Source organism: Sorex fumeus, unplaced genomic scaffold, assembly GCF_029834395.1.
Source record: "Sorex fumeus unplaced genomic scaffold, SorFum_2.1 ptg000024l, whole genome shotgun sequence".
NCBI classification, from domain to species: Eukaryota; Metazoa; Chordata; class Mammalia; order Eulipotyphla; family Soricidae; genus Sorex; species Sorex fumeus.
Window position 1 is genome coordinate 14,669,000 of NW_026606081.1, and position 71,254 is coordinate 14,740,253.

General features: G+C 46.2%; 2 protein-coding genes across 3 annotated transcripts; both read right to left on the minus strand.

The window, feature by feature from the left end:
* Nucleotides 1–2,143: 2,143 nt before the first annotated feature.
* OSTC (oligosaccharyltransferase complex non-catalytic subunit) lies at nt 2,144–13,717 on the minus strand. Its single transcript, XM_056114196.1, has 4 exons — nt 13,497–13,717; nt 10,469–10,562; nt 5,089–5,286; nt 2,144–2,630 (listed from the first exon to the last, which is right to left on the minus strand). The coding sequence occupies exons 1-4, from the start codon at nt 13,633–13,635 to the stop codon at nt 2,612–2,614; spliced, it is 450 nt and encodes a 149-aa protein (XP_055970171.1). The 5' UTR covers nt 13,636–13,717; the 3' UTR covers nt 2,144–2,611.
* Nucleotides 13,718–30,247: 16,530 nt separating this feature from the next.
* Nucleotides 30,248–33,848, minus strand: RPL34 (ribosomal protein L34). 2 transcript variants are annotated; one of them, XM_056114110.1, is made up of 5 exons: nt 33,806–33,848; nt 32,936–33,009; nt 32,744–32,843; nt 32,120–32,223; nt 30,248–30,378 (listed from the first exon to the last, which is right to left on the minus strand). In XM_056114110.1, exons 2-5 carry the CDS (start codon nt 32,998–33,000, stop codon nt 30,294–30,296), a joined length of 354 nt encoding a protein of 117 aa, XP_055970085.1. In that variant the 5' UTR covers nt 33,001–33,009; nt 33,806–33,848; the 3' UTR covers nt 30,248–30,293. The 2 variants fall into 2 exon arrangements, with proteins under 2 accessions (XP_055970085.1, XP_055970086.1); XM_056114111.1 differs by having other exon boundaries at nt 33,678–33,816.
* Nucleotides 33,849–71,254: the final 37,406 nt, after the last annotated feature.

The window sequence follows — 71,254 nt, forward strand, 5'->3', positions numbered from 1 at the left end:
CTTAGTTTGATGTAGTCCCATTTGTTTATGTTTGCTTCCACTTGCATAGTCAGTGCTGTTTCATCCTCAAAGATGTTTGTAGCTTCAATGTCGTGGAGAGTTCTGCCTACATTTTCCTCTTTGTACCTTATGGATTCATGTCTGATATTGAGGTCTTTAATCCACTTTGATCTGACTTTTGTGCCTGGCATTAGACAGAGGTCAGAGTTCAGTTTTTTGCAGGTAGCTATCCAGTTTTCCCAGCATCATTTGTTTGAAGAGGCTTTCCTTGTTCTACTTCACATTTCTTGCTCTTTTGTCAAAGATAAAGTGGTCATATATTTGAAGGTCTGTGACAGAATATTCAACTCTGTTCCATTGGTCTGCAGTAAAGTACAGTCATTTTTGTCCTTCTTCGTTTGGGCAGCCTAGTTCGGCCTTGAGAGTTTATCAGCCTCTCCTTCCTCATCCTTCTTAATGCTGCCATATTGGTGGTTCTTTCAGGGTCAGAGGAATGAGACCCATTGTATTTATATATCTTTATATATATTTTATATATATATTTATATATTTTCTCTTTTGACTATCTGGTTTGCCTCCAAGAACATAAGCTCTATGACCTCCTTATGGGGTCCTGCTCACCCCACTAACCCAGAACTGCCTGCTACAACAGGCACTCAAAGTTCTAAAAAAAATGCATCTTGGGGCTGGAGCGATAGCACAGTGGGTAGGGGATTTGCCTTGCACGCACCGACCCGGTGTGTGCAAGGCAAATTTCCAGCATCCCATATGGTCCCCCGAGCACCGCCAGGAGTAATTACTGAGTGCATGAGCCAGGAGTAACCCCTGTGTATCGCCAGGTGTGACCCAAAAAGCAAAAATAAATAAATTAAATGAATAAACAAAATTTTAAAAAATGCATCTTACTCAAATTTGGTAAATGAGGCAGGAGCAATAGTACAGTGGGTAGGGCACTCAGCCAACCTGGGACTGATCTTCACCCCTCTCTGCTACCCCAACACCAGAGGGAATCCCTGAGCATACACAGGTGTAGCCCCAAAACAAAATTTAAAAAAAGACAGAAAAAACAAATAAAACTTCATGAATGGCCACATTTAGACAAAAAAAAAAAAAAATACCTGAAGGAAAAAATTCTACTCTAAACTTAAGATTTTAGACAAATAATTGAGTCACTAGAGAAATAAAGTACAAAGCATCAGTGAAAACCCCAAGGCCTGACGAGAAGTTACAGGGAAACGAGGTGGGTCTAGATGTGCTTTTAAAGAGCTTTTGGAATAGCTGAGATCAGCACCAGGAGGATTACTCCATAACTTAGAGGCCAGCCGGGTATCCTAGAGGAAAGGGCAGTTCAGATAGAGAAGGGAGCACCAAATAAAGGATGTTTGGAGGATCCTCCCAGGAGGGGAGATGCATGTCGAAAGTAGACTATGGACTGAACATGTTTGCCACGCAATGCCTCTTTTGCAGACCACAACACCCAAAAGGAGAGAGAGAACACAGGGGATTGCCCTGCCACAGAGACAGGGGGGATGGGGGGATGGGGGTGGGAGGGATATTATCCATGGTGGTGGAAAATGGGCACTGGTGGAGGGATGGGTATCTGATCATTGTATAATTGAAACCAAAGCACAAAAAATTGTAAATCTACAACTTTAAAAAAAATAAAATAAAATAAAGGGAAAAAAAAATAAAGAGCTTTTGGCTTGGGAGCCACACGCAGTGGTGTTCGGGGCTTACTCTTAACTCGGTGCTCAGGAATCACTCCTGGCAGGGCTCAGGGACCATATGGGATGCCCAGGGATCAAGCCCAGACTGGCCACATGCAAGGCAATGCCCAACCCTGGTATTCTCTCTGGCCTAGAGATGCTTTTCCATGCCCTCCAAATGGTGCCGAGCGCTGAAAATGAACACCTGAAGGCCATCTCAAGGACTCAACCTCATACACGTGGCCCCTGAATGGAGCAGCCACCTCGAGAGGCACCTGTCTGTAGCCCCTCACCCCTGGCCAGGCACCTGCCTGTGGCTCCTCGTCCCTTGCTTAGAGACACTGGCTTGACACAAGCTGGAACTGAGTGTTGGAGACTGAGAGAGCAGTGCCATTAGTCAGTGGGACGGAAACAGACAGAAGCGGGATTAATTAGCAAAACTTGTTTATTTCTGCTCCTTTCAGGGACTGGACTGTTCCAGAATGCTCCGCCCACAGCCCCAGGGCACACTGTCACATGGCTCAGGGCAGGCGCAGGCCTCTCTGCTGATGGGCACTTGCACCTGACTTTAGAACTCGTTTGTTTCCCAGAATCAGAAACGGCATCTCCAAAAAAGCATTCCGGGGATTGTAAAAAACCATCACTTTATTCAATAGGACAGCTGCAGAATCAAGTGTGATTTCTTTAAAAAAGGAAAAACTACTGAACACTGTGGGCTGTGGGCAGGGTCGGCAGGAGCCATGACGAGCAAGCGGGGCCCACACCCCGCCAGCCGCCCACCCCTCGCTGCTCTCGCCAGCTGCTTCCCTCTGCTTCCATCCCGTCTTTTTCTCAGAAGATTGGTGCCGCCTTTAAGCTTCATCACAGGAGCAAACCCGGTATCCACTGATTCTTCTCAAGGCACTCTAACCCATCAGGTAACCCCTGGGGAAAACAAATTGGACACAGTGAAAAGCAAGCAAAATTTCCAAGTGCCCTCCAAAATTTCATGATAAAGCAAATCAAATCTTGATCAAACAGGAGATCCTTTGACGCAATGTACAAGGATTTACATCCTGAAACTTCCCCCTCGAGAGACTTGAGTTTGGTTAATAAAGTTTCAAAGAGAGGGAAAGGGAGAGGGAGAGGGAGAGGGAGAGGGAAAGGGAGAGGGAGAGGGAGAGGGAGAGGGAAAGGGAGAGGGAGAGGGAGAGGGAGAGGGAGAGGGAGAGGGAGAGGGAGGAGGAGAGGGAGAGGGAGAGGGAGAGGGAGAGGGAGAGGGAGAGGGAGAGGGAGAGGGAGGAGGAGGAGGAGGAGAAGGAGAAGGAGAAGGAGGAGAAGGAGGAGAGGGACAGGGACAGGGACAGGGACAGGGACAGGGACAGGGACAGGAAGAAGGAGAGGAAGGGATAGAGAGAAGGTAAGTGCCTGCCATAGAGACAGGCTGGGAGGAGGGAGGGTGGTGGGAGGGAAACTGGGGACATTGGTGCTGGGAAATGGACACTGGTGGAGGGATGGGTGTTGAAGCACTGCATCACTGAAACCTGATCATGAACAACTATAATTGTATCTCACTGTGATTCAATTAAAAGGTCAGAACAAAACTCCAGACTCTGAGGAAGTATCTGTCACTATCTGGGCAGTGGAAGACAGCGGACACCCTGAAACAGACCTTAGGGACAGCCTGTCTCCCACAAACAGCACAGGTAGATGTCTCTCTTGACAGATCTCTTCTGAACTGCATCTCCACACAGCTGTGAGTGTCCACGCTGTGTGACCTTCACATGCTATAGCGTGCTACAATCTACATATGTGACTGTCAGCTCCACTCAGATGGAAAAAACTAACTGAAATGGATACGGTTCTTGCTCAACACTTTCAAATATTTAATTTAGTCCCACCTTAGGAAAAACTGTGGGGATACTGAGAAAAATGACAATACCATGGAGCCAGGGTACTAACTCACGTGCCATGGCTGGCACGCGGGAACACCTGAGGGCGACCCCCAGCCCCACGTGGACTGCACGCTGCCAAGGAGGCCCTGGCAGCCACACAAGGCCAAGAGCTCAGCACAGATCGGTCTTTGGCACAGTTCATAAAAAATTAACTCCCTAAGCTGCTCTCTGCTTATTGCTTTCCCGAAGTCACTGCAGCTGCTGTCACTGTCACTGTCAGCCTGTTATTCATCAATTGCCTCGAGCAAGCCCCAGTAACACCTCCTTCATCATAGCCTGGAGATTTTAAAAAGTGCCACATTCAAGGCTCCTTCAGGGTCAGGAGAATGAGACCCATCAATGATACTGTTTTTTGGCATATTGAATATGCCATGGAGAGTTTGCCAGACTCTGCCTTGTGGGCAGGATACTTTTGGTAGCCTGCCAGGTTCTCCAGAGTAAGAACTAGATAATAAGATGTCGCACAGCTGCAAGTGCAGCTGCTGCGAAGGTGCCCAAAGATGAAACCAGAATATAGGGGAATGTGAGCTGCCTGGTCTACATTTCCAATGAATGAGCTCAAGTGGGATTATAACAGTTGCCAAAGAAACCTCTAGGGGCTGCAGAGTTGGTGCAGGAGGTGATACACATGTGACCCATCCCCAGCACTCCAGCCCCCTGGGGACAGACACAGGAACAGCTCTAAACCACTTGCTGGCATCCAAAAAAAGGCTCATTTTTGTTTTTAAAGATACTGTAATCAGGGCCGGAGCAATAGTGCAGCAGGTAGGGCACCTGCCTTGCACACGGCCGGCCTGGGTTCGATCCCCGGCATCCCATGGGGTTCCCCGAGCAGCACAAGGAGTGATTCCTGAGTGCAGGGACAGGAAACCCCTGAGCATCGCTGGGTGTGACCCCAGATACTGTAATCTTTCTGAATCAAATAATTTTCTATATGCCCATAAATAGGAGATCACATGCATTTCTATCTAATGGGCATACATAAAATCTACACAGCTAGAAGCTCGGTTTCCCATCTTTCCCACCTATCCTAAGCCGCTCTGCAGTGCTCGTGGATGACAGGCTGGGCAGGTGTCAGCCATGGATGGGATCTCCCGTCACTATCCCCCACCCCTGGAGGAGGCTGTGACCCTCTCTCCTGGCCACAGCTCAATGTTCTTCAAACTATACCATGACTGCTGGAACCCAACATCGCTGACCAGCCAGAAAGCACTGAAGAATCAACACCCCCAAGCAGGGCTCAGTGATGCTCAAGCAAAATAACCTTCCTCAGGGGTGGGTGTGGTGGGGGATGGTCTCAACCTCACACTCCTAGCCACAACCTCGAGCATATGCACATTTCTTTGGTTCTCAGAATGTTCATCTGTTCAGATGACTACAATGAATGAGTGGTTTTACCAAGATGCAAAAGAAGTGAGCCTAATTACATGAAGTACTTAGTAACTTACGGCAGCTTCATCCTCATGAACACTCGCGCCATGAAAAAACTCAACAGGACACAGACAAAGCCGATGAACAGGAGAAGGAACCTATTGAGCTTTGGAATGTTGGGGGCGTTGGAGCGGTCCAGGATTATGAAGCCTAAACCGCCCATTGTAAACAGGAAGCTGGACGCGAGTCCTTCCATAATATACTGTCCATTTACCCTGAACAAGAACAGACCAGAACAAAATGGTAAGTGAAAAGCGTCTAGAAAAAAAAAAAATTTTAAATTTTACTGAATCACTGTGAGATAGTTACAAGCTTTCATTTTTGGGTTACAATCACACAATGATCGAACACCCATCCCTCCACCAGTGCATTCTCCACCACCAATATCCCTGGTATGCACCCCCTTTCCCATCCTCCCCCCTGCCCCCATGGCAGACATGATTCCTCATAATCTCTCTCTACTTTTGGGCATTGTGGTTTGCAATACAGACCCTTGAAAGGTCATCATGTTTGGTCCTTGATCTACTTTCTGCACACATCTCCCATCCCAACCAATCCTCCCGCCATCTTTTAGAAAAAGATTTTTAAAAACATTTTTTCTTTAGACTTAAGTTCCTATTTCTGCTTATGTCTTATTCCAGCCCTTACAACTACTTCATTAGTATATTCTGAATAGTCACTTTTCATTCAAGAGATCTGTACTACAGGAGGCATTATTTCAGGATCAGGGATACAACAAAGAATAAAGAGACAAAAATCTTTGTCTTTACACACATAATTTTAGGTTTTTTTTTCTTTTGGGGTCACACCCAGCGAGGCACAGGGGTTACTCCTGGCTCTGCACTAAGGAATTACCCATGGCAGTGCTCAGGGGACCATATGGAATGCTGGGAATCAAAACCGGGTCGGCCACGTGCAAAGCAAAAACGCCCTACCCACTGTGCTATCGCTCCAGCCCCAGGAGCTTATTTAAAAAAAAAAAAAAATTTAAAAGCTCACCTCAGTTCATTGTAAAATCAACAGCTGTGTATATTTAGCGGTTATTTCTGTTTTGATCTTGTTTGGGGAAGCCACAGACAGAGAAAGTGTTTAGGGAACCATGGGGTGTCAGGATTAAGCATGGGTCAGCTGTGGGTCAACTACGTACACAGCAAACACCTGCCCGCTTGACCCTCTCCAGCCCCAATACTTGTTTTTGTAGTAACTTCTAGAAGTCATGCTACTTACATTTCTATTATTAGCTGCAAAATAATTTAGAATTATTTTGAAAACTAGAGATGTTTTTTAAAGTTTTAATTGTGGTTTGGGGGGGGGTTTGCGGTGTCAAATTTCAAACCCGAGGCCTATACATGCAAAGCAAAAGCTCTACCACGAACTATATTCATGGCCCTTTCTTAAGGTTCTGTAATAATCAACAACTCTCAGTTCAAAGGGGAAAAAAATCCTCTGGTTTTTGAGACCCACCCCAGGGTCCCACCCCAGTGCTGCAGACAGAGGCGGGTGGGGTGCGGGGTCACACTTGGGGCTCCTGCACGCCCATGTTCCCACCCTGACTTCAAGGGGAAACTGGGAGGGCCCAGAAGTTAGCTTCAAGGCCAGAGAAACTGCTCTGTGGACGGGAGGGGGATAGATCCCTGGCACTGGATGAGACCCCTCGCAGAGCACTAACAATGTGGCCCCAACAGAAAACTCATCAACAGGAAAAACGTTATCAGAAGTTTTCTTAACCAAGGCCCCCAGGAGCTGGAAAAGGATTTCTGGGTATCTGCAAATCCTAATAGTTTTATGTAAACGTTTGTGTTTAAATAGGGAGAGGGAGCGTTCATCAAATACTGAGTTTCCACTTCCCTATTAAAGAGATCAATCATTGACTGTCAGTGTGGAGACAGTGTATCTCTGGCCACTGCTTTCACTGTGCACAAACCTCACCCAGGCTCAAAGTCCTCAGGGCCTCAAGAGATGGGAAAAGCTGCATTTCCGCTCTGGGCGATCCCAAACGTCTCTCCAGGGGCTGGGGAGACAGTTCAGGAGGAAGACCGACTTGCACACATCTGATCCTGGTTCCATCCCCCGCACTGTCTCTTGAGCACTGCCCAGGGGGTCATCCCTGAGCAAGGAGCCAGGAATAGTTCCTGGGCACTGCTGGGGTGTGTCTCCAAGCCACCTCTATCCCTTAATAACATCTTCTCAAGAATATTGTTTGGGGGGCTGGAGCAATAGTACAGCGGGTAGGGTGTTTGCCTTCCACGTAGCCGACCTGAGTTCGATTCCCAGCATCCCATAGGGTCCCCCAAGCACCGCCAGGAGTAATTCTTCAGTGCAGAGCCAGGAGTAACCCATGAACATCGCCGGGTGTGACCCCCCCCCCAAAAAAAAAATATTTTGGCGGACCACTGGCCTTGCCTTGCATGTGGCAAATCTGGGTTCAATTACCTGGTATCCCACAAAGTCCTCTGAGCCCCACAGGAGTGACCTCTGAGCACAGAGCCAGCTGTGGTCCAAAAACCAAAGAAAAGTTCTAGGCATAGGATATCTGCGTATATGCGGGTAACAGGCACGGATGGCACTGGATTGCAGCTACGTTTAAGGACTCTGGTTTCTTTTTGGTTCCTGGGCCACACATGGCAGGGCTCAGGACTCACTCCTGGCAGTGCTCGGGGTGGGGGGCCTACGTGGTGCCGGAATGGAACCCAGGCCAGCTGCGTCCAAGGCAGGTGCCTACCTGCTTTCCCATTACTCTGGGTCCTGGAAGTCTGTTTCCAGGGGGTGGACTTTTGGGGGTGAGGGTGACTCCCAAATGGTGCTCTGGACGCCCAGGAGTCTTTCCAGCAGAGTATGGCCAACCAGGCAGGTGCTCAGATGATGTCTCAAAGATGCAGTGCTGGGGACACCCCGGCAGTGCCCAGGATGTGAGGGACCAAGGGGTGCCATGGATGAAACCAGGTCAGCCACAGCGAGGCAGAGTGAGCCTGAACCCCTGTACAATGAGGCACTCGGCCCTCCACGGTCTGCAGGCCACACCAGTGGGGCGAGGGCTGGCTCCCAGTTCTGTGCTCAGAAGCCATTCTGGACAGTTTTCAGGCGACTGTACAGTGCCAGGAATTGAACCAGGGTCCAAACCAGGGAGTGCCGCACACAAGGCAAGCCCGCTCCTCCCTGTATTCTCCCCATGGCCCCTTGAAAACGTCTTTAAAAGAAAAGCATGGCTTAGGCAAACCGAACTACAATGGAAACAGTGTTTGGTTCCAAAATTATCGAGTAGCCAAGTCTCAAAAATTATTATTTGGGGCAGGAGTCATAGTACAGCAAGTAAGGCATTTGCCTTGCACATGGCTGACCTGGGTTCGATTCCCAGTATCCCATATGGTCCCTGAGCACCACCAGGAGTGATTTCCGAGTGCAGAGCCAGGAGGAAGCCCTGAGCATCGCCGGGTGAGACCCAAAAAACCAAAACCAAAACAAATTATTCTTATTTAATACTGTGGTTCAGGTGAAATTTATTTTTTCCATTTTAAAATCCCACAGTGCCAGGAACTGAACCATAGGTCTCATACATGCAATCCAAACTTTTTCTTTTCTTTGTTTTCAGACTATACCCGGTGGCGTTCAGGGGTTACACCCGCTCAGTACTTAGAGATTTTTCCTGGCAGTGCTTGGGGTAGGTACCACCCAGTGCTGAGGACTGAACCCAGGACAAAGAATATAATGCCACTGGCCTTATGAGACTGATGACTACTCTAAATAGGTGATTATGTCAAGCATGGTGAAATATTTTATTCCCAAATGACTTACATACGCTTGTTCAATCAATTTCTGTTACCTCTGAAATTACCATTTTAAAACAGCTATTGATGAAATACAGATAGACCCATGTTTCACTATGGTTTAAAATATGCAGTTATAGGGAGTATGGTGCCGTCAGCAGATTATGGGGGGTATCTGTACCTATGAGGCGAGTGCATCAGCAGCCTGATGGTGCCTTTAGACTTCAGATACCCCAAAATTGCTGTTGTGTCTTTGGCCAGACCCCAAAAACTTGGGGCAAAGTTTACCAAGGAAGTAAACGGCCAAAAGTTAGTATGTGGGAGACACACCCACAAACCACCTCTGGCTCAGCTATATAATTGGAGGCATGGCCTCTCTGGTTTCTGATTGAACTGCTTAATGGCCATGATCCCAGAGACTCAGAAACAAATCTCAGAACCCAACAGCTTTTGGAAGAAATGCGTCTGGATCGCGCAGTAGGTTACTGTCACTGGGCCACCCCAGCGGGGGAAGGGTGCTGTCCTTCCACCTGCTCCCCTTGGCGGCTCAGTGGCTGCCATCCGCCAGAGGCCATTGGACAGTCAGGTTTGGGCCCACAGTGACGAGACAGGCGGTGCCGCACAGCACAGGATGGGGGTGGAGTTGGCCCTTTCCTTCCCGTCACAATGAGAATCTGAGTCGCAGCCCACGAAAAGCCTATTTGGCTCCTGATCAAGCTGCTTAATGGCCATGATCCCAGAGACTCAGAAACAAATCTCAGAACCCAGTGGCTTTTGGCAGAAATGCTTCCAGTCCCTGTAGTAGGTTACCGGTGATGGGCCACCCCAGCTGGGAATAGGTTTCGTGCCTTGACCTGTTCCTCCTGGCAGCCCGGTGGCCGCCATCTTCCAGAGGCCACTGGACGAAAAATGCGGGGCCTCACAGGATGGGGGTGGAGCCGCCCTTTCCTCCCCACCCCAACGAGACCCCGAGACACCACCCACAAATGGCCTCTCTGGCTCCTGATCAAGCTGCTTAACAGCCATGATCCCAGAGACTCAGGAACAAATCTCGGAACCCAGCAGGTTTTGGCAAGAAATTCCTCAGATTTAATTGTTAAAATTTTGAAATTTCAAAATCACACTGCCACTACTGCAGCCATGCGACATCATATGTTATTCATAACCAGCAATAGAAAACAAATTGTCTACTGTTGCCTTTTTGGCAGATCTGAGTGTTTGGGTAAAATCCCAAATAATAATGGTGCGTCTGGTGTCAAAATACTGAATGTGTAATCAAAGTAGAGAGAAATTTGGAAATCATCTGCCCCATAGGTAGGGGGAGGGTGTGGAGTGGGGGTATACTGGGGTTTTTAGTGGTGGAGAATGGGCACTGGTGAAAGTACGGGTGTTTCATTGTATGAACTGAGACTTAAACCCGAAATCTTTGTAACTGCTCTCACAGTGATTCAATAAGAAAATTATAAAAAATGGGGAAAAAAAAGTAAGGTGGAGTTCATGCACAATTCAATCAGCCTAATCAGTGGCTGAATAAATAGCAGTACTCCTACATAAAAAAATAAATAAAATAAAATAAAAGATGCAGTGATATCCTTCTCTACCACCGCCAAATTGCTCAAGAACTATCTCTTACCTGTAGGCCAAGAAAGCTACTGGTCTCTGGTGCCCGTGTTCATCGGTCATAGAGCCTACACTTGGAGGTTCAACAATAACATCATATATTATTCCTGTCCAAAAAAAAAACAGATTAGATGGGATTCACAACTTTTTAAAATACGACTTGTTCCCCCCCTCCACCTAAAAGTTCATTAGTATTTAAATAGGACCACTCTGATTAGAACATTAACAGGTGTAATCTTAAAAGGAACATAACCAATGGCCATTACTCTACCTTTTTTTGGAGGGGAACATGCAACTCTCTCTGACCCCTAGAACTGTTTTTGAAAGATTAAAAACTAAAAAAATGTACTTTATACAGGTATCACTCAAAAGATATGGAAATGATCCCCCATAAAATCTCCCCCTTAAGGGCTAGAGCAATAGCACAGCGGGTAGGGCATTTGCCTTGCGCGCGGCCGACCCAGGTTCGATTCCCAGCATCCCATGTGGTCCCCCAAGCACCGCCAGGAGTGATTCCTGAGTGCAAAGCCAGGAGTAACCCCCGAGCATCACCGGGTGTGACCCAAAAAGCAAAAAAAAAACCTCCCCCTTAGTACTGAATTGTTACCTGTATCTAACTTATAAATTAAATTTCCTTATAAATTAAAAGGAGAGAGTGAGCATGATGCTTTCCTGGACTCTGGTTTAAAAATTCCTACTTTGGGGGACAGGGAGATAGTGTGGTGAGCAGGGCATGTGCCTTGTGTGAGCAGGAATGGGTTTAATCCCCGGCTTCCTGTCTACTCCCCAGAGCATTGCCAGCAGTAACTCCTGAGATGGCTGGGTGTGGCCCCCAACAAAAAGCAAACAAAAAGAATTCCTACTTTTAAGTCCTGGCGTTGAGCAGAGGACATAGCTCAGTGGCAGAACACTCGTCTTGCATGATTGCAGTGTGCCCATGACATCTGTGTCAACACCCATCAGATAACGTAAATGCTAATAAAATTTGATTTTTTGTTTAAAGTTTCTGGGTCGCACCCAGTGGTGGTCAGGGATTATTCCTGATGTGGCCCAGGGGGATCTTACGTGGAGCCAAGAATCGAATGCAGGTCAGGGGTCTGCAAGGCAAGTGCTCTACCCACTGGACTATCTCTCTGGCCCTCAGCACTGTTAGAATTGGACATAAGCTCCTTAAGAAAAAGAACACAGGGGCTGAAGCAATAGCACAGTGGCTGGGGTGTTTGCCTTGCATGTGGCCAACCCCGGTACCATCCCCAGCATCCCATACGGTCCCCCAAGCACTGTCAGGAGAAATTCCTGAATGCAGAGCCAGGAGTAACCCCTGAGCATCGCTGGGTGTGCCCCCCCCCCAAAAAAAAAGAACAAGGACACAGAGTCCACAGAGGCCAACGCTGAACAAGAACCTGATCCAACCATCCACCAGCTTCACACAGACCAGTTTTTCTCAACTCCAAACTCCTACCAGCAGCATCTCCCAGGAGTTGGCCACATCCACTTTATAGTCTTTGTCACTGTTACTTTGTTTGGGGGGCCACACCTGGCAGTGCTCGGGGACTTATCCTGGTGAAGCTGGGGGCGGCCACATGTGGGACCAGGGTCTGAGCCTGGGACAGCAGCAGCCAGGATGGGCCTTCGTTCCATGCTGCCTCCTGGGTCCCCATCTGATGTTCTCAGGTGATCTCAAGTTCACTCCCTGCCCCAAAAGCTTCCTGTCTTCCGTCTCAGAAAATGAACCTCCACTTTCTCAGAGGCCTGAAGCAGACGCCTTTGGCCTCCTGCGCTCACACTTGGCCTTCCTCCTGCATGCCACCCACCCAGACCCAGAGGACCCACTGCCACCGTGTCTCTCTCTGCATCCCCTGCATCTCCTCCTGGCCCAGTCTGGGTGGCGATGAAGGTTCCTCTCCCTCCGGAGCCTCGCCTAGCTCCCGCGCCTCTCTCCCAGCCCTGGGAGCTGGACCCTGCCCCTTCCTCAGGATGCTGCACTCAGGTGACCGCTACTCCAGTCCCCACGGTCCTCTCAGAGCTTCTTGTTCTTCTCCTCCTAGACTCGTGGCTCTTAGTGTGGGGAACCGTGATTTACTGGGGTGGGGGGGAAGAATGTCTGTGATGTTTCTCCGTGACAGCCTAAGCTTCGGGGAGCTGGGTCCCCACCTTCCTCTGTCCGCAGCTGTCCACTGCTGCCGTTGGAACTTCAGAGACTGGCGCTCGGCCCTTCTCTGCTGAATCTTTCTCAGCCATAAATATTTATTTATCGATGAAAGCAAATTCAGGGGTTTGGGAAGAGACTCCGTTGCAGGGCAACCTGCTCCCCTGCAGGGGCAGATCTCACAAGGGCTGGCCACTGAAAGGTGTCCCTGGCCACTTCCCCACCGGCGGACACTATCTGCCCATCACAAGCACCAGTGGGGTTGGGATGGGGGGAAAGTCCCCAGCATGAAAACCCTGGCAGCGTCCGGACAAGCCTGAGTGGCCCTAAGGGTGCCCGCGCAGGGATGCGATGCTCTTCCTTCCCCAGGCGCCAGGGTTTGTTTGCAACGCCCGGGGAGCCCTCAATAGGCGCTGACCAAGGGCGAAGGCCCCGGGGGCGCTGCCGGGGGTCGGGTTCGCCTCCTGCCTGTGGACTCCGGCTGCAATTCCTCCCCGGGCGCCCACTCTGGGTGGGGAGGCAGGGCAGAATGAGAAAAGGGGGTGCTTTCTGCAACGAAGCCCCTCCCGACCCCAGACCCACCACTGGGCAGCCACTGGGCATCCCGCTGGGCACCCCCGGGCTGCGCTGCCAGGAGGGCGTGGGGCCCGGGGTGCAGCCCGGCTACCACCTCACCCCTGCACCAGTACGGGTCTAGCCACGCCGGAGGGAGGCCAGCCTCTGCACCCCGCGCCTGCAGCCCACCTCCCGACCCCCAGACCCCCTTTTGAGGATAGGGAAGGCGATCCCGGCCGTTCCTGAGGTCGCCGCGGTGAGAGGATGCGTCCCCCGGGCGGGTGGGAACCCCCCGCTGCCCCCCAGACTCCCCCGGCTGCCCCCGGTCGCCCCGCACCTCCGGTGATGAGGAAGTAGGACACCACCACCAACGCGTACACCGTCATAGCCGACGGCATGTGCACCCAGGGCGGCTTCTTGAGCTTCAGGTTGGGGCACTCGAGCACCAGGAACGGGACCCGGTAAAGAGTCTCCATGGCGGCGCCGGCCCGGGAAGCGCTCGGCCTCCCGCCCCGCTGGCCCCGGCACACTGCCCGGAAGCCGCGCCGGCGCGCCGCCGGCGCGCATGCGCGGCGCCGAGACCGCCCCCTCTTGGGTCCGCCACGCTTAGAAAAGACGCAGGGCCACAAGGGAAATTAAAATCAAGGAGCAGCTCCGGAAAATGAATCCTTGATATGGTTTTAATAAAGTTATTATTTTATATTCTTCATCGTAAGTCTGGTAAGGAAGCGTCCTACTGCTCATGGAGAAAGTGCTTTCTTACACACCTTCCAGGGCCCGCCTCCCTTCGGACGTGGCCTATCCCGAGAGGCGGAGGGGCCCACCGAGCCCCGCCCATGTGCGCCTGGAACCTGATTGGACCCGGAACCTTCTGGGTACCTGAGTTGCGGGATGAATGAGCTCGGGGCTCTGGCTGCCTTTGCCCAGCGCAGGTGGGTTTGGGTGGTGTTGATTTTTTTTCTTTCTTTTTTTTCCCATAATTTTATTTATTTATTTTTTTCTTCTTATATTTATTTATTGAATCACTGTGGGAAAAGTTATAAAGCTTTCAGGCTTAAGTTTCGGTCATAAAAACACCTTTCCCTTCATCAGTACTCATTTTTCACCACCATGAACCCTAATATACCCCCCTCCCACCCCTCCCAATGCCTGTGAGACAGATGATTTCTACTTAACTTTTCTCTACATTGATTACATTCATTATTTTGCCAAAAGATGCACCATTATTGTTTAGAATTTCCCCCCCAACAATCAGAATTGCTGAAAAGGCATTGTGAAATACTTTGTTTTCTATAGCTGGTTATGAGAGTCATATAATGATTTTGGATTTCCTGAATGCAGAGCCAGAAAATTATGAGATTGGTTTCTGTGCGTCTGGTGTTATGGCTGTGCCATAGAGCCACTCGTGGGGGGCAACTCGTGACTTCAGTTGGGCGTGAAGGACAAGCCGGTACCACCCCCCTTCCCATGAGACTGCAGTTGCCCCATCACCGCCGGCTAATACCTGGCTTTCCTATAAGCTCTGAGGCGGTGGCCACCTTTTATGCAGTCCAGATGCATTTCTGCCAAAAGCCGCTGGGTTTCGAGATTTGTTTCTGAGTCTCTGGGATCATAGCCGTTAATCAGCTTGATCAGGAGCCAGAGAGGCCATTTGTAGGCAGCGACTCAGGGTCTCATTGGGATGGGGAGGAACGGGCCAGCTCCACCCCCATCCTGTGAGGCCCCACATGTCTCATCACTGCAGGCCCAAACCTGACAGTCCAGTGGCCTCTGGAGGATGGCGGTCACCAGGCCTCCAGGGGGAACAGGCCAAGGCACGGAACCTATTCCAACCTGGAGTGGCCCAGTGCCAATAACCTACTGCAGGAACAGGACGCATTTCTGCCAAAAGCCTTTGGGTTCTGAGATTCGTTTCTGAGTCTCTGAGATCATGGCAGTTAAGCAGTTCGATCAGGAACCAGAGGGGCCATGCTTCCAATTATATAGCTGAGCCAGAGGTGGTTTGTGGGTGTGTCTCCCACATACCTGACTTTTGGCCGTTTACTTTCTTGGTAAACTTTGCCCCAAGTTTTTGGGGTCTGGCCAAAGGCACAGCAGCAATTTTGGGGTATCTGATAGTCTGACGGTGCCATCAGGCTGCTGATGCACTTGCCTCACAGGTACAGATTGACCTGCTGGCAGCACCATACCCCCAACATGTTCTAGGTTTCTGAGCTCTTAGTTTCCGATGTCATCGTACTGATGATAATGGTAATAATTGTTATTAATAATTTGGGGGAGGGGGCGGTTTCACACCTGACGATGCTCAGGGAACCTTAAGTGGTGCAGGGGGTTGAACCCAAGTCAGCAGCATGCAAGGCAAGCATCTGACTCGCCGTGCTGTCCTCCGGCCCCTCCTATTAAACCTTAATGGCCAGAGACCAACAGATCGTTCTGGCAATACTATAGAGAATCTCTGAATGTGCCAATTCTCTCGGTCCACCACTGTCCTCTACTGATGACTTCTCATGGGCTGCGTTTACAATCCAAGTGTAAGAAAATGTAGAATAAAGATTTAGTCTTTAGGGTTGGACAGGAAGACCTAAAAGCTTATTGCTTTTTGTTTATTTTTAATATATTTTTTTCCTCTCTTCTTTTTCTATAACCTCTTAAGATTTGGCAAATGTCAGTTTCCTTTTGGAGAAAGAATTGAAAGTGACTGATTATATAAATCCATCCATATTAAGACAAAAGTATCTTTATTGCTAAACCAAATCTTAAAAGTTTCCTGGTGACTTATGGACACTGGTGGAGGGATGGGTATTTGATCATTGTATAATTGAAACCCAAGCACAAAACTTTGTAAGTCTACAACTGAACCTCATGGTGTTTCACTAATAAAAATTTAAAAAAAAAGTTTCCTGGTATTCTAGGGGTCAAACTCAGATCTTCATATTTGTAAAGGTGTAAGTTAACCACTAAACCACATCTCTGATCCTTAAAAAAAATATTGTTTCTGAGACCAGAGCTTTGTACTTGAGTGCGTGAATTGATTCTGCACTTAGAGTTTAGTGTCTAACATTTGTATTTGTTGACACACTCAGCAGGGTTCAGGACTTACTCCCTGCTCTGTGCTCGGTGGAGCAATCATTCCTGGTGGTGCTCTGGAGACCATTTATGATGCCAGGCCTAGAAACAGGATTGGCAGCCTGTGAGATAAGTGCCTTAACCCCGGTGCTGTCTTCCCAGCCTTTTGTCCAAGGGCTGGACCAAGCAGGATTCTAAGTTCCCAGCCTAGTTTCCTGGAACTGCAAGAGGAGAGTCAGGAACTACAGGCGTCACGCAGTGCTCCAGAGGAGGCCACACACAGGTCAGGGGCTCCGGGTTCCCAGCCACACACACGCAGGCTGCCTCAGATACACGGCACCCCCACACCTGCCTGGCACTCAGTGAGATGCAGGGAGACTGCCGTCCTGCACAGGGTTTTGCTTGGAAGAATCACAGACATCCTTGTGAACTGAGGTTCCCCAAGGCCTGGTGTAACTTGAGCTCTCTTCTCCCTCAAAAATGCCCGCTGATACCCACCAAGTTATGCTGTGAATTGGGGTAACAGTAGAGTTAAGAGTGGGAAGGGGGGGCTGGAGTGATAGCACAGTGGGTAGGGCATTTGCCTTACACATGTCCAACCCGGGTTTGATTCCCAGCATCCCATATGGTTCCCCAAGCACTGCCAGGAGTAACTCCTGAGTGCAAAGCCAGGAGTAACCCCTCAGCATCACTAGTTGTCGCCCCCCCCCCCCCAAGAAAAAAAAGAGTAGGAAGGGTCTGGAGACATAGGACAGTGGAGAGAGCTCTTGCCTTGCATGTGGCCAGTTCAGGTCTGAATCCCCAGCACCCTATATGGTCCCCCAAGCCTGCCTGCAGTGATCCCTGAATGCAGAACCAGGAGTAAGTCCTGAGCACCACTGGAAGGCCACCCCCAACCCCAATAAAAAGAGGGTGTGGTAATACTGGAACATTTGCATGCATGAAACATTATTACCCATGTTGTAAATCACGGTGCTTAATTTTTTGTGTGTGTGTGAGAGAGAAGGGCCTGGAGAGATTGTACAGGGGTTTAGGCTCTTGCCTCACATGCAGCCAGCCCTGGTTCAATTCTGGCAACATACAGGTTGCCCTGAGCATTGCCAGGAGTGATACCTGAACACAGACTCAGAAGTGAGCCCTGAGCATCGCCAGGTGTGGCCCATTCCCGCACCTCACCCACAAAAGGGCCGAGAGCGAACGATGGGCACCTCAGGCCTCAGCCTCCTGATGAGAAGCTGCAGCGAGGGAGGAGCGGTGAGATGGGGGCCTGAGAGGGCTCACGGCGTACAGTGACCAGCAAGTCCAAGGGAGCACGACTGCCCGGAGCCCTGGATCTGACAGCCAACGTGTTCCCAGGAGAGCCAGCAGGTGTGGTTCTGTGCTCCGAGTTAGGACAATGGGCTGTGGCTCTGACCATGGCACCGTGACCGTTGCTGTGTTTAGTGAATTGGTCCATTCATCTCAGCAGCTCCTTGACAGACGGGAGAGGTGGATGGAAATGGAAAAGAGAAGAATAGCGAGGGGCGAGGAGACGGTGTATGCCGAGACCCCAAGCTTAAACCCCACCCCAGCACTGCGGTGTAAGGTCCTGGCCCGAGCAAGCTCACTGCCCGAAGCTGAGAGGTGGAAAGAGAGGTGTAGCTTGCTTGGGAAAACGGGAGAGAGGCGGGTGGGAAGACCTGGCCATCCTGGGAAGAAACAGGAGCTAACGGGGAGGCCCAAGGCCTGATGCCCGCTCTGACTCACCCCGCTCTTCAGAGAAGCTGGAGACTTGCTGAAGTGTCAGCCCCAGCCTGAGTTTCCCAAGGGTGGAAAGGGGAGTTTCTTTATTTCTTTCTGTTTTGTTAAATCACTTTGAGATAGACCCTTACAAGCTGTTCACTTTGTAAGGTTTCACTCATACAGTGTTCAACCAGTGTACGTTTGCCACAAGCACCAGTGTCCCCAGTGGCCCTCCCATTACCCCCACCCCTCCCCCAGTCTGTCTCTATGGCAGGCACTTCTCTCTCTCTCTCTCTCTCTCTCTCTCTCTCTCTCTCTCTCTCTCTCTCTCTCTCTTTCTCTCCCCTTCTGGGCATTGTGGTTTGCAATACAGATACTGAAAGGTTGTTGTACCTTTTCCTACTTGCAACACTCAGTTCTTGGTCAGCTTGATTATTTCCAACTTGGAGAAGGGAGTTAGAAGTTTGTTCCTGGAACCACAGCAGTAGTTGCAAGCAGCCAAGGCAGGTTTGATCCTGGGCATCCCATATGCTCCCCCGAACACTGCTAGGAGTAACCCCTGAGCATCACCAGGTGTGACCCTCCACCCCCCTGCCAAAGAAGATCGTGCCTGATGGGCTTTAGATGTGTTGGCCAGAGCAAGAGGCAGACGCTCCCACTGCAGTGAGGCCTGGGCCCGTGAGGCTGGAGGAAGCAGGTGTTTGTTTGGGGGCCACACCCAGCATTTCATGGGGGCTTGCCCCCAGTGTGCTAAAGGAACTGTGCTGTGCTGGGGATTGAACCCAGGGCTAAGATATGTAAAACTGTCTCCCTGGTCCCATAGTTCAGATTTTAAATTTTTATGTACAGAGGTACTAATATTATATAAAATGATACATGCTACCCAAATCACACGTACATCTAGAGATACAAATCATTTATACAAATGCATAGATAAGAAACTTTTTAAAATTTTTTTATTAAACACCATGAGGTACAGTTATAGACTTACAAATTTTTGTGCTTGGGTTTCAGTTAATGATCGAGTATCCATCCCTCCATCAGTGCCCATTTTCCACCACTGATCCCAGTATCCCTCCCACCCGCCATCCCCCCCCATCCCACCCTGCCTCTGTGGCAGGGCATTCCCTTATGTTCTCTCTCTCCTTTTGGGTGCTGTGGTTTGCAAAAGAGGCAATGGGTGGCAATCATGTTTGGTCTATAGTCTACTTTCAGCATGCTTCTCCCATCCTGGGAGGATCCTCCAAACACCCTTTATTTGGTGCTTCCTTCTCTATCTGAGCTGCCTTTTCCCCTAGCATGTGCGGCTGGCCTCCAAGCCATGGAGTGAACCTCCTAGTATGATAAGAGACTTTTTAAGAAAACTAAGGAGAGGCGCTTGGTTTCCACCTTGAAATTCTTGGAATTGGGAGGGCAGAGTGAGAGGCCAGCAGGGAGGGCTTTTATTTGCTTTGCACGCGACCGACGCGGGTTCGATCTCTGGCATCCCATAGCATCCCCAAGCACCTCTAAGAGTAATTTCTGAGTGCAGAGCCAGGAGTAACCCTGAGCATCGCCGGCTGTGGTCCCTAAACAAACAGTAAAACACTTGAGATTGACAGAAGTGTTTGGCCTCCGGCCTGGCCTGGTGCAGTTCTTCGAGGTGGCCACGGTGGGGCAGCACTTCTCTGCTGTAGGAACCGCGGCGCTGCATCATTCTTCACTGCCACAAAATGTGCTTCTGAGACTTTGGCAAAAGCTCCAGAACCAGGCACACTTACTCAGAGATGCTCACCTCAGTGCTCCGAACAAATGAGCGCAGTGGAACATCACAGAAACGGGAGAAAAGTTGCTCCCCAGCGCCAGGCCCTCTTTAAAATGCAAACGGTTTAGTCTTTTAGTAATGAAGAAGAACTCGCGTGAAAGCAACACTTTCAGATGAATAAAATATCAAACTCACGATATTTTCTTTTATATCTCGTTGCATCGCTAATCATATAGACTTAGGAAAAAATGCTAAGTGTATGTGTCTGATAAGGTGGTTTTTGTTGTTAAATTTTTTTAAATATATAATTTAAAACTGTCTACAGGGGCTGAAGAGAGAGTACAGCAGGTTGGGCGCTTGCTTTGCGCATGTCTGACACAGGTTTGATCCCCGACATTCCCTATGGTTCCCTGAGCACTGTCACTGTCACTGTCCTCCCGTTGTTCATCGATTTGCTCGAGCTGGCCCAGTAACGTGTCCATTTTGAGACTTGTTGTTACTGTGTTTGGCATATCAAATACGTCACGGGTAGCTTGCTAGGCTTTGCTGTGTGGGCGAGATACTCTCAGTAGCTTGCCGTGCTCTCCGAGAGGGGCGGAGGAATTGAACCTGGCTCGGCCGGGCTGGCTGAGTGGAAGGCAAATGCCCTACTGCTGTGCTATCACTCCAGCCCGCCAGGAGTAATTCTTTTTTTTTTTTTTTTTTTAACTTTTGGGTCACACCCAGAGATGCTCAGAGGTTACTCCGGGATCTGCACTCAGGAATTTCTCCTGATGGTGCCCACACACCGCCTTTTTATTAGAAATTTACATTTTATCACCAACATAAAGTAAAGGCCCTCCCGTTGATCATCGATTTGCTCAAGCGGGCCCAGTATCGTCTCCATTGGAGACTTTGTTGTTACTGTGTCTGGCATCTCGAATACGTCACGGGGAGCTTGCCAGGCTCTGCCGTGCGGGCGAGATACTCTCGGTAGCTTGCCGGGCTCTCCGAGAGGGGCGGAGGAATCGAACTCGGGTCGGCCATGCTGGCTGCGTGCAAGCAAACGCCCTACCGCTGTGCTATTGTTCCAGCTTTTATCACCAACATAGAAGAAGAACATTGCTTAAATATTTTTATATCTTTACTAATATGGATAGAGTGATCTCAATTCTCATTTCTTCAGAAGTGCATTTATTTCAGACATAAATATAAATATATATTTATATACAATATATAAATATATACAATAGGTAAAGGTAAAGGCCCTCCCGTTGATCGTCGATTTGCTCGAGCGGGCCCAGTAACGTCTCCATTGGAGACTTTGTTGTTACTGTGTCTGGCATATCGAATACTCTCGGTAGCTTGCCGGGCTCTCCGAGAGGGGCGGAGGAATCGAACTCGGGTCGGCCATGTTGGCCGCTTGTAAGGCGAATGCCCTACCCGCTGTGCTATCGCTCCAATATATAAATATATAAAATATATACAATATATAATCACAGTCCTCCCGTTGTTCATCGATTTGCTCGAGCGGGCCCAGTAATGTCTCCATTGGGACACTTGTTACTGTGTTTGGCATATCAGATATGATACGTCATATGATACGCATATCAGATACGTCATGGGGAGCTTGCCAGGCTTTGCCATGCGGGCGAGATACTCTCGGTAGCTTGCCAGGCTCTTCGAGAGGGGCGGAGGAATCGAACTCGGGTTGCCCATATTGGCTGCGTGCAAGGCAAATGCCCTACCGCTGGGCTATCACTCTAGCCTGAGTGATAGAATGGTGGGTAGGTGCTTGCCTTGCAAGTGGCTGTTCCCATGTTTGGTCCCCGATACAATATATAATATTTTTATACAATATATAAAGCTGTCAACATTAGTTTTTTCCTCTTTATCATCCACAGTCAATGGTTGCTTTCTTCCTTCAATGCTTTATATGTTTGCTTTTCCTTTGCTGTGTCCTTTAGAATTTTTCTCTGAAATTGTATGCATTTGTTCCACTTCTCTGCGACTTCAGTACAGCCCCTGGCCGACTTGACATACGTGTATAACACATTGCTTAGGAAATGACTTATAAACTCTAAATGGTTGAACGTACACATGAATAAAGCCTCCTCAAGGGACTGGGGTCATATCTAGATGGACTGAGAACACGCTTTGCATGCAGAAGACTTAGGTCAGATCCCTGCCATCACATGGTCCCCTGAGAACTTCCTAGAGCTGCATCCAAGGCTGAACAAAGAGTAGCTCTTGACTTTTGAAAGTAACTAGGTCTAGTCCAAAGCAAAAACAGAAACAAAAGGATAGACTTTTCCTCCTATGGGGACTTTCCCTACACATTCAAGAGGGGAAATTCCTCTTTTTTGTTTTTGTTTTAACATTCCACATGTCCACTGGATGTGGAGAGGAGCTGGTGGGTTTAAAAATGCAATGTCATTTTGTATGAGCACAGTAAGAGATATATTGAGCTTAAAGTTTGGCTCTTCCTGGGGCCATCTTGCTATATAACCCAGACCGCGGTCCTCAGGCCATTTTAGTCTTTCCTAACCCCAGCAGGGTCCTTATTCAGTTACTTCTTTTTCGGGTCATGACAGAGTTTGTCCATGACCGTGCTCTTAACTTATAGTTAAGTATTTGGCACTTGGCCTGGCCCATTTCAATGCTAGGGTAGCTCACAGCTTGCCCTGGGTACGTACAGTCCCTGTATGTGACCCATATAGGGTCCATACAAATCGGGACCCTGCTTTTGGGGTGCTAGGAAGTAAAGGCAGCTGAGGTTTAAGTCAAGGAAATATGGATGGATGCCCAGGAGTAAATATTATTTTGGAGTCAATTAACTCCTATGTTACATAGCATAGCACGAACTATCTTCCTGTGTCTGTACAAAAATTGCTAAATAAACCAATAAAATGACATAAAGGAAAGAGAAAAGAATATAGCATTATTAGTGCTTGATGGATTGGGTGTGCCTCGGGGACACTGCTGTGGGAATAACTCAATAGGTCTAAGCTCCCTCTTGGAGGAGCAAGGACAACCCAGTGTTTTCCAACAATATGGGACGCCGGGGATGGAACCCAGGTCAGCTTTGTGCAAGGCAAATGGAGTGATTCCTGAGTGCAGAGCCAGGAGTAACCCCTGAGCATCTTCAGGTGCGCCCTGTCCCTCAGCCCCAAATAAACAAATAAACAAATCCGAATATCCCAGGGGCCTGGGGAGGTGGTGCCACGCTTCCGAGTTCACTTCTTGTACGCAGATCCACAGGCCAGGCCGGGTCTCTGGCATTGTGGGTGCAGCCCTCGTGGCTGAGGGAGCCGAAAGCCCGAACAGCACCTGGAGCTTTTCAAGGCCCCGAGGCGGGTATGGACCTCTGCAAGGGGCCCCTGAGCACCGCTGGGAGGCCTCCTCACCCCCAAATTTCAGCTAAACTTTTTCTATCGTTGTCTGTCTGGGTGCCACACCAGGCAGTTCTCGGGAGCTCCTCCTGGATGACTGTTTGGGAGTCACTCATGGAGGAGGGGCTGGAGCAGGGGGATCCCTCCCCCACCCCCACAGTGCTCCTTTTCAACCCAGGCCTGGAGGTGTTCCAGTCATTCCATCTCTCACCCAGGCCCCTTGCTGAGCTTTTTAAAGAAAGTATGTAACTTTCCTTCTTTTCTTCCTTTCCTTCCTTCCTTCCTTCCTTCCTTCCTTCCTTCCTTCCTTCCTTCCTTCTTTCCTTCCTCTCCCTTCCTTCTTTCCTTTCTTCCTATCTTCCTTCATTCTCTCTCTCTTACTTTTCTTTCTTTCTTTCTTTCTTTCTTTCTCTTCCTTCCTTCTCTTTTTCTTTCTTCCTTTTTCTTTCTTCCTTTTTTTCTTTTCTCTTTCTTTCCTTTCTCTTTCTTCCCCTCTTTCTGAGCTTTTTAAAGAAAATATGTAAGTTGCTGGCTTTCTTGCCTGCCTTTCTTTCTTTCTTCCTTTTCTTCTTTTTTCTTTCTTTCCTTTCTTTTTTCCTCTTTCTTTTTCTTTCTTTCTTTCTTTCTTTCTTTCTTCCTTTTCTTCTTTTTTCTTTCTTTCCTTTCTTTTTTCCTCTTTCTCTTTCTTTCTTTCTTTCTTTCTTTCTTTCTTGCTTGCTTGCTTTCTCGCTTTCTTGCTTTCTCGCTTTCTTTCTCTTTCATTCCCCCATACCCAGTGGTGCTCAGGACTTGCTTACTTTCGACTCAGGGGGCCATGGGACCCAGGTCCACATGCACAACGGAGTGCCCTGCCCACTGTACTATCACCCTGGCCCTAGTGTTTCCTTTCAATGTTTCTTTCTTGTTTGGGGGCCACACCCAACAGTGCTCAGGGCTTTCTCTTGGCTCTGTGCTCAGGGACCAAACTGGGTGCCAAGGACTGAACCTGGCCGCCTGCTTGCAAGGCAAGAGCCAAATCTGCTCTGGTCTAGTTTTCATTTTTTAATATAGAAAACGTATAGAGGATAAATGTCAATAAACAGTCTACAATGCTTTCGTCGGGCTGATTCTTGTATTTTTTTATTTTTTAAAAATAAGATGGCGTTGGGAGTAGAGATGCAGCTTGGGAACATCAGCCTTGCACAGATGAGGCCCTTGGCCTATGCTCAGCCCAGCACAACCTCCTCCCCCCCTGGCAGCCACCCCCGAGCACCGCCAGATCATAATGGGACATAATGGGACGTGATCATAATGGGACAGGGCCAGGGCTATAAAATTCGGAAAGCAAAGGACCAAAAGAGGAAAACAAAGCAAGGATCAGAGAGATAGTGCAACAGGTAACACCTGGCATGCTGCTGGTCCTGGGTTCAATTCCCAGCTCCACATATGGCCCCTTGAGCACAAAGCCAGGAGTAGCCCCTGAGCACTGGAGGGTGTGGCCCAAGCCCTGACCCTACAGGACATTGAAAAGCAAATGCGACCTTCCTTTCTCTATCTCCTTCCTTCCCTGTCTCCCTGACTCAACACTATTCATATATTCATGAGATTGGAGACAATTTTCCCAGGAAACGTTGCACCCCAAGATTGAGAGCAGCATTTCCAAGAACAGACTTCTGTCTTTTCCAGAGAATTTGAAGCAGGATCCACGCTGCCATTTGATTGCTTGTGTTAAATGTGGCGAGGGGGGCTGGAGAGATAGCACAGAGGGTAGGGCGTTTGCCTTGCACATGGCCGACCTGGGTTCGATTCCCAGCATCCCATATGGTCCCCTGAGCACCGCCAGGAGTAAGTCCTGAGCGCAGAGCCAGGAGTAACCCTTGTGCATCACCAGGTGTGACCCCAAAAGCAAAAAAATAAATAAAAATAAATTTAAGAAATAAATGTGGTGAGGGACTCCAAGGCCAAGTGATGCCTTAACACCTTTCGGCTCGAACAGTGGATCAAAGTGCTTTTCACTTTCACACAATGAAGTGGCCGGAGGCGAGGGCTGTAGGAGCAGAGAGAACTTTCCAGGCCTGCCAGCTGCCTTTCAGACTCACTGAGGCCCACTTAACAAAACCAAACTCAGCCTAGCGATGCCACGGGACCCCTTAAGACGTTGATTTACCGTCTTCACACACATTGAAAAGTATGTTACACATATAGGTCTCTATGCTGAAGAAAATATCTAACTTTTAAAGAATGTCGTAAAATATTTCCATATGTACATTCTATCAAAGTGCTTCTCCCCCGAATACGGTTGAAAGGAAATACCCAGGGCATGAGGCCCATCAGAGCCGATGGCTCCAGTTGTGGTTTTCAGATGCCCTAACAAGCTTCTGCCCAGAACTAATGGGATCCAGCTTGGCACTGCTGGCGACGTGAGTGCTGGTGCGTGCAGGGCCCCTGACAAAGAGAAAAGGTTTCTGTGGCACAGAACTTAATATAGGAGAGAGATCAGTTAACCGCGGGGTGCATTGCCTACATTATCGCTTGTCTTTAATCATTCGGAACGCGAGTCTCCATGCACTTGGCCTCTCAGGGGAGCAGGAGGGGTCATGTCTGCGGGGACAGCCCTCGGCACTTCAATGGACCCTGCAGGCCTCTGGGCTCAGGAGAGCTGACCGAGGCCTTTATTTATACTTTTCTGCTTTCTGTATTGGGGGCCATGGTGGTGGTCTCGGGGCTCACCCCTGGTGATTACAAGGCTCTGGCCGCTGCAGGACAAATGCCTTTCACCGGACTGTTCAGCCCCATCAGACCTTTTCCAGGCGAGGCGACAGATTGGAAAGGTTCAAGCCTGCTGCCACCTGGTTAGCTGATGATGGACCCACAATTTAGACCCATACTTTCCTAATATCCAGTTCCTTGACGTTTAGCACGTTGGTGAAAAGGCACTTCAAGCTCCATCTCTGAGAGACAGTCAGGAGAGCTGGTTAAAAGGTAAGTTCTGGGGGCCAGAGAGGATAATGAGTAGGGTGCTTATCTTGCATGCAGCCAAGCCGGGATTGATCCCTGGCACCCTGGATGTTCTCCTGAACACCACCAGGAATCGTTCCTGAGTGCAGAGCCAGGAAGAACTCTGAGCATCCTTGGGTGGGACCCAGAAAACAAAAGCAATTTTTTTTTTTTTTTTTTTTTTTGCTTACACCTGGTGATGCTCGGGGGATGCTCCTGGCTCTGCACTCAGGAATTACTCCTAGTGGTGCTCAGGGGACCATATGGGACGTTGGGAATTGAACCCAGGTTGGTCGCGTGCAAGACAAACGCCCTACCCGCTGTGCTATCACTCCAGCCCCCAAGAGCAATTTCTTGGTCTGACTTTCACTCTGATTGAGCAAGTCTTCCAGGGGGCTCAGAAATCTGCCCCTGAATCATTTTCCCGCAGATTCCTGGGTGAACGTGAAATGTGAGAAGCACCTAGTGCCTTGACCTCTCTGTCCCTGCACCATCACTTCCTGAGGCCACATGAAGTGAGGCGGGGCCCGCAGAGCACACAGGGCAGGACACTTGCCTTATCTAGACTCAATCCCCAGCACCACAGCTAGTCCTCTGAGCACCCCTAGGAGTGGTAACTGAGAGCCACAAGTAATACGTTTTAGATGCCGTGAGAAAAATAATGAAATTTTCATGAGTCTTAAAGGAAAAAAATCTACAAATTTCTGTTCAAGAAACCAAATCCTGTCTCTAAGTGTCCGAGGCGGGGGTGGGCCGTGAGAAAAAATAATGAAATTTTCATGAGTCTAAAAGGAAAAAATCTACAAATTTCTGTTCAAGAAACCAAATCCTGTCTCTAAGTGTCCGAGGCGGGGGTGGGCTGGAGGTAGAGGGTAAGGTGCTTGCCTTGCATGGGCTAGATCCCCAGCACCTCATATGGTCCCCCAGGTACCACTAGGATATTCCTGAGCATGGAGCCAAGAATAAGCCGAGCAGTGGGGTATGGCCCCCAAACCAAAAGCTAGCGTCTGTGCGGTTGCTGTCACTCCCATTTAATGTATTTTACAAGTGATAAGACAGCCTGTGTGTGTGTGTGTAGGGGGGGGGGGGGGGAAACACACCAAGCTATGCTCAGGGCTCACGCCTAATGGGGCTTGGAGATCAGATGTGGTACTGGGTGTTTAAACCCGAATGGACTGCTTGCAAACAAGTGTCCTACTGGCTATCCTCTGTCCCTGATTATCACTTCCTTGAGAGCCTCCCATAACCTCCATGAGGTTCCTTTTCTTAGTTTCCTAGCTCTGTATACTTTCTTGTCCAAATTGTGCAATTCAAAACAATTGTGTCCTCATTTGTTTTCCTCTAATGTGCCTTGAAAACAAGGAAATTCTGCTTTTTTTTTTTTAAACAAGGAATACTGCATTAACATTAGCATTTTCTGGAAACCAGTAGCAGTTTCTGGAACAAAATAGTGTCTAATAAATACTGATTGGGTCAATTACTGAAAGCAAAATATAGAATGCATAGTAAAATTATTTACACCTTTCCACTTAATCACGAAAATTTAAGATGTTCTTAAGGGGCGTGGAATAGTACAGCAGATAGAGTACTTGTCTTGCACACGGCTGGCCTGAGTTCAGTCCCCAGCATTCCATGTGGTCCCCCAAGCACCACTAGGAGTCATTTCTAAGTGCAGAGCCAGGAGTTACCCCTGAGCATGCTGGGTTTGGCCCCAAAACAAAACCCAAAAAAACTCACTTTCCACGGAATACTGGTTTGTGAGGGCTCATGGACCCAACAGTATCATATTTAGGGGTTGAGATGTAGCTCGGTGGTAAACTGCATCCCTTGAGTGATTGAGGCTTGAACTTGATCCCACCAAAATGCAGACGTTTATTCAATTGTGATAAGCTATTAACACTTAGCTGCCTTGAAAAAAAGCGGGTTTTATAGGTTTTGCTTGGTTATAAATCAAATTTTAAATAGCCGTGTCATCAGACACACACACACACACACACACACACACAGGCCCTGAGCACCACTAGGTATGTCCCCAAACCCCTCCAAGATTCTTTTTCTCAGTCAAGATGGCTTTACAGTAGTCATTTAATAATTATGGAACTCTTTCCAGAAATAAACTTACAGAAAAATCAAAATACACAGCCCTGCATCCCAATGACTCCATTGTACAGTTTAATTAGGAAATACAGTTCAGATCAATCTGCACATAGCCTCCACCACCAATATTCTGGGAGTCCAAGCTGTAAATCATTAGCCACATACTCTAAGTATGTTATTACACTGCTGAAACTTGATTCTCATATTTAAACATATGGAGAGTTTCTGCTTCTAAGGGCCAAAGACCCCTCCTCCCCACCAATCTAATAGAATTTATAAGCAATTCAATGCAAGGAGAAATACTAGACTTGAAAGAGAAACCACTGACTACATTCACATGTCTTTTAGGAGCTTGTCAAGACTTTTAAGTCATACAGAGAACTGGATCCAATAAGTTTGGTCTTTTTGTCTTCAACAGGCAAAATCCAGAAGTAACAGAATTAATTTTGGTCTGCTGGCCAGTTTCGACCGAGTTCGCACCCATCGAAGCTCTTCTGGACTCACGCTGGCACCCGGGGCTCCGTGCAAGGGAGGGAACTGGCGGGGCTGCCTGTGGAGTTGTGGAGGGAACCCTCATATGGCAGAGCCCTCTTCAAGGCTGCTCTGGCCACCTACGCCTTTCTCTACCACCTGAGGATCGAGTCAACCCTGAGACAGGAAGGGGCCTCGCCAACTATGGAGCAATGTGAGAGCCAACAATGAGAATGTCATAGCACAGAGGACTGAAACACTTAGGAAACGCTGTTAACTCCAACAACTCAATTTATTTATTTAGGCTTTTTGGGTCATACCCAGCAATGCACAGGGGTTACTCCTGGCTTTACACTCAGGAATTACTCCTGGTGGTGCTCGGGGAACCATATGGGATGCTGGGAATCGAACCCGGGTCAGCCGCGTGCAAGGCAAACGCCCTACCCACTGTGCTATCACTCCAGCCCCGAATAACTCAATTATTATACCTCAATATGCAGCTACTCAAATAATTTTTCAAAAGAAATGTTCATAGGAAGATGTTCTCAATTTTGATTTAAAATGACTACCTTGGAACTGGACCGATAGTGCATTTGCCTTGCCAACCCAGATTCGTCTAGGGACCCCCGAGCCCCTCAAGCCTGCCAGGAGTAACCATTACCCAAAACAAAAACACCAGTCTACCTTATGCTAGAAAATGGGTTAAAATGATCATCTGTGAACTGAAATAAAAGTTTTGCATTCTATCTTCCCATTACCTTCAAATTGTCTACAAAGATATTAACATTTTAAATTCAAAAAACAAAACATTCAACTTTTTTTTTCTTTTTGGGTCACACCCGACGATGCACAGGGGTTACTCCTGGTTCTGCACTCAGGAATTACTCATGGCAGTGCTCAGGGGACCAAATGGGATGCTGGGAATCGAACCCGGGTCGGCTGTGTGCAAGGCAAACACCCTACCCACTGTGCTATTGCTCCAGCTCCAAAACATTCAACTTCTTGCATGTAAAAAAGTATTCAACTTTTGTTTTTGTCAGTACCTTGGTTCCTTCATCTATAATCAAGAAGTCACAGTTATGCCATTTGCCTTACATGCAGGCAACCTGGGTCAGGACCCTGGCACCCCATATGGTCCCGAGTACTGTCAGGAGTAACCCCTGAGCATCACCGGGTGTGACACAGAAAGAAAAAGTCACAGGTTGGTGGCAGGACTCAAGGATATGAAGTGTCAAGTACAGGCAAATCTAGTATTAATTTAGTATTACAAAGATGCTATCAAGTATTATTAAAAACAAATTCTGAACTGCCTAAACTCAAATGTCAATTCATTTTGCGAGGCCTTTCCTTCCCTGGAAAAAAAAAACCCAAAATTACTTAAGTTTTGTTTACTAAGAACCAGTTAGCTGGCAGTATGGTACGACAAAAAGTTAAGAGCCCAGGAACTCTTGAACTTCCTAAGAATAAACACTCATGTTTCATCAGGCGTGGAAGAGCGAAATGATGCCTAAATTGAGGGAAGGGATCGATTAAATCCCATCGACCAACAATCTCCAATTACTCAGGAAAGGATTTAAAACCACAGGAGTCTCCGAATATTAAAGAGAAACAACCAATATACTAACAAATTCAACAGAAATGACAGAACAAGCCTTTTGATTTTATTCTTCAAAAACGCTTCATTGATTTATTTTGCTTTCTGGCTCTGTGCTTGTGCCTTCAACACTTTCACGACGATTTTCTGCTCCTCAATAAGGAAAGCGCGCTTGATCCTAGGAGGAAGACAAAATTGCAAAAAAGTGAACATCACAGATTTAACACAGGACAGAAACAGTACCATAGAAACAACTTTCACTTAATCTGATTTCTTTATTATGATCTAACATTAATAGTATATGGTGCATAAAATGTCTTTAAAGTTGTAACCACTGAACTGACAACTTTCAGGGAAAAGCCCCCTGCTCTATCTAAATAAAAGGAATGATTCCAGTTTCATACATCTGGAAGAATGTGCATTTTCTGGACTCTGAACCACCAGTGAGACCAAGTGCATCTTAAAGCCCCCCACAATTCACCAGCAAAGTTTCCACTCATTAATATTCAGCAAGTGTTCATTAGCATCTGTTAAAATCAAAGCTACTTCCAAAGATGAGAAATAATCCTTGAGCACCACCAGGTTTGGTTCCAAACCAAACCACTGCTCTACACAGTTGCCAGGGCAACAGCACAGAGGGTAGGTTGCTTGCCCTGCACAGGGCCAGTCAGGGTTGGATCCTGGGCAACCTGTGCCCTGACCCACCCCCACATCCCCCCAGGACGGATCTGAGCACAGAGCCAGGATCTGAGCACTATTTTGAGCTCCATCACTTGTTCTAGCCCCCAAACCCAACAACAAAATAAATCAAAACCCAGGCAGGAGGGTCAGTGCTCCAGTACAAGTGCCCTGCACACAGCCAACCTGGATCTGAGCCCCCAGCCCAGAGCCCAGGGGAGCTGTGTGCAGGTGGGTGGAGCTTACCCTGTCACCTGGGATCTGACGGGGGCCCCAGAGAACAAAGTACGATGGGGAGACCCTAAAGCGAAAACCAAGGCAACCCCCCTAAAACATTTCTTAAAAGATAGATCAGACCCTTCCTACCATAGCTAACTTTCCAGGTTACTCTGCAGGTTCAAACCCAATCTCTGGGAGCCAAGAAAGCTGCATCCAAGGCCAACTGCGAATTTGAGAGCCACAACCTTTTCATCCTGGACGCCCCACTCAACTTCCTTCCTCATTCCCTAGTTCACACCCACAAAGTGTCCCACAGAACCACCCCTTGCTCCCACTGCCCCCCACCTCAACCTTTCATTCAACTTTCTCATCATTCAGCCAGCCTTCACCTCAACCACCACCCCCAGCTACTTCAAAGAAATCTCTCCCGGAAACTTTTTTCACCTATTATTTCATAGAATGTATTTTGCCTGGGTATCAATGTAAATAGTCCTACAGTTTTCTGTAAAGCAGCATGAACATACAAACTCTGGTGTCAGGTTAGGTTTATACTCAGCGCACAGAAGAGAAACGGTTCTAGTCCTCATCTTTACGTAAAAGAACGTCACCCCCTTGCCAGACCTGTCTGGCCACACCAAGCGTTCCTACAACCTGCCCACCAGGGCCTTCCCACGCCTGGCTCCTACTAGCTCCACCAGACCACACAGATCCATTCCGTCCCTGCAACGCTCTCCACTCACTCAGTGGAGCAAAGCTCCAGCACTCTCTGACCTGCTCCCCCACAAGGCAAAGTTCTTATAATTCCTCAATCTGGCATGAAGACACTAATCATATTTTAGGGAAATTAATATGAACCAATACCTTTTCCTAAAGCGTACACTGCACCAACTACTCCTAGTTAATTAAGGAGTCACTTGGAATGTTTTACAGTTAGACACGCAGAGACAACACACATTGGGCAAGAGACGCAGGGCCCAATCCTGAGAACAAAAACGCTCGTCTGATCAAATAGTCGTATCTACCTGTCTCGGACACACTTGGCACACATGGATCCGCCATAGGCCCGGCTGACATGCTTTTTTGTTTTAGACAGCCGCTTCAGAACTTTAGGTCTCACTGCCCGGACCTGCAGAAAGAAACCGTTACGGTTAGATGCTGGAACATTAAAAACAAACAAAGCCTGCCCATGCCTAAGTGCAAACATTGGAAGTAGAGAGTACGGTTTATCAGACATCTTGTATTTTTTCACTTCAGTTTTTGTTGCAGAACCCGGGGAGAGGTCTACACTGCATAAGCTCAAGCCTTTGGGCTGGATCACCTGGACTTTTCAAACATGGAACTAGGCAGCGGCAAAGGGGAAACAGCAGGTGGGCAAGGTCACAGCCCAAGGGGCCTGCACAAGCCCTGCAGCCTCCCTCCTGGCAAGGAGCACCACGGGGTGTGGCCCCAGGAAGCAGAGGGATGCTGGAGACTGAACCCACGTGGGCCTCGTGCTGTACTATTGCCCGCATTCCCCAAAACGTCCCCCTTCCTGATCCTGTTCATAGATGCAATCATTCTCAGTTCCAGGGGGGACCTCTCCCACATTCACTCCCTCATACAGGGGTTAAGTCCTTGGACTATGCCCAGCCCAAGAAATCACTTACTCCTCGAAGCCGGCCGGGGCACACGCCACACGCGGACTTCGGGGCCTTCCCAACCTTTTTGGTATACAGGTAAACGATTCTGTTTCCAGGGGTTCGGGACCTGTACAAGGGAGAGAACCAGAAGAGGGTGACCGGACGGCCCCACGCGGAGGAGGAAGGAGCCACCTACTTCAGAAGGGCAGAAATACTCACAGCCGGGTTTTGTTGGAGGCGGTGTTGTAGGAGAGCCGACGGCGGTATGTCAAACGCTGCACCATCCTGAAGGCCTGACCGAGGAGGGAAAGAAACTGCCTTAGGCCTAACTCAGACGGGAACATGGCATCGCATTATTGATGCGTCATCCGTCTATGTACGGATGATATGCACACACGGCCTTCCATGAAGGATTGTGCACAAACGACTCACACACACACACACACACACACACACGGCCTTCCATGAAGGATTGTGCACAAACGATTCTCACACACACACACACACCCCGCATTCCATAGAGGACCGTGCACAAACGATTGCACTTAGGGAAGGAAACCATGCGTGACGGGATGGGCGTCTAGCAGAAGGGGAGCACCGCATCGTGCATGCACCATGCATGCATGCGGTCAGTTCTCGGCCCCCAGTCCCGACTTCAGGGAATTCCTCGGGGCCGGCTCCGAGAAACACCCTCGTCCCATCCCGACCTGGAGCTGCGGGGCTCCGGGCGGCGGTCGCGACCGCCACGGCCACCCCGAGGGCCCGTCCCGCCTCCCCCAAACCCCATGTCCAGACTCTGGGCCCGGGCCCGGGCCCGGGCGTGCGGCGCGAGGAGAACTTCGCGGGCATCGCGGCGGCCCGGCGCGGCACCGGGTGTCTGTCTCCGAACGCCAGGGCCCGGCTGCGAGCCCATCATCGGGGCTGTCCGGCGCCATCGGCCAAGGGGCGGCTCCCCACTAACCCGCGTCTGGAACCTCCACCCCAGGCCGGCTCAACGCCGGCGACCCCGAGCGCCCGGCGCCCGCAACGCTCCGGATGGCGGCCGATTGGAAGGGGAAACGCAGAGGAGAAGGAGGAAAGCCGCCATACCTCGAAGACACCGTCCCGGAAGAGGAAGGAGGGAGCGTTTCCGAGTTCAGAAGTCAACAGCGCCTGCGCGAGACAGGAAGTGACCTCATCAGGAGGCCCTTTGGTGGCGAGGGCGCCGCCATGTTGTACGGAAGCCCCGCGGCGGGCGGGGATGCATGATGGCGCCACGTTGTACGGAAGCCTCGTGCCGCCCTCTCAGGGCTCGCGCCCGCCGAGAGCCTGTGCGGTGACAAGGAGCCGTCCGGGTCACAGGCGCCCCCGAGCTAGCCCGTCACTCTCGCGCGTGGACGTCACGTGGCCGGAAGCGCGCGGGCCTGGCGTGGGACGGCGTGAAGCCCGATGGTCACGCCGCCGTCGGAGGAGCGCGACCCCGTCTGTCGCGCGCGGCCCGTGCTCCAGGGCGGGTGGCGCGCCCGTCAGCAGAGCTGGGCCTGTCACGGCACTTGCCGGCGCTCGGCCGGGCGCCATCCTGTCCGCCCCCGCCACCCCCCACCCCGTCCCGTCGGGCCACGTCCCCGGGAGTGAGGGGGGCTCAGGGGTGAGGGGGTCTTGAGTGAATGGGGGCTCTGGGGTGAGGGGATCTCTGGAGTGAGGGGGGCTCTAGGGTGAGGGGGATTCTGGAGTGAGGGGGTCTCCGGAATGAGGGGGATCTCTGGAGTGAGGGGTTCTCTGGAATGAGGGGGGCTCTAGGGTGAGGGGGATTCTGGAGTGAGGGGGGTCTCTGGAATGAGGGGGATCTCTGGAGTGAGAGGGGGTCTCTGGAGTGAGGGGTTCTCTGGAATGAGGGGGACTCTAGGGTGAGGGGGATTCTGGAGCGAGAGGGGGTCTCTGGAGTGAGGGGGATCTCTGGAGTGAGGGGGATCTCTGGAGTGAGAGGGGGTCTCTGGATGAGGGGGATCTCTGGAGTGAGAGGGGGTCTCTGGAGTGAGAGGGGGGTCTCTGGAGTGAGGGGTTCTCTGGAATGAGGGGGGCTCTAGGGTGAGGGGGATTCTGGAGCAAGAGGGGGTCTCTGGAGTGAGAGGGGGGTCTCTGGAGTGAGGGGGGTCTCTGGAGTGAGGGGGGTCTCTGGAGTGAGGGGTTCTCTGGAATGAGGGGGGCTCTAGGGTGAGGGGGATTCTGGAGCGAGATGGGTTCTCTGGAGTGAGGGGGATCTCTGGAGTGAGAGGGGGTCTCTGGAGTGAGGGGGATCTCTGGAGTGAGAGGGGGTCTCTGGAGTGAGAGGGGGGGGTCTCTGGAGTGAGGGGATCTCTGGAGTGAGGGGATCTCTGGAGTGAGAGGGGATCTCTGGAGTGAGGGGGGGGTCTCTGGAGTGAGAGGGGGTCTCTGGAGTGAGGGGGATCTCTGGAGTGAGAGGGGGTCTCTGGAGTGAGAGGGGGGGTCTCTGGAGTGAGGGGATCTCTGGAGTGAGAGGGGATCTCTGGAGTGAGAGGGGGGTCTCTGGAGTGAGAGGGGGTCTCTGGAGTGAGAGGGGGTCTCTGGAGTGAGAGGGGGGTCTCTGGAGTGAGGGGGATCTCTGGAGTGAGAGGGGGGCTCTGGAGTAAGGGGGGCTCTGAGGTGAGGGCGCCTCTGGGGTGAGGGGATCTCTGGGGTGAGGGGTCTCTGGAATCACGGGGTCTCTGGAGTGAGGATCTCTGGGGTGATGAGTCTCTGAAATGAGGAGGTCTCTAAAATGCGGGGAAGGGGATCGGGTCTCTTTGTTGTTCCACAGGCAACTTGGCCTGTGAGAGAGTGATACTAGATAGCACCCCCACAGCTCAGGTTACTCTCAGAGCTCCCAGACCTCTATGACCCATCCGCCTCCCACTGCATTCGTGTCTTGGTGCCGTCTGGAAGGTTCTGTTGTCTGCATTGTTGTCTTCTGGAAGGTTGTGGTGGCTGCTTGGTTGCCTTCTGGAAAGTTCAGGCATCTTCAGGGGTCACTCCTGGAGGTTGGTTACCAGGTGGGTACGTGGTGGCAGATGGGTTCTTAGAGGCGCTGTCTCAGAAAGTACTGAAAACTAAATAAATACTAAAATTTAAAAAATTACAAAATACATAAGTACCGCTGTATCATTGTCATCCTTTTGTTCATTGATTTACTTGAGCGGGCGCAGTAATGTCTCCATTAGTCCCAGCCCTGAAATTTTAGCAGCCTCTTTTCTTAATGCTGCCATATTGGAGCTCTTTCAGGATCAGGGGAATGAGACCCGTTATTGTTACTCTTTTTGGCATATCGAATACGCCACGGGGAGCTTGCTAGGCTCTGCCATGCAGGCAGGATACTCTCAGTAGCTTGCCGGGCTCTCCGAGAGGCCGGGCTCTTCAGGAAAAACTGAAAAACTATAGACGTATTTTTATTAAAGCGGCATCTAAAAAGTAAGCTTCTAAGATAGGGGCTCTTAAATTTTTTCTTTAATATATAAAATAGGCATATGTGGGCTGGAGCAATAATACAGTTGACCTGATAGGAGCTTGCTTCACTCCACTGAACAGGTTCAATACCCATCACCAAATACAGTTTCCCCTAGCCCCACCAGGAAGGATCCCCTTCCCCATGCCCCTGCCCCTCCCCAAAAAAAAAACAAGAAAAGGAAAAAGTCATACAAGCAATAGCACAGCGGGTAGGGCGTTCGCCTTACAAGCAGCCAACATGGCCGACCCGAGTTCGATTCCTCCGCCCCTCTCGGAGAGCCCGGCAAGCTACCGAGAGTATTGGATATGCCAGACACAGTAACAACAAAGTCTCCAATGGAGACGTTACTGGGCCCGCTCGAGCAAATCGACGATCAACGGGAGGGCCTTTACCTTTTACCTTAATCATAAAGTCAAAAGCAAAAAATTTAAAGCCAATGAAGCAGTTTAAGAAGCTAGGTTCTAAGAGACTGAGCAGAAATTGTGTGCTTTTTTTTCCATCTGCCGTGAACTCAAATAGCGCCACTTGTGCCCTACTCTGTTGACTAAAGCTATGACAGACCTATCTAGATTAAAAGACAGATGGCATATATCCTCACCTTACGAAGAACTGAATATCAAGTTTTGGGGGTTGGAGAGGTCTCCCAAGCAGTGCTCAATGGACCTTGGGGCCATTCCCTGATTTGATCAACCGGGCATCATAGTATTCCTATTTTGCTTTTTCTGGAATGTTCTTCCGCTGGATAGCTGCATGGTTCATTCTCACTTTCTTGCGTCTTTGCTTAAGGCCGGTTGTTCAGGGTCTCCTGATATCCCCATTTCATTACACACTCCTATCCGACATTTGCATTCCTCATTCCCACTATCTAGTTCTGTTTTTTTTTAACTGCATTTCACTCTGCTGTATATTATTTATGTACTTGCTTATTTATTTTATTTGTTGTTTGTATCCATTATAACTGTGCTTTACAAGTAGGGAGTTTTCTCAGTCTGTGTGCATATATGATGGATATATTTTTGCTTTCAAGTACATTTGTGCCCAGCACATGTGGTGTGAATAATACACATTTTATTTATTTGACACCAGGGTCATACCCAGTGGTGCTCAGGGAACCCATGCAGTGCTGGAGATCACGCACAGGAATACCATGATGCCTAGTTGGTCTTGCACATGAATACTCTACATCCTTGCTTTCACTTTATTTTTAAGTGAATGAATGAGATTGGATTCTTAAACAGAAAGGTAAGGTGCCGTCTGGAAGGATTTATATTTGAGACTCTTGTTCAAGAAGAACTTGAATTTAAGATTTTATTAGTTGAGGGTTGGGTTGCACCTGGCGCTGTTCAAGGCTTATTCCTGGCTGTGTGCTCAGTGTTTATTCCTGGAGGTGCTCACTAGAGCATACATGTTGTTAAGGATTGAACTGGGGCAACTACAAGCAGGGCAAGTGACTTGACCCCATTATTATCTCTGGTCCCTGAAATGAAGAATTTTGACTTATTTCTAGGTAAGATACAGGGAAGGTATTGAAAAAATTTTACTGTAGACTTGAACACTTTCTCCCTTTATTAGGTCATAGCTTACAGTGCACTATCAACTAATTCATCTTACTAATTCTGTGATTTCTTGTAAAAAGCTCAGTTAATAATGTACTGCATGTTGTAAGCATTCATTGGCCCAATGTAAATATTTAAAATGTGGTTTAAGGACTTGCTTTGGCATGCTTTCAATTGAAAATTTTACTGGGACTCTCAAGAAAAGAATCAGAAGAATGGGCGCTGATTGAAGTACTCCTTACAGGCACAGTAGTCCCTGTGTTATAACTACTGCAGAACCCTGTGTGGGCTGTGACACATTTTTACTCTGACAGTTTGAGCTGGGACTTAGGATTTTTTGTTATAAAGGGTTAAAAAAAACACCAGAGCATTTTCTCATTCTGAAATTTAGAAATAAGAATTTGAGACAAATTAGATTTTTTTCTAATAGAATGTTCAGAGACTAAAGCCCTCAAGGAGAGTAAGAAAACCAATTAACTTTAATTTAAATAATCATGTCTTAAGTAGCAAATGAACCAAGTTCTATTGTTAAAGAACAACTGCATTAAATCCCTGAGAAGTTAACTAACGTCAAAATGGCATTAATGTAGTGGTTTCATGTTTTATTGATGTAATAAGTTTCTACTTATTCGTTGTAACTTCTATTTGTCAACTGAGCATTGTTACTGAGAGCTGAGAAGGGGAAAGATTGAAAGAACAAGGAGAGGAAAATTGTGTGAAATTCCCATTTGAATTCCTATTATTAGTAACTTAAAAAAAACAATAAACCAAAAAGCTATGATTTTTATTCCTGAGAAAAAAATACTAAGTAAATGTAAGAAAAGTTTATTCTTATTCTGTTATACTTGCTATTTAAAAATATTGTGTCTACCTTTTTCCCTCTGGAAAGAAAGATGGCAGCCGCTTCAGAGCTTTGTGGAAAGCCAGGTATGAGCCGGTCGTGATGGGGCAACTGAAACCTCATGGGAAGGGGGGGGGGGGGTTCCCGGCTCGTCCTTCACGCCCTACCGAGGTCAGGAGTTGCCCCCCACAAGCGGCTCTCCGGCACGGCCATGGCCCCAGAGAACAGAAACCAATCTCATAATTATCTGACTCTCAGCAGAAATACTTCCAGGCTTAATAAGTAAAATATCAGAAATCCAAAAACACGAGGCCACTATTGTGGCCGCACGACATCATTTGATTCTTGTAACCAGCTGTAGAAAACAAATTATTTCACAATGCCTTTTCAGCATGTCTGATTTGGGGGTGTAAACTTTAAATAATAATGGTGCATCTTTTGTCGAAACAATGAATCTAATCAAAGTAGATAGAGTGTTAACTAGAATTCTTATGCCTCACAGGCATTGGGAGAGTTGGGGGAGGGGGTTATTGGGGTTCTTGGTGGTGAAAAATAAGTATTGGTCAAGGGAAATGTGTTTGATAATTGCACGACCGAGACTTAAGCCTGAAAGCTTTGTAACTTTTCCCACAGTGATTCAATAAATAAATAAATTTTAAAAAATTAAAAAAATAAAAATATTGTGCCCATCATTATTATTTTTTTTTTTAACTTTTAAATTTTTCTTTAGTTTTTGAACAACACCTGGCAGTGTTCAGGGCTTACTTCTGGTGCTGCACTCAGGGATCACTCCTGGCAGGGCTCTGGGACCATGTTGGGTGCCGGAGATTGACCCTGGGTCAGCTGTATGCAAGGCAAGTGCCCTACCTGCTGTCCTGTCCAACCCTTGTATCTATGATTATTGAAATCATTATAAATGACTCAGTTTCAATCAGTGTCTATATTATAGTGGTCATTACCAATTTATGGGATTTTTTTCTTTTTCTATTTTTGTGTTTTGGGTCAGACCCTTCTGTGCTCAGGACTTTCTCCTGGCTCTGCTCTCGGGCATCACTTCCAGCAGAGCTCAGAGGACCATATGGTGTGCTGGGGATGGAACCTGGTTGGCTGTGTGGAACGCAAGCGCCTTATTCACGGAACTATCTCTCTTATGTCATTTTATGTTTTGTAGTCAGAAGATCAAACTTAGGGCCTTGTGCATGCAAGGCCATCATTTGACTGCTGAACTATGTCCCGCCCTCTGCCATCAATAATGTATAATTAGTATATATATATATGGATGGAACAATAGCACAGTGGGTAGGGCATTTGCCTTGCACTCAGCCAACCCAGGTTCAATTCCTCCGTTCCTCTCGGAGAGCCCGGCAAGCTCCCCGTAGCAAATTTGATACGCCAAAAACAGTAACAATAAGTCTCACAATGGAGACATTACTGGGCGAGCAAATTGATGAACAACAGGATGACAGTGCTACAGTATATATATATATATATATATATATATATATTTAGTATAAATTATATACTATGTGAAATCTTGTGTGGATCAGTGCCTGTCAGTATTTTTAATGAATATGCAAATGAATTTAGCACACAGATTTTTTTGATTTTGTGTTTTTCTCTTTAACATGGGGTTACTGTAATAAAACCTTGATTTTGCAGCAGCGTTCAGGAGTTACAGGGACCTATGGGGCCACTGGAGATAGAACCAACAGTCCCTGAGGAACATGTGGTGCCAGGGATCAAATTCAGGGTTTTACTCACACTAGGCTCACCCATGTAAGCTGTCCCTCCAGCTCTGCCACACAGATAGTTTTGTTTGTTTTGCTTTAGGGTCCCCAGAAAAGTGTGGGGGTTTCTTGGCTCTTGGGTCTTAGAGTCATCCTCAGTGGTTCTTCGATATCTGTGCTTGCACTCCAGCTCCTTGAATGATCCCCCTCACAGATGATTCGAAGATGGTTCATGGAAACTTAAATGGCCTTTTGTGGGCTGGAGATGTGGCTCAGCGGTAAACTACATGTATACATACATTAGGCCTGGCTCAATCCCCTGCACTACAAACCAAAAAAAGGTGTGTGGGGGGAAAGAAATTAATCAAAAAGCTATGCTCAGGGCTAGAGCAATAATGCAGTGGGTAGGTTATGTGTCTTGCACGTGAAAAACCCGGATTTGACCCCCAGCATCCCATATGGTGCCCTAGCACCGCCAGGAATGATCCCTGAGCACAGAGCTGGGAGTAATCCTGAGCAATGGCAGAGTGGCCCTAAAACGACAATTTTTTAAAAAAAATGCTACGCTCAAAGTCTTAAACTCATCTGCTTTCTTCGTTTCTTTGTCCTTTTCTGCCTGCCTGACCTTAGGAAAGTATGTTAACCATACTGAGATTGCCTTCCCTCTCGATGATGTGGGGGTGCTAGTTTGGTCTCTACGAGCATGCTAGGACATGAGCAGAGGGAAAAGCATGTGGCTGAGGCCGCCACACAGTGGAAGCTGAAATATTCATCTTAGTCCCATTTTTCAGAAGAGAAATGCCACTTACTGCACTGCCTTAGGAGCTGGTTTTGTACAGCAATGTCAGAATTTGTTCTTTCGTATATTGGCTGTTCTTTACTGTGGAGGAGATCTGTTTTGTTTTCTTGTATTTTAGAAGCCTGAAGAAACCACTGTCAAATTTATCAAAATGGAAAATAGCTTTAGTTGACAGAAAGGGGTTACTGTAATAAAAACCTTGATTTTCTATCGACACCCATTTTCTTTTTTTTAATCCCCCCTTTCCAAAACTTAGCTACTACCTTTGCTGGTGAAAAGATTTATTTGCGGGCTGAAGCGATAGCACAGCGGGTAGGGCATTTGCCTTGCACGCAGCCGACCCTGGTTCGATTCTCAGCATCCCAGATGGTCCCCTGAGCACCGCCAGGCGTAATTCTTGAGTGCATGAGCCAGGAATAACCCCTGAGCATCGCCGGGTGTGACCCAAAAAGCAAAAAAAAAAAAAAAAAAAAGAGATTTATTTGCTTAGTTCAAATATGTGGAAATCAGAAATTTTGTTTTTTCCTATGAAAGTCTTGGTGAAACATGGCTAGTAAAATTCAGTACATTTTCCTATTTACTTATTTAATTAGCCTTGGGGGCCATACTCAGTGGTGCTCAGGGGTTACTCCCAGTTTGTACTTGGGAATTGTTCATGGCAGTGCTCAGGGGAACAGAAGTATGTGGTGCTGAAATCAAATCTGGGCCTCTCTCATGCAAAATAGGCACTCAGTCCACTGAGCTGTCTTTACAGCCCACATTTTTATTATTGCCTGCTCAGCACTAATACTATTTTACAGCAAGAGGAAAATAATTTTGCAGAACATTCCTCCACCCGCACTTGGAAAGTACATAATATCATGTTTGTGTTGAAACTTTTTCTTCCCAAATGTCAAAACCCCATATGAAAGAGAATTAAAATCCCGTTATTTTAATTTACATCTGGCCACACGATAAGTAAAGGTATCATTGAAATTCTAATTAAATGGGATGATTGACTAAGGTAGGACATCAAAGAAGAGAAGTGAATATGATAAGTCGAAGACTTATTAATTAGTCTGCGTGGAAGAAATTCCAGGGATGTCAAGCTGAGCCTGCTGCAAGGAGAAAAAAAGCAGGCAAGAAAACGTCCGTTTCTTTGAAGTTCGGAACTGAGATAGTGATGGAGGTAATTGTGTCTGACTGGCTCCAGTAATGAAGAGCTGTAAATCAGACCTCAGAATCGAAGGAAAGATTCAAGTAATGCATGTGTCTGCCCCCACTCCCCCCCACCCCCGCTGCGAAGAAACAGAATACAGAGTACACTAATTGACCCAGCCTATTTCCCAGTAGTTCTCTGTTATTATTTATTAATATTTAATTTCTGAATTATTTACGTCCTGGGAAATGATTCTTGACAGCCTGTTAGGCGTGCCAGAGTTAATGGAGGATGAAAGGACTGGTACCAGAATTAGCAGGGATGTAGTCACAGGCTACTGGATTTAATGATTTTGGAAAGAAAAATTGATTTCACACAGCGTGTCACTTTATACTACTTTAGGGATACATCAGCTATTTGATTAATTGAGGAACAACCAATTCAAAGAATATTTGAAGTGTAAATGAGCCACACAACTCAGCTGTTTATTTTTCTCCCTTTCTGGGGGATCTAGATTTTTCTTGAAGCTGATGATAAAGAGCTGATGAAGACACACTTGCACGCTTTGATTGCACACCTGTTTGATTCCTGGAAAACTCGGAAGGGAGGAAAACCCTGAAAGATGAGAGAAGATATTTTAAGAGTTTAGAGTTTGCCTTCTAAATTATTTATGTGGTTTATCAAATTTCAGTGTGTGGTACAGCAGTGCTTGCAACCTAAATCCTGTAAGAATGAAGCTCAGTGGAACTGGAGTGATGGTACAGTGGGCAGGGTGCTTGCCTTGCATGCAGCCAACCTGGGTTCGATTGCAGGCATCCTATGTGGTCCCCCTGAGCACTGCCAAGAGTGATCCCTGAGCAGAGACCCTGTAGTAAGCTCTGGGCACTGCTGGGTATGGCTCCAAACAGCAACCAACCAAAGAATTTCTCTTTTTTATTGCCTATGGATATAGTCAGAAAGGGGTGCTTGTCAATAAATACAAAGAATAGAAGACAATTGTGTTAAAAAACTGACCATAATAAGGAAATGGATTAATCTTTGAGGAGAATAGTGAGGCGGAAATACCATCACCGTTCACCTTTAAAATTTTTTTCCCATTCTGGGAAAATGGCCCTCACGTACCTGCTTGGCTATTTCCACTCTGGAGAAGCCTCTTGAGAATGTATCTTTATCTACCTTTCTCCTTCCCTATTTATTTCCCAAATAAACTTGTTTACTTAAAACAGTTTAACAGTTGATAGCACAACTGGTAAGGCATTTGCCTTGCATGCTGCCGACCCGGATTCTTCAGTTCCTCTCGGAGAGCCCTGCAAGCTACCGAGAGTATCCTACCCGCCCAGCAGAACCTGGCAAGCTCCCCATGGCATATTTGATATGCCAAAAACAGTAACAATGGAGATGTTAACTGGTACCCACTCAAGAAAATCGATGAACAACAGGACGACAGTGCTACAGTGCTACTTAAAACAATCTCTGTGTTCATGGTTTCTTGTTCTGCCCAACCTCATTCCCGTCAGTTGCCCTCTTTGTTTACTCCTCTTTTGATCCCTTGTCTTTTCAACTGCTTTCCTTAAGTCAGCTCTTCTCCCTCTGCTTTAATCTGCACCAGGGCCGCTTCTCAAAAAACCACTGGGGGCTCCCCCTTTACTGCTGGTTTAGATCAGTGTGTCCAGAAATGGTATTGAAATTCTGCTTTCCTAATAAACTCCCAAGTAGAGCTTGGGCTGCTGGTTACCAACCACTTTTCTTTTTTCTTTTTCTTTTTTTTTTTTTTGGTGCTGATGGTGCTCAGGACTCACTCTTAACTGTGCTCTGGAATCACTCCTGGCAGCCTTGGGAAACCACACGGGATGCGATGCGGGGAGTAGGTTGCAAGCATTCTACTTGCTATGCTGTCGCTCTGGCCAGCACTTTTGAGCTGCAAAGCGCTACAAAATTCCAATAAACTCATTTCCTTGAAAACAATGTTTTAAATCTTATAATTCTCTTATTTAGATATCCCAGTGACTTCTGATACCTAAAATAACACGCGATTCTTTTGCCTGGCATTCAGGATCTTCCTGTCTAATCATAACCAGCCTTGTTGGGCATATCCTACACACCCCAGTTCTGTGTTTTTGTTTAGGCTGTTCTTGAATCGCCTCTCTTTGGAAATTTTTCTAGTGCCACAAGGCTTATTTCAGATAATCACATTCCCAAATCAAATGTGAGTCTTTCATCTTTCTGCCTAATATATTAGTTGTCTCTTTGTTAGAGTTACCTGTTTTGCAGTACTTTTGCTTAATATTGTGGTGATAGTGTCCATATGTTTTCCTTATTAGAGAATAAATCCTTGAGGTAGAAAGGTTGATAGTCACTTTCTGTATTTTATTTTATTTTGTTTTTGTTTTTGTGTCTCACCCCATGATGCTCAGGGCTTCCTCCTGGGTCTGTCCTGAGAGATTATTCCTGGTGGAGCTTGGGGTAGCTGGGGATCGAGCCCAGGTTGGCTGCATGCAAGGCAAGTGTCTCACCCACTGTATTATCCCTCTGACCCCCATTTTAACCTCTTAAAGTCATCTCTTTGGAAAGAAACACGGCATGAATGTATAAATAAAATAGATTTTTAACTTATCGTTGAAACTTGCATGTCCAGCATATAGAAGATTATAATGAATGATTGTGTTTTGGCTGTTCGATATTTAAGAATGGCCTAACCATGAATGAAATACTTTCGAATTTACGTGTGTGTCATCGATTGCCTTTGAAAGCACAGTTTCACATGCCTGTACCACTTGAAACAGTGTAGTCAGAAGGCTGTCCGTAAAGATGCAGAACTTCATTAATGGCCCAATCCCTGCACATCCTACCTATAAGGTTATTTTATTAGATTTTGAGTTATTTTGTTCAAGTAGTATCCAATTTATTCAGATTATGAGCCCAGGTGACACTGTTTAAAATGAAGAGACACATTTTTGCTCTATAACAGTTCTAAAAAACTCACTTTTTAAAATTATCCTATTTACTTTTATTTATTTATTTTTTATTTAATTTTTAATAGTGAAACACCATGAGGTACAGTTGTAGACTTACAAATTTTTGTGCTTGGGTTTCAATTATACAATGATCAAGTACCCATACCTCCACGGGTCCCAGTATCCCTCCCACCCCCCATCCCACCATCCCACCCTGCCTCTGTGGCAGGGCATTCCCTTTTGTTCTCTCTCTCCTTTTGGGTATTGTGGTTTGCAAAAGGGACAATGAGTGACAATCATGTTTGGTCTATAGTCTACTTTCAGCATGCTTCTCCCATCCTGGGAGGATCCTCCAAACACCCTTTATTTGGTGCTCCCTTCTCTATCTGAGCTCCCTTTTCCCCTAGCATGTGTGGCTGGCCTCCAAGCCATTGAGCAAACCTCCTGGTACTAATCTTGGCCACTCTTGGGTGTTAGTCTCCTATTTTGTTACTTTATGTTCCCCAGATGAAAGCAATCTTTCTATGTCTATCCCTCTCTTTCTGACTCATTTTGCTTAACATGATACTTTCTATGTAGTACCCTTGTATGTAAATTTCACAACTTTGTCTTTTCTAACAGCTACATAGTACTCCATTGTGTAAATGTAAAAGTTTCTTTAACCAGTCATCTGTTCTAGGGCACTCAGGTTTTTTCCAGATTCTGGCTATTGTAAAGAGTGCTGCAATGACCAAACAAGTGCAGATGTCACTTAAACTATACTTTTTTGCCTCTCTGGGATATATTCCCAGGAGAGGTATTGCTGGGTCAAATGGGAGCTCATAAAAAACTCACTTTTAAAGAAAAAGTAGTCAAAAGAAGATTCAACAGCTGTAGCTGATAAGATGAGGCAAATAAATTCTTTTAGTGGGAGGTTCATAACTGATAAAATAGGAATAAGGAATGATTTTTAAAAACAAAACAATGTGCTTCTGGTGTAGGAAAAGACCATTTGAACAGAAAAGAGAGTTCAGAAATAGGTCTTGAGTGTTTAAGAATTTGATACATGAGAATTAGATTTTTTTTCAGCAAAAATGGTAAAGGTTGCCTTGATTGGTATATGGTATTAGGAAAACTGGATTATTACTTGGAGAAAAAGATGTGCTTTTGTTCTCAGTATACTCTTACTCTAGGTGGGTTAAAAAATACTACATGTGGGCCCAGCATGGTAGCAGCACAATGGTTAGAGTTCTTGACTTGCACGTGGCCAACGGGGTTCAATTCTCAGATATCCCAAGGAGTGATTTCTGAGCATAGAACCACGAGTAAGCTCTGAGCACAGCCAGGTGTGGCTCAAAAACAGAAAACAAAAACAAAACCTAAGTGAGAAAGGTAAAAATATAGAAGCAGAGAAATAATGTGAATAATTTTTTGACATTTATTGAACTGAAAAAAAAATAGATTTTAAGTGGAAAGTGCAATTTTGTTTTGTTTTGGGGCCATACCCTGCAGTATCTGGGATTTGGGCACTACTCTTGGCTCTGTGCTCAGGGCTTGGTCTCAGCAGTGCGTAGGGGACTATGTCAGGGATTGAACTCAGGCTTCTTCATCAAAGCATACAGTCCAGTCCATAGAACTATCTACTTGGTCCCCAAAATTGATGATTTAGCTATACCAATATCAAAGCTCAATACCACTGTTCAATAAAGGAAACCCCAAAAGTAGAGCAAGTAGATAGAGAACAGTTAAAGCACTGAAGATCAGTAAGAAATGAATATATTAATGCTATCTACCATAAATGTGAGAAATATGTCATTTAAAATATAGTAATCAGATTTAAAAGTAAAAATGAAACTGAAATTGTTTTTGATAATACATTTTACACAATTTACCTAACATGAAATACAATTCAAGATGTAATCCCAAAAGAAAATATTAATGAGGTAAAAGCAAAATGTAGAATTTTTCATATTAGATATTTGGCATCTGGTGTGAGTTCTGCACTTACAGAATGTATCAATTTAGATAATAAAGTTTCATTGGAAATACAGGATCTATATTTCATAAAATGGAGACTCACGTGCCCATTATTCCAAACACACTTAAAAATTTTCCAATAAATATATTAAATTCCAAAAACTATTTTCCTTAAAGAGTTATGCACATGTTGACAGAATTGATTCATCATTTTTAGAAGAATGGATTTGATTTTGAAGCAAAAGCATATCAGTTTCAAAACTTCATTAATCAGTACCTTCTGGCTTGGTGAGTGGCGGAGCTTTGGGGAGACTGAGGTGCCCGGGGCTGGTGTGGAAGCTCTCTGTCCTTGACCCAGCCCGTGCTCCGTGCTCCCCTTCCATGATTGTTCTGAGGCGCACACGCGGTACTTGGGGTCCAGGGCCGCTCCAGTAATGACATTTGGGAGTCGTGTGGCATGAACTAAGGCCTCACACAATGTTAGGTATGTGTGTACCACTTGTGCCATCTCCCAGAGCCTACTGGAATCTAAAGCACTTTATTAAGTCATTGTCATTTACAAAGTTATTCGTTGTAGGATTTCAGGAATACAGTGTTCTACCACCAGACTTACCACCAGTGTCCATGTCCTTCCACCAATGGCAATGTAATTTTTAAAAATTCTTAGCAAGTGGGGCTGGAGCAATAGCATAGCAGGTAGGGCATTTGCCTTTCATGCAGCTGACCCAGGTTCGATTCCTCCGCTCCTCTCGGAGAGCCCAGCAAGCTACCAGAGAGTATCTCACCCACGCAGCAAAGCCTGGCAAGCTACCCATGATGTATTCGATATGCCAAAAACAGTAACAACAAGTCTCACAATTTGTTGTGAGATGTTACTGATGCCCGCTGGAGCAAATCGATGAACAACGAGAGGACAGTGCTACAGTGCTTAGCAAGTGCACAGAACGCTCGCTTTATGATGAGGTTGCTGGACTGCCGAGTTCTGCTGGCCTTCACAGCTGCCTTGGTCACTCTGTGGGCAGCAGACGTCTTTCATTTGTGAGTCCAACAGCCGCTACCTGTAGCATGTCCCATAAAGCAAAGTGGCCTAGAAGTGTCTCTACAAACATAGCTTTGTTGAGGAGTGTGTGCGTGATGGTGGCATTGCCAGGCTAAAGGACCGTGGTCTTTTCTCTGAGCTCGGCAAATTGCAGCCATCTGGTCTGTATGACAGTGCAGCAGGGGGGCGCAGTGGGGTGCAGTGGGTGTGCAGTTGGTTTCAGGCAGTCACTTTTGCCGGAAGCTGCCAGCCTCCCTGGGGAGGGGGAGGGCTTCTTCTAAGCTTCCCTCTCCTCCCTTCTGCTTCTCTCCCCCCCTTCACACTTCTTCCCTTCCCCTCCTCCCCTCCTGTTTCTTTGCTTCCCCCTCCCCTCCTTTCTAGTCCTTGCCCTTTCCCTCCCCTCTCCTTCCTCCTCGTCCCCTTTCCTCCTCTTCCCCTTCCCTCCTTCCTCCCCTCTTCCTTCCCTTTCCCTCTCTTCTCATCTCCTTACCTCCCCCTTCCGTCCCTCCTTTCCTTTCCCTTCCTTTACACTGCCTGTACCTAGTTTCTATATTGACCAGGGGGTCCCACGCTCTTATGGTGCTTGCCCACTTAGTTGTGTTCCAGGATGAGGTTGGGGGTAGTTGGGGGTGTCATATAAAATGGCGGTGCTATTACATCACACTCGGCCTGAGGGGCATTGGTGAGGACTGAACTTGTCACTTTATTTACGAGAGGCAGGCACAGGACCTTTCAGGTGTGGTGGCTAATGTTCTTTCTGTCTTCAGCCACATACCTGTGGTTATCTCTGTAGACACTTTCTTCAGCCCATATCACAAGCAGGGCCTCACACAGATCTCATGACGCAGCTACATGGCTTGATCCACATAGGAGGACAGAGTTAGTGACTCAAGTAGGGTCATGCCAGTGCCAGGCCCTTCCTTCCTCTCCACCTTGTAGGCCTTGAGCCAGGCAGAGTGGGCGCGGGGCTCCATGATGTCCCATGCCAGTCTGAGATGGGCATGAAGGTCTTGGTAGCTGTCTTGCAGCTGATCTTCTTGAATTAGGTACCGACATCCTTGGTGACTTCCCAGAAGCACCTGCCTCTGGAGGGGCCTCAGCTGAGTCCATCTTCAGTGATGCCACAACCAACTCTTTCATGCCTGTTCCTGGAATCACTTGCTTCAAACTTGCTCATGCTCCCACCACCAAGAGCGTTTGTCCTTGGCCTAGGACTTGCTGATGGGCACGGTTTTCACTTTTGTCATAGTGTCTCTGCACTTCTGGGCTGAATGGGACTGCCACAACCAAGGGGAGTGACTCCTGGGCTCCTAAACACTGCTTAGGACCCCTGGCCCCCAATTAAAACAGGGGGCAGGGCTGGGGAGAGAGTAGAGCAGTTCTGTGCTTGTCTTGCTTGTGGACACCTGGGTTTGGTCCCAGCTCCATGTGTGGTCCCCTGGGCCCTCACGGGATGATGAGAGTAAGCTGGGAGCACAACTGGGTCTGTCCCACACCCCAAGGAGAAGGGTCTGGGGGCACTGGCAGAGATCACTGAAACCATTGTCTTCTTTTTTCCCAGCAACTTTATACGATGGAAATGATTCAAAGCAATCGTACATTTAGACCAAATGTCCCTTGTTTTGCTTTTGCCTGCTGGGGAGTAATTCAGAAACGGGTGCCTGAGGCTGGCATTCTCACACTGGCCACACCGCAAGCCCCTGTCTTTGTTTTTTCATAGGCCACACATCTCGGTGCGCCTCTGCTACTTCGGAGCACTAGCTAGCTGGGGCTGTTGGCACTCAGGCCTGTTGCTACTTGAGGGGCGGGGGATGCAGGGGTGAGGAGGGGAAGGCCTGGTACTCTGTGTTTGAGGAAACTGCTTTGAACTGTCTGTTCAAAACAGCAACCATGTTTTTTTGGACCATACAGTCATTTTAGAGGTCAGTCCACGACCATTCTTGTTAAACACCAGACTGGAGAGACGGTCAAGGGTTGAAGGTGCTTATCTGCATGCAGCCAGCCCCAGTTGAAATCCATGGCACCGTGCACGGTCCTAAGTACCATCAAGGCTAATCTCTGAACACAGAGCCAGGGGGAGCCCCTGAAAACCCTTGGGTGTTGCCCAACACACACTCACCCCCACCCCCGAAGAACAAACAACAATAGGCGTCATATCAAGTGTGACTAACTCAGAGCACGTCCAAACTCTTTTCTCTCATTGAGGGAATTTCAATGTCTAAGTGTTTTCTAATAGACACATTAAATAGCAAGTTTAATTTCTGGACAAAAAGTTTTTCTTGTGTTAGTTATTATACAGCTACATGTGTTAATTATTGAAACATAAGTATCTTCAGGGAAGGTACACTTGGGACTTAGTATGAAGTACAATAAAATGATGAAAAATATTTATTCCATTTGTTTTCCATAAAAATCAAAAAAGGGAATTAACTGTGCTTAAATTGTTATGGATCCTTAGGAATATGAAAATGGGAATTTTGTCAAGGATCTCTGGGACCTTAGTTAATTTTATTTTTTAAAACTTTGGGCCACACCTGATAATGCTCAGGACTTACTCCTGACAAACTTGGGGGATCATATGGGATGCCAGGGATTGAACCTGATCTGCTGTGTGCAAGGCAAGAACCTCCTTACCCATTGTACTATCTTTCAGGCCCCCTCAGACCTTAGTTAACTTTCACCTTTTCTTCCTTTTTTCATCCTTTCCTTCTTCCTTCCCCCAAATGTATTTCTTTCTCTTCTTTTCTTTTTTAATTGAATCATTGTGAATTACAAAGTTACAAAGATACTTATGATTGAGTTTCAGCCGTATATTATTACAACACCAGTCCCTTCACCAGTGCCCACTACCCTCCAACGTATCCCCAGTTTCCCTCTTTCAAATGTATTCCTTGATTCTCTGTACATGCAAATCTCTGGTGTGTTTTGGAACCCTTGCTGGGAATAAGGCAGACGTTGTCCCTGCCTCCTTGTAACTGTTCCCTGGCATAAGGGACAGGTGTGATATAAGTCATTGCAATTGATTTATGTGATAAGAGTATAAAAGAAGGAGAAACCCCCTAACTTTAGGGATTGTAATGTTTGAGCTGAGATCTGAGAGGAATAAAAGATGTAGACCAACAAATATTAAGCAGGGGTCGGGGTAGAGAGAGAGAGAATACAGCAGAGAGGGTGTTTGCCTTGCATGGGGCCAACCCGTGTTCGATTTCAGCATCCTGTGTGGTCCCTGGGGAACCACCAGGAGTAATTCCTGTGTGCAGAGCCAGGAGGAACCCCTGAGCATCGGCACTTGTGACCCACAAAGCGAAACAAAACAAAAAAACCCTCAAATGTTAAGCATGGAATTGGGCAGAGATACCTAAGTATTTAAAGGGCTGTATTTAAACATCCTCTTTGTTTCAATCTCAAAATATTTTTTCAATTTGCCTTAAAAATCAAATCAAATCTTTTTTGTAGAAGTAGAGCTGAAAACAGGCTTGTGTGCAGGTAGAGCAGGGAGCAGATAGAGGGGGCATGGGAAACCCTCTAAGACACAATCAGAGTAAATACCCCATCAGGGGTATTCCGGACAGGCAGTCACAGGACTAAGACAGAAGGAAGAGGGAAAGAGACACACATACACAGGCTGAGGGGTGAGATGGGCAGCACACAGAGCCCATGCCATACTCTGGAATAGTACATGAAAAGAAACCAACCCAAACCTCACAGCGGAAGCCCTGGACAGTGTGTTTACTTGCTCTGCAGTATAAATGCTCATTAGGACAATACATTCAACAGAACATTTTACCGAAGACAGGATTTCAAAAGTATTTATATATTTAAATAGCTTAGACATTTATTAGAATCCATAATGGGTTTTCTAATTATGAATAAGAAGGTAATCTATTATGGATACTCAACACCACCTATTATGTTGTTTGCTGATGTATCTACCCCCCAGTGATTTGTTTTGATCACAATTCAGTGTTTAAAAGATAAATCTTTTTAAACATTCACTATTACTAATAGCTGAATGCACGTGCTAGCCTAGATCATGAGGTTAGTGATGCTTATTTCAATATTAATAAAAGGATTTATTTTCATTGAAGCAAGAAGGGAATTAAGCCTACAACTTCAATTACCAATAATTAATCTCCCACACTGGAGCCATACAGTTGGCATTTAAACTCCCAATGCCCAATGACTAACAAAAATCTATTTTCCTCACGTTTCATTTTAATCATTTAAGGAGTGCATCTTATTTCAATTAGGCGCATGCATTTCAAGATTATAAGAAAGAACTAACACCTCTCTGGAGAAACCAGGCCATTGGAATGGGTGAGACTTTTAAGCATGACAAAAAAATTCTGGGATCTTTTCATTTCTCTTACTTTTATTTGAAGGGCTGCTCAATTGTGTGTTAAATTAGTTTACTATCCTGTCATTTCCATTCAGATGTATAATTTCCTTAAATTTGTTTTTCCTTCCTTATGCATTGAACCATTTTCAGATGACTTTTCACTGAGCTTAAAAGAGCAACTGAGCACATGATTTAAAATGAGGCAAAGTGAGTCTCACTCCAGCCCAACCCCACCACCCTGGCAGCAGGCGAAAGGATCAAAAAAACTCCTCAGATGGGGAGGCTTGACCTAGAGATGAAGGAGAGAGAATGAGCGCATCAGGATGTCCCACATTTTTCTAGACAAGTTCTGAACAACAAAAAGAAGCCAGCAGGGTTTGACCAAAGCAAAGACACAATCAGAGCCAGAGCTCTTAGAGTTAAAAAGAGATGCTGGAAATTAGATTTTGCTGGAAGCAGGCAGATATGTACTGCCTATAGAAAGTGATTCTAATAAGCCACATATTTCAAGTTTTAAAGAACTGCTCCAAATAAATGTCATAGTTCATATTAGAATAAATATGAATATTTGTTGTTAAAAATATCTAAGTGAAACTAAATGACATGAAGCTGTAATTGGAATTAGCTTCTACACTTGGTTTTCAGAAAAATAAATGTACTGTCAATTATTTAATAAGCAGAAATAACTAATGAAAATTTCTTGTTAGTACATGTCCATTCCAATCTTCACTAGGTGGTGTACGATGTTTAAACTTGTACAGAATATTGATTTTGGTATCTTACAAGATCTTTACTATAGTAGCAGATTATTGAAAAATTTAGGGTCAGTGCATTGTACTTAACATTTTAAGAAATTTGTTTCAGATATATTTTTAAATGATTCTATTAATAAGAGTTGAGACAAAAATGATTTTTTTTGGCAAAGTGAACCGTAATGAATAAGAATGTTAATAGCTATTCAGCCCAGTATTTGAACTTTCTGATTAGTCACTCATCAAGCATGTTGTCATATATATATATATATAGAGAGAGAAAGACATGTCATATATATATATATATATGTCCATAAAACATTAAAAGAATCAAAATATAAAATACAGCCAAAGATTTCTAAATTCAAGGAGAAAAGGGAAGAATATAGTGGTGATAATATTCCAAATCAACCAAACAAAACCAGATTTCCTGCTCCGGAGGTCAAGAACTCCCTGCACTAAAATATTTTAAATATAGAAACAACTCCCTTGACTCCTTCATACTAGCCCTGACATATATCTCTGATTGATGCAGATTTGTAAGAACACACGTTTCCACTCTAGGAAACAACCTTTAAATGAGAAAACTGAGTTCTTTTCACATGACAAACAGAGAAATCTATAGAAAACTATTGGTATTTTTTTGGGGGGGGGGACCAGAGGAATAGCACAGCAGTCCTTGCATGTGGCCTACTTGAGTTCAGTCCTTGGCACTGCGTGTGCTCCTCTGAGCACTGCACAAAACCAAGAATAAGCCATGAACATTGCTGGCAGAGGCCCATACCTCCTCCAATAACAAAGAAAATTTAAGCTCCTCCACTCTGGGGCTGCCCCCCATTCCAGCGTGGAGTGCAGAGCTTCTTTAGGACAAGCTGCGTCTTGGAGCTGGCCATAATCCTGTAAGTCCACAGCTTCCCCGTGCCTCACCCCTGCCCTATCTCTTTACCCCAAGCTCTTCCCTCCCTTTGAAACAGAGAACACACACGCAGTAGTGGTGGGATCCAGAGTCACTTGCAGTGATGCTTAGCCCTGCTGTATGGACCTGCTCCATCAGAGCCTATTGGGGTAAGGGTGTGAAGTACTTGGGATGAACCCAGGGTCTTGCACAGTCTACGCGTGTGTCTGCCACTTGCGTCACCTCCTATCTCCTGGCCCCTCTCTTCCTTTTGACTGGGCTGTCACTACACTGTAGCACTGTCCTCCCGTTGTTCATTGATTTGCTCGAGCAGGCACCAGTAACGTCTCCATTTTGAGACTTGTTATTACTGTTTTTGGCATATTGAATACACCATGAGGAGCTTGCCAGCCTCTGCTTCTGGCTACCGCTTGCTGGGCTCTCCAAGAGGGACAGAGAAACTGAACCGAATTCGGCCACGTGCAAAGCAAACGCCCTACCTGCTGTGCTACCGCTCCAGACCTTGACTAGGCTAAGTCACTCTATTAGGGGAAAAACCAGGGCAACAGAGGAATTAAAACTTGACATGAGGGTGCTCTTGTCCGAGGTGGACCCAACATTGACAAAGTGCTGGGCTTGGTTTTTTGTATTTTTGATTTGGGGGCCATGACCAGTGGTGCTCAGGGGTTGCTTCTAGTTCTGTGCTCAGGGGTCCATGTGGTCATGGGAATCCAAGTCTCCCTCCCCCGTCCTCCCTGACAAGCCCAGTTTACTAGCCATTCTCATCTGGCTGCCTTGGGAGTATGAGCACCCACTTGGCCAGCCTGGACCAGAGCACAACGGCCTTTCTCTGTAAGTGTGCAGCCAGCTGCTTACTGTCAGAGACTCAAGCTGCACTCTGGGTGGCCTCATCCTCCAGGTCGCTGGCCCAGAGCACAGGGCTAAGATGCATTCCCCTGAAGGCACACCAGTTTGGTCTCCTGCCAGCAGCCTGAAGGGTGCGGATTTGAGTGTTGGTGACTGAGATTTGACTACTCTTATTGCAGTGATGACATCAGAGAGGGGACGGGGAGAGGGCACACAGATCAATCCTTATTGACTTTGGGTGCCACATCACTGCACAAAGCAATCCATGCAGCTTTGGGGGGAGGCCGGTCAGGGCCACACCCACTGTGCTCAGGACTTCTGGCTCAGTGCTCAGGGATCACTATGGAATGTGCTTTTGGGACCCGGTGCAGAGCCAGGACTAGAACTGGAGTCAGTTGAATAGAGGACCAGCACCGTAGCCCCAGTAGTGTTCTCTGGCCCCATTGCCCTGTTTTAATGCAGGTTTTGCTGTTGGACCAAGATAAGAAAAGATAGAGGAGATTTATTTTGCTTGAGAATGAAGAACATCTATGAGACATTCCTTTGTTTGTTTGTGTCTGGCTTCATTTGCAAGGTCAGGCCTTCAAAAATAAAGGTTAAGTCTCTGTCAGGCTCATTATCTTTCTACTTCACACCATAGGGAGACTCCCTGACACGCCCCCCCCCCGCCCCCCCCCCCCCACACACACACTTATCCCTGCTTTTAAGACCGGCTTCTTTTCTATTCTCCGCTGATGTTTCTAGTACAGACCAGCAAGTGAGACCCAGAATGTTTATTGTGGTACCATACAAATGGGACTTTCCAAGTACAATGGGTATGACAGTCCCAAATATCCTGACTAGACCACACAGCTCTGAGGTCCACCCCCTTAGATACAGAGAGCCAAGGGGAACAGAGACAAGAGAAGCCTCAGATTTGCTGGGAAAGATTGGCCAAGCCTGTAGGTCCAGAACCAGGAGCTGCTGTATGCGCAAGATTTGCAGTTTCACAGATGTTCGCGCCTGGGAAGAGGACCTGGGGCACCCCCACCACACATGCCAGTAATGGCAAACTTCTGAAAGCAGCAACTAAAAGCATGATGTGTGATTAGTGGTAAAACACAAGCTCAAAACAGACCAGGTGCAAGCTAGGAGGATCTCTGCTGTTCTGAAGTTAGAACTAGAGGCTGTCTCGAGGTTAACGGTCACCCAGAATTTGGTGATGTGCTACTTGCAAAAGTAAAAGAGAGTTTTTTTTTCTCCCTTTTTTGGGGGGTGAGTAGTTGAGCTACACCTAACAGTGCTAAGGGGCTATTTTGGCAATGGCTGGGGGACGGTGTACTGCCCAGACTCATGAAAAGCAATCACCTTAAACCCTGTCGTTCTCTCTAGCCCCAGAGAGTCTGCTTATTGAGACCACTGCGAGTATGAACTATTATTTTTCTGCTAGAGGTGACCTCAGAATCCTCTTTATGCTCCTTGTTAACACATTACTGTTCTTGAGGTGAATACTTAGGAGTCCTGGGGGGCCGGAGTGCATGCGGCCAACTTGGGTTCGATTTCCAGCATCCCATACGATCCCCTGGGCACCACCAGGAGTTATTTCTGAGTTTCAAGCCAGGAGTAACTCCTGTGCACCGCCGAGTGTGACCCATAAAGGAGTCCAGACCTCAGCCGTGCAGTAACCAATTCTTACTACACAGAAGTCCAGAGAGTTCAAGTGACTTCAACTTACTGAAGTTGGGGCCAGGAAGCTAGTACAGGGTTCAGATGGCGAACAGTTTGATCCCCGTGGTGCAGAGGGTATGGGGCTATACCTGGTAATACTCAGGGTCCATACAATGTTTCAAAACTGATGTTCACCAGTATCCACTTTCCTTCAGCAGTATTCTTTCTCCCTTCGCTTCCCACCCACCAGACAGCTACTAGAAGAGGCACTTACCGCCCCCTGCCCAGATTTCTTTCTTTCTTTTTTTTGGGGGGGGGGGTCACACCCGGATGCACAGGGGCTACTGCTAGCTTTGCACTCAGTAATTACACCTGGCAGTGCTTAGCGGACCATATGGGATGCTGGGAATTGAACCAGGGTTGGCCGCATACAAGGCAAACGCCCTAAGTGCTGTACTATCACTCCAGCCCCACCCCCCAGCTTTCTTTTTAAAGTAACAGTAGCTGCCATTTATTGAGGGTTGTTGTTTATTTCTGAAGCTCTATTGATTTTATCCATTTTATTTATTTAAACTTCACCCAAAACCATGAGGGAGGTATTTTAACTTCTGTTCTGCAGAAGGGAGAGCTGAGGCCAGGGAGGCTAAGTAGATGTCATCTGGCTCCCAAGAAGCTTCTGTGGAAGGTTGCCTGCTAGAGAGAGACAAAGCAGACACAGCCTTTTTGGATGCACTTCTTCCCAGAGATGAAATTGAGCCCATTTTAACTATCGTGTTTGAAAAAGTAAGGTTACCGAAATAGAAACTTTAAGCAGAATGTTTGAAGTCATTTGAAGCATTAGACAGGGTCAGATCTCAAAAATATGTACCTCTCAGGACTGTGTTGAAACAGAGCAAACAGGGGTCCTCAGCTCCTATATTTCTTTCTAGGTCAGTCCTGCAGGGTTTTAATCCAGACACTTCCTCTGCTCTTCATTGCCTGTCAATTATTTGCTGTCTTGCTCTGGGGTTATGATATTTAGAAGAAGATACTGATCAGACTGTGAGGTTTTGCCTGGATTTCCTGGACACTTTTCTCAATTTTCTGCTTAATTTTTGCCTTAGAGACTAGTTATGCAATGGGTGGAATTCCCTTTTCATCAGAGGTCATTGCAGAAAGCTTGGTAATTAACAAGAGCTCATGAAATCAGACCTCTGGCAGCGGCTTAAACCGAATGAAATATCAGTTCAGAGACTATTTGGAGATTCTGTAGAGGTTTTGTATATAGCCAAGCTTTCAAAAATGCATAGCTTATAAAAATCATACACATAGCCTCCTCTTTAAATCAGTCAATGAGATATGCTTTTCAAAACGCTGCCGTGAGTCAGGGAAACCACTCAAAGTAAATATCTGAACTGCGAATCTGACAGTACCATTGGGCAGGGTCCCTGAAAAAAAAAAAAGAATTAAAATACTGGATTGGTCACATAGGCCAAGGGTAAAAACATCTGAGTATTTAGTTCAGTTTTTAGAATATCAGTTAAGATTACCATGCTGCCTTTTGTTTTGTTTTGGGGTGGGGGAATATCTGGAAGTGCTCAGGGGGTAACTCCTGGTTCTGCACTCAGGAATTACTCCTGGTGGTGCTTGGGGAACCATATGGGATGTCAGGGATGGAACCCCAGTTGGCTGCATGCAAGGCAAATGCCCTACCCGTTGTGCTATATAGCTCCAGCCCCAATGCAAGCCATTTCTGACAGCTAGCTTAATGGAAAGAAAAGTTTGTTTAGAATCAGAAAATTACATGGGAAAAACTGAATCCATGTGCCTCAAAGAGCCCCTTGAGACAAAGATAATTGAAATGTGAAATGTCTATTAAAGTAGACAAAGATCATGTTATGTCGATGGCTATTGGTTAATAGCTTTTGATTAGAACAGAATTTTGTTACTACATAAATTTTATACTTATTCAGTCTGAAACCAAGTGACAATCTCTCTTGTTATCAGAACAATGGTGGGACGATATTCCTTCTACTAAATCCTGCTGAAGCTACAGATTTATGGCAAATACTTTAAAATGTTTAAAATATTTGGTATATGGTGATTTTCTTTTAGCACATTCAGATGATAGAGTATATATAAGTAGCATCCTCAGGATTTCTGACCATATAAAGAATACGGAACCACTGAACTCTAATGAGACATTAATTCAAATGTTTTAAATTACCACGTAATGGTGCATAAAAAGTAATTCTTCTCATTAGCTGAACTATTTCTGTTGGCCCCCAGACTAAAAGTTTAAATATAGGATCATGTTATAATAAACACATTATAGACATGTTAAATAACAGATCATAAAATGCAATTTAAATGAAAGTAGGTGGCTGGAGTGACAGTACATCAGGTAAGGCTTGCCTTGCATGGCAGACCTAGGTTTGTGCCCCAGCATTCCTCTGAGCACTGCCAGGAGTGATACCTGAGCACAGAGGTAAAAGTAAACCCTGAGCATTGCAGAATGTGTCCCCAAAACTGGGAAAAAAGGAGTGTTTATCTAAATTACCAAGATTTTTCCTTAATCATTATTCTTGGGCCTCAGTATTTTATCACTGAATCTACTAACTCAGAAAATAAGCCAAAATATGCCCAAATGTATCTGGGACTGAGGAGAGAGTTCAAAACGCTGGTCCACGTGCTCTGCTTGGGGCAAGCCCAAGCTCCAGCCCCAGCAACACCTGGTACCTGGTACCTCGCTGGGTGAATCCCTGGGGCACTGCAGGGTGTGCCTTCAAAACAAAACAAAACAAAACAAAATGAAGAGGCTCCATCTCTAGCAGAGCTACCCAGACTTATTGCATCTACTGCCACCTTTCTCAGGAAAGCACTGCTGGCTTCTGGAAATATTCCTTCTTTCTTTCTTTTTTTCTTTTTTCTTTTTTTGGGGTCACACCTGGTGATGCTCAGGGGTTCCTCCTGGCTCTGCACTCAGGAAATACTCCTGGCGGTGCTTTGGGGACCATATGGGATGCTGTGTATCAAACCCCAGTCTGCTGTGTGAAAGGCAAATGCCCTACCTGCTGTACTATCACTTCAGTCCTGAAATTTGCCTTCTTGAATAGAATAGAATAGAATAGAATGTGTCACCCCTATTTCCCCTGAAGCTGCTCCCCACCTCCTGATCCCCCAAATGTTCCTGTCTCCCCTCCCGGGGGCAGTGTCTCCCACTTGAGAGAACTGCTCTGGAAACATCAGCGTGCATAACTCTACAGGCAGTGAAACTGGCCGTGCTCTCTTCCCAAGTCTTCCCTGGATGGCTGGTGTGCCGGCAGCAGGCTCCCTGGTCGCATTTGCCACCTATTGTGTGAGTGGATTGTCCCGAGGGACATTGGTGACAGTGCTCTGCGGTGGACATTCATATCTGCCTTTTTGGGTCCCATTCTTAGACTCCAAACAGGTATGTGGGGTGCTGGATAGGCAGCGTCCGTCCACACGTCCCCGTCATCGTGTCCCTCTGCCCCAAGTGACAGAACAAAGGGTGCATGAATGCGGTTTGGGGCTGGGCCAAGCTGAAGCTCCCTGAGATCCTGACAACCAAGTTTCATGCCAGTAATTCAGACATGGTGCTGGCATGAAGCTCATCCCCAGGCCAGGGCTTCACTGTGTCCCTAATTGTGGGCTCTGGACAAATGGAGCTCTGGGAATGCTGAGAGCTGAGAGCCCCCCCGCCCCCCCCCTCCGCCCCCAGCCACTTTTCCCCACCCTCCACTCCCACCAGAACATCCTTCTCCTCCAAACAAAGCTAAATGAGTCACTGAGGCATCACCTTTGACTCTTAGTCTCCAGAGGCACAGCGACTCTTGTCAGCACTATGCCGCTGGCTTGCTGTGGGGACTCTGTGTAAGAGTTGTTCAGTGAACCTTTGCATAACTGAGGATAAGCTTGTTTCGAGTTAAGAAGAACCTGTCTGCCGTCAAGTGGGGAAAACTAGCATTTTGTCATGACTGGCTGTCCATGGAAAGAAGTGACTAAGTGGAACATCAGTGAAATTTCCCATTTGGTTGTAGTGTGATCTATCACTCCACTTGGTTTTCAAGGAACACTGAAAAATGCAGCATGAATTGAAGTTCAGTGGTAGAGCACAAGATTTATATGTTGTCTGAACCTCTGGTTTTGATCCTTCGCTCACTTCCCCCAGACTCCCTCTCCTACACACACACACACACACACACACACACACACACACACACACGTACTGAAAAGTACCCTAAAAATTGTGCTTCTCACTCAGCTGATCTTTCACATCATGAGCTAGGTTAAGAAGGCCCGACTGGGGTAGAAAGAGCATGACAGATTATGATGAGAGTGAGGAGTATCTGCGATGGGCAAACTTACTACCATCATCACCAAATTTTGAGCAGGCGGTTTGCATTCCTCTATTACATTAAGGAAAAGAAAAAGAACAGGACTAAGTTCTGTCTTTGATAAGTGGTTTAAGATGGATTTGAATAGATTCAGAGTATTAGCAATAGGATAGTTGTTTTTTGCTTTATGAGTGATAGGAAGGGCTTTTATTTGCTTTTATATGCAAAGAATAATTATAACGAGAACTTTTTCATGGGTTAGATGTTTGGAAATTTTGGTGGGGGGATGCTAATTTTTCTAACTTGTTAAAAGTTTGTGGTCTTTTTTTTACATTTTAAACTCTTTTAATAATTGTCCCCAATACCAAGTTCAAAAAATTTCCCCAGTTTTATATGAACAACTATAGACAAAGAAAACTGGACCCAGGACATTTGTTATATTAGTTTCCTTATATTTCTGAGATTTTGTGTAGAAAGCATATATAATTTTAAGTATTCCTTGAGGGGGCCTCTGGAGGAACTCCACAAAAAAAACACATTAGTTTATTAATAGATTATGTCATTTATATTTCTATCATGTTATAAATTAAAAGGCTGAATTTTCAGCTTTTGTAAAAAAATGGAAACTTGAATGTTTTTATTCTTGGTCTCCTGAGCCCTGTGCTGGGTTGGAGTTTTATTTCTCCATCCCTGTTTCAGTCTGAAGTTCTTTGTTTGCAATTCAATCTCCATTGCTTTAATCATTTTGGATTGTACCGATGGCTTCTCAGTAATAAGAGAAACAGGGAGCCAGTCTTGGCATGGGACAAGTCTCTTCAGTGGAGTAAGACATTACATATGACTCGTCTACCCACAAAAGGACTCGCTGTCATTAAATTAATGAGCCACATGTTTTCGTCATTAAGGTAATAGCAATATGTGGGTTCTTTGCTCTATTTTAATCATTTCTGTATTTTTTTTTTACTCCCTAGATCAGAGGTTCCTAAACTTATATGGCCTATTGCCCTTTTTAGAAAAAAATTTTTTTACTTGGTCTTCATTTGCTTGCCTGCCTCCCCTATGAAATCCACCTTCTTTAAGTGAAAAAATGCACACAAAAAGCACACAGTATATTCTACCACTGCCTCTCAGAGCCCTGGAGTACTTCCTGGGGGCAGTATCGCTTACTTAGAGAGGACAGCTTCATTTGAGGACTTTCCCCTTTGGCCGTGGAGAACAGCTTCTATGTCAGGTACAAATGAGTGGTTCAGCAAGTCCCGAGAAGTACAGATCTCTTTCCACTTCAGGGCTCAATGGGGGGGAAGAGTCCTGGTTCCAACAGCTGACCTGCAGGAGCTCGTGTATGAGGCAGAGCTGGGATTTAACTTGGTCTGACACAGTAGTGCTCCGTCACTGAGCTACGACCAATTCCAATTCCTTGAATTTTGTTCTTGTCTCTTACAAATTCTGAAGATTCAGCATAGATAATTTATTTATTTCAGGAAATGTTCTTATATTTTTGTTTGGGTTGATTTTCAGTATACTCTTGGTGGGGGAACAGATGGAATGCCAGGGATTGAACCCGAGTTGGCTGCGTGCAAGGCAAATGCCCTAAGGTCTGTCCTACCTCTCTGACCCCTTTTTAGTTTTGATTTGAGGCCACACCTGATGATGGTCAGGGCTTACTTATGACTCTGTGCTCAGGAACTCCTACCGACAGGCTCAGGGAACATGAGAAGCTGGGCATGGAACCTGGGTCCGCTAGCAAGACTAAATGCCCCACACACTGAGCTAAGGCTCTTGCTCCATTGATTTTTCAGTGCTTTAAAAAAAAATTTTAGAGTCTAGGGGCTGGAGTGATCCCTGGGACCCCAAATGGCCTCCTGAGCCTGCCAGAAGTGATCCCTGAGCACAGAGGAGCAATCCTCGAGTACCACGGTGTGGCCTCAAACAAAAGAGTTTATAATCTAACAATTATGAAACAGATTAATTTAAAAATCATCGACAAAACCTATTTACCCTTTTAAAAACTGATTCACTTGTTTTTCTATATAAAGTGGGTCGGATGTTTACAAAACGAAGAACAAACATTTTAAAACTTACTAATAAAAATTAAAGTAATTAACCAAAGGCTTTATTTCTAGATTTACTCTGCCATTGTTGCCAGCATAGGTCAGCGTTTTGCTCTGATGGGGAAAACAGAAAGTTAATCTAGTAACTCTATGTAAAATGTATTTTGTGTTTGAGCAAAAAGAATTCTTTCTTATTATTATTAGATACTTAGAAATTCTATCACAGCTTTGCTCTGAGTTCTAACATTGCCAGATACAGATGCCCAAAGGCAAAAAAAAAAGTTAGACACAAAAATATCACTTTTTATGAAGGATTAATTGGAATTTTCCAAAAACTAAATTCACCCAAAATCTGCATTGGTAAAGGGACCTATGAACTCTCTTAACTGCAACTTGGTGTGATTTTTCTGCAATGGAGTTTATTATCAATAGAGGGAGCCAAAAGAATGGGAAAACAATTATGATGAACTTGGTTTATTTCCTCAGCTTTTTTTCTATTTTAAAATAAATTAATTTAGGGGTCGGAGTGATAGTGCAGTAGGTAGAGCATTTGTCTTGCCTGCGGTTGACTTGGGTTCAATTCTGGCATCCCATATGGTCCCCTGAGCACCGTGAGGAGTAATTCCTGAGTGGAGAGCCAGGAGTAACCTCTGAGCATCTCTGGGGGTGACCCCAAAAGCCAAAAATCACTTGATCACTTGACATCCCGTTACTCATTGATTTGCTCGAGTGGGCGCCAGTAACATCTCCATTCGTCCTTGTTGCATGCTAGTGTAGCCCAATGGCATCTTCTTGTTTTAGGAACATGAAGAGCCTCAAACTGATCGTTCAGGGTCTTGATGAAGAAGTCTGACCATCTCGTAGGTGGGTGACATGAAATCTTTTGAATCACTTAATCACTTAACTTCCTGTTAGTCGTCGATTTGCTCAAGCGGGCGCCAGTAACGTCTCCATTTGTCCCTGTCGCGTGCTAGTGTAGCCCAATGGCATCTGTTCACTCTGGGAACATGAAGAGCCTCAAACTGATCGTTCATGATCTTGATGAAGAAGTCTGACCATCTGGTAGGTGGGCGGCCACGTGGTCTTTTGACATCCCGTGGAATCCAGTCGGTAACAGCTCTAGTCCAGTGGTCCTTTTTAAATCTCATTACGTGACCAGCCCATCTGATTTTTGACACCTTGGCAAATGAGATAGCGTCCCTGATTCTTGATCGTCGACGGATGTCAGAACTCTGGATTCTTTCTCTCATTTGAGTGAAACGTGATATTCCAAGCATAACTCTTTCAATTCTTCTTTGGGAGACCTGAATAGCGTTCTCATCCTGTTTGCGTAGGGCCCAGGTCTCTGAGGTATATGTTAATGCAGGAAGAACAGTGGAATCAAAGAGATGTGCCCGGAGCCGGAGGTTCTTCGTCCTCTTAGCTATTTCTTCGACGTTCTTGAAGGCGTTCCAAGCTGCTCTCTTCCTCCTGTGCAGCTCGGGTGCCAGGTCATTCATCATGTTGACTTCTCGACCTAGGTACACATAGCTGTTGCATTCAGAGATGGTCGTTCCGTTGAGAGTGAATGGGGCATCAGGAATGAGGCTGTTTCTCATAAACATTGTCTTCATAAGATTCAGCTGTAGTCCTACCTTTCCACACTCACGGTCAAAGTCGGCCAGCATTTGTGCCGCTTGGCTGATGTTTGGTGTTATTAAAACAATGTCATCAGCAAAGCGGAGGTGGTGTAGTTGCTGACCATCTATCTTCACTCCCATTCCTTCCCATTCCAGTCGTCGCATGATGTTCTCAAGGGTGGCACTGAAGAGTTTTGGTGAAATGGTATCACCCTGCCGAACCCCTCTCTTGACATCAATGATTAGTTCTTTGTAGAATGGTGAGATCCTGGTAGTGAATCTGTAATACAGCTCATGGAGGATTCTGATGTATTGAGTTTGAATGCCCTGCTTGGCTAGGGCTTTGATGACCGCTTCAGTCTCAACAGAATCAAAGGCTTTCTTTAAATCAATGAACATTAGACAGAGCGGCATCTTGAACTCCCCATAAATCTCAGTTAGCTTGGTTATTGTGTGGATATGGCATGTTGGATTTCGGAAGGGAGAACGTTGGGAACAACATATCCATTCTGCAGAATTTGGTATACAGGCAGGTAGACATGGCTATCAAAGAGATCTGAGTAGAAGTCATGGATAATCTTCTCCATTGCCCTTCTGGAAGGTGTGATAGATCCATCAGGAGTCGGAAGGCAGTCATCTTGGTCTTAGAGTTGGCGAAGGACAGGCGAGCATTGCAAATGCTTTTCTCAGCTTCTGCCACATCTGCCAGCACTGCTGCTCTTCTCTCTTTGAGGTCTTCCTTTATCGCTTCTCTGCACTGCTTTGTGAGCTAGGACGTTCACTTGTGGTTGCCCGAGGCTTGCACCAAGCCACATTGGCAAATGAGCTCAAGAGTTTTCGAAGATAGGCATCTTTTCGTGCCTCTCTCTTGGCATTCCTCGCACAATCATAGAGGTGCTGAATTGGTGATCGTATTTGTCATTAATGTTGTCAACGACGGCATTTTTCCATGTTGCTGCAATAGTGCCAAAGAGCTCCCAATTGGTGGTCGTTCTGGGAGTTCTCTTCTTCTTCTTCTTTTTTAATGGTCTGATAAATATTTTATTTTATTTTTTTAAAAATTTTTTATTTTCATTAATGAGACATCATGAGGTACAGTTGTAGATTTTTGTGCTTGGGTTTCAATTGTACAATGATCTTTTTTTTATTAAAATTTTTTTAATAGTGAGACATCATGAGGTACAGTTGCAGACTTACACATTTTTGTGCTTGGGTTTCAATTATACAATGATCAAATACCCATCCCTCCACCGATGCCCATTTCCCACCACCACGGATCCCAGTATCCCTCCCACCCTCATCCCTCCACAAGTGTCCATTTCCCACCACCACGGATCCCAGCATCCCTCCCACCCCCCATCCCCCATCCCACCCAAGAATGGCTGAGATTAGTACCAGGAATTTTTCTCTATGGCTGGGAGTTCTCTTCTTAAACTTTGCAGCCCTTTCTCCCCACTCCATGATGTACAATTTTGATTGAAGGAGACAGTGGTCTGATCTCGTTTGGAATTTTGGGACAACAGCAACATTGGTCAGGCAAAACCCTCGATTGAATATAATGTGGTCAATTTCGTTGTGGAAACTTCCACCAGGAGACTCCCATGTCCAATGTTTAGATTAGGCCTTCTGGAACTCTTGTGAGTTGCCATGTTCATCATGTCTTGGTCGACATGATGAACTCAGTCTGTCACCCTGTTTGTTCCATTCTAGGCCATGGGTCCCAATGTGGAGTTCTTCAGCTGATCTTCTCGGTCCTATCTTGGCATTAAAATCACTGATAATGATCTTGTAGAAGGTGTGGTCTTCTTCATAGAACTTCTTCAGTTCCATGTAGAACTTCTCAATTTCTCCTTCATCATAATTGAATGTTGGTGCATAGACAATGAAGATAGAAACTGCTGGCAGTGAGCCACATCTATTCAAGTGTAGTCATTCAATTTGGGTTGTTAGGCATTCGAATGAATCAATGTTTATGGCCAAGTTTGTGTTGACAAGGACACTGATGCCTCTTTTGTCACACTTTCTTAGGAAGAGTTCATCTCCAGTGTCAAAAATGGCATGATGTGATTGATGCCTTCTCATCTCGGTCAGACCAATGATGTCATACTTGATCTTTCACGCTTGCACCACCAGGTCCTCGATATATGCGTCCAATGCCAGAGTATGTGCATTGAAAGTACCTAGAGTCATTTTTGTCCTTCTTCGTTTTGACTGTCTAGTTTGGCCTTGAGATTTTATCAACCTCTCCTTCCTTATCCTTCTTAACACTGCCATATTGATGGCTCTTCCAGGGTCATTCCATTACAGTGGAATGAGACCCATTGTATTTACTGGTTTTGGCATATCTAATATGCCACAGATAGCTTGCCAGGCTTTGCTGAGTGGGAAGGATACTCTCAGTAGCTTGCCAGGCTCTCCAAGAGGGATAGAGGCTTTAGGGTGACCTCTAATCGCCCTTGCAGGTGTTCCCATGATTCAAACCATATTTGAACCCTATCAATTATGGTGCGGTAATCTTGGAAGATGGGTATTAAGTGTCTTATGATGTGTTGTGCGTCCGCAAATCATCCTGAAAGAGTCCTTGCGCGTGACGGCAGCTGGGTAGGTAGTAGAGGTAGTGGATGTAGTGGAGGTCTGCCGATGAGGTATTTATCTGATACTGGTAGGGTGGGTATTGGGTTAGAACCCAGGTTGACCACATGCAAGGCAAACGCCCTATCCGCTGTACTATTGCCCCAGCCCCTCATTTAGGAAATTTTTGAAAAATCATTTTTCCATCTTGCAAAAGGAGAAAGCAATATTACTGTCTATATATGTGTAATGTCATCTCTGCTTATACGGGCACGGCTGAGCTGAATAGAGCACAGCTTGATGCTGGATTTGGTGCCGGTCTGGTCTCTGAACTGGAGAAGAAACCCCTAATCTTAGGTTCTTGTACCAGATGCATTTCATGTTTCCCCAGCAGGAATTGTTCCAGAACCTACACTTGTACTAGTCATTAAATTGTTAGAAAATTATGTTTTCTCATTGGGAAGTGAATTGTCACTGCCAATATTCTAATTTTTATCATGTGGTAGGCACTTTGCTAGTTTCTGAAGAAAGCAGGTTGGAAAACAGGTGTATGCAAGTGTAGTCTGTGTACACAGACTTGGTTACTCAAACAGCCTCACAGACACATAGTGTAGAGTATCTTGACAAAGTGGCATTTGAATTGAGTTTTGGTTTCTTTTTTAAATCACTCACCTGCTTAGTGGAGAATGATATTTTTGTTATTATTGTTTTGTGTCACACCCGGTGATGCTCAGGTTTTCCTCCTGCCTCTGCACTCAGGGATTACTCCTGGCAGTGTTTGGGGTACCACATGGGGTGCTGGGGACAGCCTGGGTCAACATTATGCAAGGCAATCTCTTTATCTGCTGTCTTATCTCCCCAGTCCCTTGGAGAATGATTTTTAACCTAAAAATTATAGATATAAGGAGGCCATTGCAGAGTTCAGATGGGAGATTTTGACGTATGGACCAATGTAGTGATGAAAACAGAAAGATGTGGAGAAGGAAGATCAAATTGACTGGACTTAGCTATGGATGATGAGCTAGAGAATGTTCATAAGGATAACTTAGAAGTCTTTGGCTTACAGATGCCCACAAATTATATTTTTCAAAGCTAGAGAGCACAGCTGATCGTGGGAAGGAAGCATCGTCACTGATGGATGGTGGGAGTCAGGAATGTCTGTATTATTCAGTCATGGTCACTTTGTGAGCAACCTCAGCCTAACTATTGGTCTTTGCATGAAATCTCCAGGTTTTGCCCTCATCTCTTGAACACTCAAGAAAAGGAATGATGAACATCGATTGTAATATGCTACCCAAATACTGAACCGAGCCAGTATGTGTAAGTATGCATACACATAGAAAATTTTCTTGGAAGAGAAAAGAATGGCATAGCTGTTGTTGTTTTGGAGAGGTGTTATGAGAGGGAATTTCAGTTTTCAAATCTAGTTGTTATTGCATTGTCTGAAAAACTTTAAAGTGAGCCTTACTCAGTCTTCTAATTAGCAATGCCTATAAAAATCACCGTCATTGCCCATAAAAAAGCTTTTTGGCTGGGAAATTTAAAGCCCTTTGTGGAGTTCCAGTAATCTCCTACCTCCATTAAATCTCTCTCCTGGAATCTAGAGAGCCTTTCCATTTTGGGACCTTGTAGCCCCAGAGAGCGTGGATTTCTCTCCCTGCAGCTCATTAGAGATGCTCAGGAAATCAGCGTGAGGACGAGCTGCTGAAGCCTTCTCAGCACCCTTTGATCTTTTCAGCAGCAAATCTGTCATTTGTAGCACAACAGGTCCGGTTCCTATGTGGAGCTAAAATAGAGCCACTCCAAGATGCTTTTGAGATTCTCTGAGCACAGACTAACGACCAATCTTTATCCCAATTGATGTGTCAGTTCTACCATATCCCTGGGGATGTTATTTCCATTTACTTGGTAAATAATTAGCCTGACTGCCTTTGGCTATAGAAAGGATTATAAATATTTTAAGCACTGCAAGTGATTGAAACCATCTTTATTTGATTTCATCTATGCAATATTTGAGGTGAGAACATACCTCTGAGTACAAAACATCCTTAGGCAGATGAATATTCTAGATGTGAGAAGAAAAAGGTGTTATTTAAGCTGCTTGGTCAGTGAAGATTGTGAAACAGATTATGTAATAAGACAGTAGTTTGGATCTTTGCGGGAATAGCTTACATCAGGATCTCTCTCTCTCTCTCTCTCTCTCTCTCTCTCTCTCTCTCTCTCTCTCTCTCTCTCTCTCTCTCTCCTCCTTTTGGGTCACACCCAGCAATGCACAGGGGTTACTTCTGGTTCTGCACTCAGGAATTACTCCTGGCAGTGCTTGGGGACCATATGGGGATCAAACCTGGGTTGGCTGTGTGCAGGGAAAACAGCTACCCACTGTACTATTGCTCTGGTCCCCATTTTTCTCAAAATGAGAGAATTAGAAAACATTAAGGAGAACATTTTTATTTAGAGGATTTAAAAAAAATTTTTTTGGAGCAGTTTTAGGTTCTCTACAAACTTGACTAGAAACTGTGTAGTCCCATAAATTTCTTTCTTTGTGGGCATAGCCCACGCCAGAATGGCACAGTTGGTACCACTGATGGACCCACACTGGCACATTATTATCCAGAGTCCACAATTCACATTGGGGTTTGCTCTGCTGTATATTATGTAGTTTGGTAAATGTATAATGAAATGTTTCCACCACTGTTTTACCCCAAGAATAGTTCCACAGTCCTAGAAGTTCGTTAGGCTTTGCCCATTGGTCACCGCCTTCACTCAACTTCCGGCAGCTGCCCATCTCTACACCATTGCCTCTTCCAAAGTGTCAAATTGGTTGGATTCTTTTTTTAAAAAATTTTATTAGTGAAACACCATGAGGTACAGTTGTAGACTTACAAATTTTTGTGCTTGGATTTTAGTTATACAATGATCAAGTACCCATCCCTCCCATCCAGTGCCCATTCTCCACTACTCCACCACCAATGATCCCAGTAGCCCTTCCACCCCACCTCCCGTCCTCCCCTGTTCCTTCCCCACCCCACCCCCATCCTACCCTGCCTCTGTGGCAGGGCATTCCCTTTTGTTCTCTCTCTCTCCTTTGGGGTGCTATGGTTTGCAAAAGAGGCACTGAATGGCAATCATGTTTGGTCTATAGTCTACTTTCAGTATGCATCTCCCATCCTGGGAGGATCCTCCCAACACCCTTTACTTGATGCTCCCTTCTCTATCTGAGCTGCCTTTTCCCCCTAGCATGTGTGGCTGGCCTCCAAGCCATGGAACAAACTCCTGGTACTTATCTCGACTATTCTTGGGTGTTAGTCTCCTATTTTGTTACTTTATATTCCACAGATGAATGCAGTCTTTCTGTGTCTGTCCCTCTCTTTCTGACTCATTTCATTTAGCATGATACTTTCCATGTAGTACCACTTGTATGTAAATTTCTTGACTTTATCCTTTCTAACAGCTGCATAGTATTCCATTGTGTAGATGTAGCAAAGTTTCTTTAACCAATCATCTGTTCTCGGGCACTTGGGTTTTTTCCAGATTTTGGCTGTTGTGAACAGTGCAGCAATGACCATGCAAATGCAGTTGTCATTTTGACTATACTCTTTGCCTCTCCGGGATATATTCCCAGGAGTGGTATTGCTGGGTCAAATGGGAGCTCAATTTCTAATTTTTTGAGAATCGTCCATACTGTTTTCCAAAAGGGCTGAAGCAGTTGGCATTCTCACCAGCAGTGAAGGAGAGCCCCTTTCTCCCTACATCCACGCCAACAAATTGGTGGGATTCTTAGAGAAATTTAATTATCATTCATTTCGTGGTCATTTTTATGAATATAAAAATCCCGCTAATGTATTTGGTTGCAATTTTGTGATGATGAAAATTTTCTACGTAGATCATATCTGTATTTGGCTCATGGTCCAGATTCAACCTGGTGAGAAGCTCTGCCTTACCCTAGTAATCAGGAATCAGACGGGAAGG

Bases quoted from the DNA above. Each gene is read 5' to 3' on its own strand.
- OSTC (XM_056114196.1), bottom strand. From the start codon at position 13,635: ATGGAGACTCTTTACCGGGTCCCGTTCCTGGTGCTCGAGTGCCCCAAC. The intron at 10,563-13,496 runs GTGCGGGGCGAC...TTTTTTGGACAG, and splicing joins CTACTTCCTCATCACCGGAG to GAATAATATATGATGTTATT. The intron at 5,287-10,468 runs GTAAGAGATAGT...GTTCTTGTTCAG, and splicing joins GTAGCTTTCTTGGCCTACAG to GGTAAATGGACAGTATATTA.
- RPL34 (XM_056114110.1), bottom strand. From the start codon at position 33,000: ATGGTGCAGCGTTTGACATACCGCCGTCGGCTCTCCTACAACACCGCC. The intron at 32,844-32,935 runs GTGAGTATTTCT...TCCCTTGTACAG, and splicing joins GCCTCCAACAAAACCCGGCT to GTCCCGAACCCCTGGAAACA. The intron at 32,224-32,743 runs GTAAGTGATTTC...TTCTTTCTGCAG, and splicing joins GCCCCGGCCGGCTTCGAGGA to GTCCGGGCAGTGAGACCTAA.